At 43.3% G+C, this 60,948-nt stretch overlaps 1 pseudogene; it reads left to right on the top strand.

Moving 5' to 3' along the window:
• The first annotated feature begins 18,549 nt into the window (after positions 1-18,549).
• LOC144763886 (hyaluronidase PH-20-like) lies at positions 18,550-60,148 on the top strand (annotated as a pseudogene).
• The last annotated feature ends 800 nt before the right edge of the window (positions 60,149-60,948 follow it).

A 60,948-nucleotide genomic window follows, 5' to 3' on the forward strand; every position in this document is an offset into this window, starting at 1 on the left:
AGGTGAGGAGAAGCACGTTCCTCTCGCAATTGAGGTGAGCCAGAGGTTGTATTTGCAATTGTGTTTTTAAATCAGGGTCAGTTGAACCCATATGTAAAACGAACAATAATCTAATCTAGTCTGTGATGACCCATACTAATGATGGTTTGTTATCCTGCTTTGTTCTTGTGTTTGTCTATGTGTTGTGTGTTTTGGTGACTTCGACATCTGGATTTCTTCTATCTTTACAGGAGGACTACCAGGAGTGAACAGGTGATATTTATTATCATTTGTGTGTTCACTGTATATTTTATCATTTCTGAGCAGAAGCAAAAAATAAATGGGTCCTGAAGAAGTGGTAGACACCACTTTGGGTCTTTAAATCTCTGCAGAAACATGTCAACCAGTAAACCCAGTCAGAAGTTATTTGTTTGAACCATCTGACTTTTCTGCACTCATATGTTTTTATATCCTTGGAAGTGGACGGCTCTAGAATAAAGTTATTTTTGAGTACACTCTCCAATTTTAACATGAGCACATTCTTTTTTTCACAATTCACTATGCTCTGCTTTCAGTTACAAACATACAACAGCCAATGATCACTCTGGGCATTAACATCACTGCAGTTAACCATCTCATCATAACATCTCTGGAGATGGTGATAACACGGATTGCCTACTATGTGAAATAGTCCAGATGATGAATTGGGCGGCACAGGACAAGTAACTGATGGATATTTTTCACACAGTGTAAATATCCGGCTGTTTGTCCTAGGTTAGAGGCATACACATAGTCATCAACACACACATAGACATTCTTCCTTCAAGACCCACAGTTACTCTTTATGTATTCTGTAAAAATTACTATTCCCACTCCAGAGAGTACAACAGTAAGTAAAGAATTGGATACCATGTAAATTAAATATAACATACTTAGAAATAATTGTTATATTTAAATGTATGAATATTTAACTTTTTAAATAACTAAACATCATTTCAAAATGACCATTAATATTACAAAAATATAGATTTGAATAAATAATTAACAATAAATTAACAAAAAATATTAATTAAAACATAATAGTTACCAAATAAGAAATATTACACAATAAAATACTGTAAAAATCAAAAAAATATTATTAATAATTGATTACCAATTCAAAAACATCTTACAATAAAATTATTTGTATACCAAAATGACTTTTTCTAACACATTAATTACCAATTTACAAATAATTTCAATTAAAAAATGTTTTAATTACCAATTAAATACATTGATTACCAATTACAAAAAATAATTACAAATTAAATACATTAATTACCAATTAAAAACATTAACTACCAATTACAAACATTAACTACCATTTACAAACATTAATTACCAATTAAACAAATTAATTTGAAAAATTAATTACCAATTAAACAATCAATTAACAATTAACATTATTAATTGCCAATTAATAATTGATTACAAATACATAATTTATCAATGCCAATAATTAATTATAATTCATTACTTAATTAAAAATAAAATACTTCCCACCCAATTCCCCTATAAACCCACTACCCGCTACAGAACTTAAACGCAAAAAATTATTAAAATTAATTTATAATTCCTAAAAAATAATAATTAATTTAATATATTTAAATTACTTCCCACCCTATTCCCTTATAAACCCACAACCCGCTCTGGTACTAAAACATAACACTGACTTAAAAATAACATTATAAATATATAAAAATACTTCACATATAACTTAAAACAAGTAAAATACTTAACAAAAAACATATAACACATACATATTAAATACATACTAAAATACATAACAATAGTACAAATATCGATATTAGTAACATCGAAATTACTAACATCAATATGTTTGATATCGATATTACTGACTTCGATATTACTTACATCGATATAAAAAAATGATATTACTTACCTTAGTGTCGATATTCTGTCCAACGATATTCTTGACATCGATATTCTTTACCTTCGATATTTCCAACTCGATATTTGTGTAGGTCGATATTTACAACTCAATATTTTGACTGTGTACCGGGTGGGGGAAGTAAAAGCCAAGCTTTAGTGTGGGGGCAGCACAGCAAGCACATAGGTGAGTGAGTAAGTGAGTGACAGAAGCAAAACAAGAGGAGAGATCAAGAAAACACATTCAGTCCACAGAGTGCCAGAAGCAAAATAAAATAAAAATGTTCCCTGAGGTGACGCTGTGTAATATTACCAGGCATCCAATCAAAAGGGTAATACAAAACCTATGCTGGAGTGGTCAGGCAAACACAGGAAGAGGCAGAAAGTTTATCAAGTAAGATGCATGCAAATGAGATTAACAAAAAAGTAAACCAACGGTAAGCATGTACTGATGCAAAGCTTGCTACAAGTATTGGTATTGTCCAGAATAGGTGTTTGGCAACAGTCAACTAATTGCTTTCCTTTAATAAGTCATGAAAATTACCTGCTAATTGCTTGCTTAATCAATGGTGCGCACATGCATTTCTTGCACAGTGAGAAAATGCACTGCAAGAATAAATGCTATTTCTGAACAGCAAGTGTGGTGGTGCCACTCACACAAAAGGAGGTCCTCATGCAGGTCTCATTTTCTCATCCACCACATTCACAGCTGGCAGCTATCAGTAGTGCTGTCTGACACGTTAGTCCTTGATAACTCAGCCTCTCATGTCTACTGACACTTAGATTACTAAGAATTTAGCAAATTGCAGGCTGCTGTCCTGTGCCTGCTCTTCTCAGCCAATCTCAGTCAATGCCATTGTTCTTGCCAGAATCCATAGAGGAGGAGAGACTGTCTGAGCTATGTGCCCTTTGATCCTCTTGTTGAACTACTAATGTCCACTCCACTAGACTCCCAATGGCCAATTTGAGCCTTATTGATCCTCAATAAACTTAGCTACATGAGTCCCACTCAACAAAATGGGTCTTGTCCGAGAAGAAGAATATGAGCTACATTTCAACGCAGAAGAGTATGTTGATGTGTGCACGGATGACACTGACCAGAAGGATCATGTATGCATTGAAGAGGGTGAGGCTGAGAAATGAACCATGAGGCACTCCACAGATGAGTCTGCGGGTTTCCAATGAGTAAGGTGCAAGGGTGACAGGTTGTGTTCTATCCATTAGGAGTAGATCCAGTGGATTGTAGGTCCTTGGATGCCAGTCTCATGCAGGCACCTTTTTAGGATGGGGTGTGAAACAGTCAAATGCTGCAGAGAGGTCCAGGATAATTGGGGCTGCCATGTCTCTTCGTCGAGGATCATATGGTTGTTGTCAGTGGCAGTGAGTTCTGTTTCTGTACTGTGGTTGGTACTGAATCTGGTCCGTAAGGGGTCAAGGAGCTGGTGGTTTCTTAGGTGGTCAGTGAGGCATCAGTTAATTTGTTTCTTTAAGACCTTTGCTGAGTACGGTAGGAGGGAGATGGGTGTGTAGTTGGAAAGAGTGGCTGCGTCACCAAATGGTTTCTTGAGCAGGGGCATGATGCTGGCATGTTCCAGGTGTCTAGGAATATAGCTATGTCGATTGAGGCATTGAGGATGAGTGCTCATCATTACACAAGTATGCCTGAGCACTCTGAGTTCTGCTTTTCCTTTCTCAATTAGTGTATGATGTCTCCTACTGTGCACTGTCCCAAAGTGATTTTTTTCTCACAGAAAGAAGTGCCTTGTACAGTGGGGCTCTAATCCAAACAATGGTTTGGGAGACAACCTAACAGATAAAGTTGGTTATATTTCAAATATAGGAGAGAACCTAGAATAAGGAAAACCAAGTTCTATCTACATTTCACATTACCCATTTACCAGTAGTTATATCAAAAACTAATATTTAATGTAAATTGAACAAAAACATATTGCAAATATATACACATTACTAACGGCGCTCATACAGTTACACAAACATTGTTAAGGTTGAGGACAATAACAAGTGTAAACTGAACAGACAATGGAAGAGGAAAAATACAGAAAAACAGGTATCAAAATAAAATAAAAATACTCATTATAACAATTGTGTCCTCTCTCATTTAGGCCACGTTACAAGCGTCAACGGCGTTTCGACCCGAGGGTTCTTTAAGGGTCATCATCAGGACAAAAGCATCATATGTAGGAGGGGCCACTGTATTTTCTACAAAATGAAATATATGTACATGGATATGAGGTTTTAGTTAGCACCGAAAACCTGACAAAGATCTGAAACGGTGACAAAAAAGAGATGAAAAAAGACCAAGTCAAAGTATTTCAAAGAACACCCTAGATAAAAAGGAGAAAAGAAAAGAATAGAAATAGGTAAAAAAAAAAGGTGATAAAAAAGTCTAAAATAATAATCACCTCAATAAATCACCTCAATGAACACGAAGAAAGGGTTACCATACTTCGTCCATTGGCACTTAAACTGGAATTCAGTCGAACCCAAGTCTGTCAATAAACAAAATACTAATTGTCAATGCAAGAACTGTACATCTCGCCTCTAATTAATATGGGGAAATCCAACAGCCCACATACCTGTAGGTATGCCAGAAGGGTTCACAAGGAGATCCTCAATTATAAAATAGTGAGGATATGTGCCAAAGAAGGCTATAGGATCCAAATAGGTGTCCAATGGACAGTGGTACCACCGTCATGTAATTACAGAAGATCAAAGTCGGTACAAACAAGTAATGCTGCAAGTAAACAAAAAGGAAAACAGTAAGATGTATCCACATCATACTCATGAATATAACATGAATAAAACCTCCCCACAGTAATTTAAAGCTACAAGAACCCAATCACTCATTAATCGGTATGGGCCAAAAAACGGGGTAAATTGAAATCCCTTATCAAAACTAAGCATGGGCTGAAAATTCGTTCCGCTCACGGAATTTGCGGATTTTCCGCGATTTCGCAATCCGCGAATCTCGGGAAATCGCGGTAAAATCCGCGAATCAGCAGGGACGAATTTTCAGCCAAGCACTTACAGGGTTACAGTAGCAGGTGCAAAAGTTGAAGCTAATTTTTTGTAACCTTTTACAAAAGGGTTACAAAGAAATTAACTTCAACTTGGGCACCTGCTGTTGTAAGCCTGTAAGTGCTTACTGGCGCCTCATTGCCTACTTGCAACTCTTCTCTGACCCTGCTCTGACCCTTGAAGCAGGGTCAGAGAATAGTTACAAGTAGGCAATGAGGCGCCTGTCACGAAAATTAAACCTCAACAGGAAGCACTGACAGATATAAAAACAAACATTTGCAATGCAATAGGTCTTGCATTAGGAAAGTTTGAGCTATTGGTCTTGTAAATGACAATTTTTTTTATTTATGTGTTGTTTTTGAAAATAGCTAAATTAATAGCTTTGTCGTTTACAATGCCAATAGTTATAACTTTCGCAAATGTGACACCTATAGCATTTGTAATGCAACATGTTTGGTATTTACGTGACTTAGCTGTATTGATATTACAAATTACAATGGCTTTTAATTTTTTTAAATAATTAATACTTAAATAAAAGTGATTTTAATTTATAATGGCAATAGCTTAAACTTTTGTAAATAACTTTTGTGAAGATTATGTTCAGGGTATTTTATTGTGACGAAAATCCAAGAACAGAAGTGAAATATTAACATCTTTTTGTGAGATTTGTAATAAAGTTTGAAACATTGAGAGAACATATTTGAACCAGTTGTTGAATGGTTGCGCAGATTGATGCAGCGGTGGCGCTGAGTGGTGCTGTGGTGGTGCTGAGTGGTGCTGTGGTGATGCTGAGTGGTGCTGTGGTGGTGCTGAGTGATACTGGGATGGTGCTGAGTGATAATGTGGTGGTGCTGAGTGATGCTGTGGTGGTGCTGAGTGATGCTGTGGTGGCGCTGAGTGGTGCTGTGGTTGTGCTGATTGGTGCTGTGGTGGTGCTGAGTGATGCTGTGGTGGTGCTGAGTGATGCTGTGGTGGCGCTGAGTGGTGCTGTGGTGGTGCTGAGTGGTGCTGTGGTGGCGCTGAGTGGTGCTGTGGTGGTGCTGAGTGATAATGTAGTGGTGCTGAGTGATGCTGTGGTGGTGCTGAGTGATGCTGTGGTGGCGCTGAGTGGTGCTGTGGTGGTGCTCAGTGATAATGTGGTGGCGCTGAGTGATGCTGTGGTGGCGCTGAGTGATGCTGTGGTGGCGCTGAGTGGTGCTGTGGTGGTGCTGAGTGGTGCTGTGGTGGTGCTGAGTGATGCTGTGGTGGTGCTGAGGGATGCTGTTGTGGTGCTGAGTGGTGCTGTGGTAGTGCTGAGTGATAATGTGGTGGTGCTGAGTGATGCTGTGGTGGTGCTAAGTGATGCTGTGGTGGCACTGAGTGGTGCTGTGGTGGTGCTGAGTGGTGCTGTGGTGGTACTGAGTGATGCTGTGGTGGTGCTGAGTGGTGCTGTGGTGGTGCTAAGTGATAATGTGGTGGTGCTGAGTGAGAATTTGGTGGTGCTGAGTGATGCTGGGGTAGCGCTGAGTGATGATGTGGTGATGCAGAGGGCAGAAAGGCACAAAAAGCAGTCTAACAAAGGGCAGAAGGGCAGAAAAACAAGGGAAAAATGAACGAGTCTAACAGAGGGCACAAGAGCACAAAAAAACAGTCTAACGGGGCAGAAAGGCACAAAAACGAGTTTAACAGAGGGCAGAAGGGCACAAAAAACAAGTCTAACAGAGGGCAGAAGGGCACAAAAACAAGGGAATAACAGAGGGCAGAAGGGCACAAAAAACGAGTCTAACAGAGGGTGGAAGGGCAGAAAAACAAGGGAAAAATGAGTCTAACAGAGGGCACAAGGGCACAAAAAAACGAGTCTAACAGGGGGCAGAAGGGCAGAAAAACAAGGGAAAAACGAGTCTAACAGAGGGCAGAAGGGCAGAAAAACAAGGGAAAAACGAGTCTAACAGAGGCCAGAAGGGCACAAAAAACGAGTCTAACAGGGGGCAGAATGAATCCCGCCCTGCGTGTTTGTCCACGAATATGCCACCTTTTTGTGCAATACCTCTACTCAACTGGAGTACTTTCTACTGTCTAATCACTAAGTGCTCCCTCGTTGGCTAAATGTATAGGGGCAGATTTACAATAACTGGCGCATCCCCAGGGATGCGCCGTTATTGTGCGCCGCAGCTCCGCCACCCATGGTGCGCCGCATTTACAATGCGGCGCACCATGTGGCAAAAATGGCACAGACGCGTCACACATCTGTGCCGTAAAAGCAGCGCATTGCTGGAGCTGCGTCGCGCTTGCGACGCAGCTCCAGCAATGCTCTGGGGGGCCCTAGCTCCCCAATGCTGCATCAAGCCTTACGCCTGCTTCAAGCAGGCGCAGGGTTTTGACGCAGCATTGGCCTAAAAGTGACTGAGTGAAATCTTGTAGATTTCACTCAGCCACTTTTAGGAGGCGTTCCTGCGCAGGAACGCCCTCCCCTGCGCCGGAACGCCTCCTGATGGCGCAGGGCTTTACAACGTGACGCATCTCTCAGATGCGTCACGTTGTTAATACCCAGCACCATGGCACATCTTTTGTGCTGCCGCTGCGTCACAAAAGGTCTCAGTAGAGGGTGGCAGTGGTGAACCAGAGGGTGGCAGTGATGAACCAGAGGGTGACAGTGATGAACCAGAGGGTGGCAGGGTTGAACCAGATAGTGGCAGTGCTGAACCAGAGGGTGGCAATGGTGAACCAGAGGGTGCCTGGGGTGAACCAGAGGTTGGCAGTGGTTGAACCAGAGAGTGGCAGTGCTGAACCAGAGGGTGGCAATGGTGAACCAGAGGGTGGCAGGGGTGAACCAGAGGTTGGCAGTGGTGAACCAGAGGGTGGCAGTGATGAACCAAATGGTGGCAGGGGTGAACCAGAGGGTGGCAGTGGTGAACCAGAGGGTGCTGTGCCCATACACTACCGCATGGGTAACTTAGCCATGCAAGCAGCCCGCGAACACGCAAAAAAAACCAGCGAACACGCAAAAAAACAAAAACCCGCAAATTCGCACGAATTCACGGATTTTGCGGATTGCGAATTTGATTTCGCGTGAATTCCCAGAACGCAAATTCGCAAATTTCACCCATACTTAATCAAAATGACCCATCCAACTTAACACAGAACGTAAATGGGACACTATGTCCATAATAGAAAGATGCTAAGCCAGATCTTAGTTACTGGTGAATATTTATACGTAAACGGTCCAAGCAAACAATACAAAACTAATTACAGGCCGGCCACTCAACTTGAAACTAATCCTTGTTACAAAATGTCCGCATCACCCTAACACAATAACAAGTGATGCTCGCCAAATTTGTTTTAATCCCACTTACTTACTTGGGTGATAACTTTAAATCATCCGCGTCAGGTCGGCTCAGAATGAAGTTGCGGCCAGTACAGGAAAGGGAACGGCAGCACATAGATCTTATAGCATGCCATTCATAGAAGTAAAAAAGTGATTATTTGTGTGTTTCTAACCATATGGATTGCTCCTAATATATACGGGCCAAGGGCACAGCAGCCATCTTGGAGTGGTAGAGTATTCAGAAACTTTTTAGAGGAAAGAATCCCATTACCCATAGGCTGGACATTTACACAGAAAAAAAGAACATTAAACAAAAACTCATAAATTATTCAATAGTGTTACGCATTCTCCTATTTCACGAATAACAATTATCATCAGTAATTATATTATAAATGTCTGTACAGTATAAATTGAAAATTGGTCAGCAACATGATTGCATTACCTAATACAATTCATTGTAACACTAACATGTTTTTGCAGAACATTCAATGTTCTACTGAACTACTAAAAACGACTCACAAAGATAAAACCTGTGACCAGCAGCCGAAATTACGCTTATTTTTAACACAAAGCCTTAAACAGTTTCAGCGGACCATTTCAATACAATGAAGTTCTAACAGGTATGAGAATGGGGTCCTCGGGAGGATTTTCGCCCGAATGGGTCGGACCACGGGTTTTGATTGGTTGACGGGCGGGGATCAGCGCAAGTAGGTAGGTGCGTTAGTTTAGAGTAGGCGGGAACGCCATATTGGTTAGTAGCGTGAGGAAGGTAGGTGCGTTTTGGCGAGGTGAGGTACGCTGGCTGTCAGGACTCTACGAATTATTAAAATTAATTATCGTCGGGACGTGTCGAAGGAAGCGCTTCAAGAAGCGCTCCGTGTCATAGCCGAGGCAGGAAGAAGTGACCTGCTGGTCGACGGTGTAGACAACGCCGCGGCCCCCCTCGTCAGGCCGCCGAAGAGAAATGCGGCGAAAGGTGTACAGAGGGCAATTGAAGCTTGCCGGCCGCCGTCAACTTTGGGCAGAGGTGCGAGGAGGGCGTGTTCAGTGAGAGGCCGCAGTACGCCGGCAACGCGAGGCTGTCAGCTGTTTTCTGTGAGTGGGCGGAAGACGTGTTCGCTTTCCCCGGCTTTGCTGAGGGGGACCAGCTTGATTGCAAGGCTGCAGGATGAGTCCAGTGTGCACACTGGCAGGAGGGTGGCCATGGAGGAGGGTGTTCTAATTAAGGAGCTGAGAGTTTTTGGAGGTGGGAGGGGCCGGGGAGCAGGTACAGGTGCTGCGCGAGTGACACGGCCCAGACCAGTAGCTGTTTTCAGTGTGCCTCAGATATCAGGCAGCGCACAATTACAGGTGGCTGACAAACAGGAGTTGCTCGGCCCACTTTCAGGTGCTACGGAGTTACAGCCACGGGCACTTGTAGATTATTCAAGTGGCAGTGACGACAAATTGCCTGCACAGAACCCACCGGCTGAATGTTTTGTGGGGCATCAGAATACTGCACCGGCAATTTTTCTTAACAGTGGGGCAAAAGACTTGGGGAGCACGGTTGGATTGGGACAATTTACTATTGTACACAATACATCGGATGCGGCTCTAGACAGGCAAGTATATGCCCAGGATTGGCTGGGCAATCTCGACAACGGACACGGGGAGCAGGTGGGAGAGGATTTTCAGCCAGGGAGGATTCAAGAGGATTTTATGGACTGCATGTATGGCAATGGTTTGGAGAATACACGTTTTAACAGGGACTACATTTTTCCTGTTGCCCGAAGGGCGCCTGTGGGTTTTGGAACAGAGGAGACTTAGTTTGGGGACAGTTTAGAGGGTCAATGGGTATAGGTTGAGCATGCTCCAGCGGCAGACAAGAACAGACGCCAAAGAAACACGGGGGTTACTGGTAGAAGTGTGTCTTTGGTGAGGAGTCAAGAGGGTTTGCTGTGGGACAGTCACATTAGGGACAAGGAGAAGACTGGCATGGACGGAGCATATGGCAGAGCAGCTGCGCAACCAAGGGAGGCCGCTGAGCAAAGTGGTTTCAATGTTGAATTTTCAGCGGATTCACCACAGGCGGGCAGGCCTTTAGAGCGAGGGTCTGCTTTCAATTGGAAGCCATACGATGGGGGCATGGGGGACGGAGAACGTCCAGGAAGAAGTCAACAAGTAATTTATTCCCAGAGTACATGTGCAAGGGAGGACGAGGTGGAGGTGGATTTAGTGGAAGTGGGACGTGAAGTGGATGTTTGGGAAAATATGGAGTTTGTGACACGTAAGACAAGGGATAAGGGGAGGGGGAGTGAGACAACAAAATCTGCTAAATCATTTCAAGTTGAACGGGAAGATGTGGCACCCTTGGCGCAACAGGAGAATCTCGAGCGGATATCTCAATCGGATTTGCGGAGGAGAGAAGAGCAACTACCAAAGGGTAAGCCACATTGGTGGGGAGCGTGGGATGTGGGTACACAGGGGGGGAGAAGGAACAGAAAAAGGGGACAATGAGCAGGCTCTACTATTGCCGACGCAGGTGGCTTGTCGACCAACAGGTGAGCTGGTTAGGGGTGACGATCAAGGTAAAACACAAGAGGTTACTAAAGAAGGGGCAAGTTTTCCAAAAAGATTACCATATATGGGGTTAGCAATGCCTTTAGGCTCATATTTGTCACTTAAAACTAAGCAGAAGATATGGCAACACGAATATGTGGATGTTTTTCACTTTCTGCACCGTGATGTGCAAGCAAAAGAAGGTTCAAAAGAGGAAGAAATGGAGCTCGCAAGATGCCCCAGAGTGCCTCGCAGTATAAATAATTGGACATCGGCTTTTTTCATCTTTGCTAGCATTTACTGCGAGAAATACCCAGAGAGGGCGGTATCAATATTTAAATATATGGATATAGTGAGGAAAGCCCACATGCATTTCGGAGGTTTTTCGTGGTTAAACTACGATGAAGAGTTCAGGGCAAGGATGGGTATCTCTGGGGATAGACCATGGGGGGACATAGACGCTGAACTATGGCTTCAGTGGATGTCATCTTCTCACCCTCCGGCAACTACACACACAGCTAGTGGGCTGCCAGTGACGTACCGGCCCTTTCTGGGTCGCGCCGCCCAGGGAGGGGCGGGACTGATGGCAAGTGGATCTGGATCATGCTGGAATTTCAACCGGGGTTACTGCAACTGGCCATACTGCCGTTTCAAACATGAATGTTCACAGTGTGGAAGTAGGCACACGCTCTTCCAGCAGCGCCAGGTGCACTGGGGCACAGGTTTCAGGACCAAGGACAATCAACACGGGGACGGGGGGCGTCACTCCATCGTTTACCAAAAGGCTTTTACCCCAATTAAATGGGAATTGTTTATACCTTGGCTTAATATGTACCCAGACAGGTCAGCGGCGGCTAAGTTATACTGGGGGTTCAAACATGGTTTCAGAATAAGCTACAAAGGCCCTAAAGTCAAACGATGGGCAGACAATTTGCGGTCTGCAAAAGATTTTCCGGAAGTGGTAAGGGAAAAATTGGAGGAAGAAGTGAGGTTAGGCAGGGTGGCAGGCCCTTTTTGTCAGATGCCTTTTGCTAATTTGATAGTTTCACCATTAGGGGTCATTCCCAAGAAAAGACCAGGGGAATTCCGCATGATGCAGCACCTCTCTTGGCCGGAAGGCATGTCCATTAATGATTTCATTGCGGAGGAAGATACTTCAGTTTCATATACCACAGTGGACGAGGCATTGAAAATGGTCAGAGGGTTGGGAGAGAAGGCAGAGCTCGCAAAAGTTGACATCCAATCAGCATTCAGATTGATTGCGATACATCCCGTAGACTTTGTTAATGGGAATGCAATTTGATGGATATTTTTTTTTTTACAAAGTGCTCCCAATGGGCTGTGCAGTCTCCTGTGCTCTTTTTGAATTATTTAGCTCATTTATGCAGTGGGTTTTCCAACAGTTATGTAGTACAGGAAAAATTTGTCATTACTTGGATGATTTTTTATTCATGGGGAAGGCACGGTCCAGGCATTGTGAGTTGGCATTGAATACTTTTCAGAGCATGGCCAAAGACTTTGGGGTCCCTTTGGCACCAGACAAAACAGAAGGGCCAGATACACAGATTACATTTTTGGGCATTGAAATTAATACAGTATTGATGATGGCAAGGCTTCCGCAGAACAAGTTGGAAGAGATTAGAGCATGCGTAAAAGAAGCGTTACAGGTGGACAAGCTACAGTTAAGACAAGTGCAGAGGTTATTGGGTTATTTAAACTTTGCGTGCAGAATAGTCAGGGCAGGCAGGACTTTCTGCAGACAACTAGGTATGGCCATGTCAGGTGCCACATTGCCTCATCACAGGATTAGACTAACAAAAAGCATGAAGGAGGATTTGAGAATATGGCTGTTGTTCCTCGAGGAGTTTAACGGGGTTTCCTTATATTTTATTGAGGAAGGTATGAATTGGCAGGTACAGCTTTATTCAGACGCATCTGGTGTAAATGGATTCAGAATTTTCTGGGACGGACGTTGGTGCGCGGAAGAGTGGCCAGAATCATGGAAGACACAAGGTCGTAGTATTGCGTTCCTTGAGCTGTTCCCCCTCTTAGTAGCACTGCAGTTATGGGGACTGGAACTTAGCAATAGGACAATACTTTTCCATATAGACAATATGGCAGTAGTCAACCTAGTAAATAGACAGAAAGCAAAAGACCTGAGAGTGCTGAGTTTATTGAGAGCTTTTATGTTATTGAGTCCCAGATTGAATATAGTTTTCAAGGCAAGGCACATCCCAGGTGCACATAACACAATCGCTGATGCGCTTTCTACTTCCCAGTGGGGAAGATTTCGGTTGCTGGCCCTTGGAGCAGCGGTCATGAAAACACCTATTCCTCACAGCATATGGGCCCTAGGGGATTGAGGATGGTGCAGCTTGTAGCGCCGACCACTCAACAGAGCTACATGCTGGCATGGCATGAGTTTATAAGTTATGGCAAGACTTTCAGCAATGTAAATAGCGATGAGATGTGCATTCCTTTAATTTTAGATTTTGTCCTAGCATTGATCAACAAAGGGCTTTATCATACGACGATCGCAGGGAAATTAGCGGGGTTTCTTTTTAACGGCAGTTGTACTGGGGTGTTGATCCAATCAACAATGTCCTAGTTAAAAAAATGTTAAAAGGTTTGCAGAGAGAGAATTCCAAGATACCTCTCACAAGAGCCCCCATAACCTTTGAGTTATTGCAGCAATTAGTGTTGAAGTTACCAGGATCCTGTTATGATTTTCATGAAGTTAGACTGTTTAGGCTATGCATGATATTGCTCTTTTTTGGAGCATTTAGGGTTTCGGAATTATTAGGTTTAAGGACTGACAAGGGTTTAGATAGTGCAGAGGTAATGTTAGAAGAGAACAGATTGGAAATTTGGTTAAAAAAATCTAAAACTGATCAATTGGGGCAGGGAGTGTGGATACATGTAAATGCTAGTTACACAAAGGGCTGTTGTCCTGTGAGGGAGTGGAGGGATTTTAAGGGTGCAAAAGATTTTTCAGACGGGCCGATTTTTTGTCCATAAGTCAGGGGAGAAACTATCGAGCAATCAGGTCCTGGCGGTTCTGAGAGAGCCTTGTTATTACTAGGGAAAGATCCAACACATTCATTTAGGATCGGGGCAGCGTCAGAAGCAGCAAGATTGGGACTGGGTTGGGGAGCGATCAAAAGGATAGGTAGATGGCGTTCAGATTGCTGTGTGTGATATGTAAGGAGATAGAAAAAAAAGAAAAAAAAAGAGATATATTGTTATCGTTCGTGTTTTAATTACGTTTTTCTTTCATCTAGGTGATATTCGGGGGTTGTATCCTATCAAAAAACAAATATGGATCATAGGTCATTTTTTCGTCAAGTGGGCTGTGATTTTTGCCGAACATCAGATATATGGACGAAATCTGGGCATCCCCAGCGATGGACATGCACTTTACTGGTGCGGTAAAGGGGGGATGAGATGGGACAATTTATTTCCATTGCTAGCAAAAATCAGGTATGACAGAGGTGGCCCTGATATGTTAATACTCCACTTAGGAGACACGATTTAGTAGCAATGTCAGGTTTAGCTTTAATAAAGAAAATGCAGTTAGACTTAGCTGTGATCACCAACAATTGGTTACGGACTAGGTTGGTTTGGACAGAATTTGTTTTCAGGAAACAATGGCGGAATGCACGGAACCATGCGGCAATGGAAAGAGCAAGGAAGAAGCTGAACAGAGCAATGAAAATTTTTGGTGTAGGCATGGGTATTCAGACCATAGCACATGACCACATCACTGGCAGAGACGGCCATTTGTTTAGAGAAGATGGCCTATTATATTCTGGAGATAAGAGACATGTTGTCTAAAGAGTTGAAAGTGGTTTTGTGGGTATCTTCAAAGGTTGGCGAATAAAAAAACAAAAAAACAAAGAATGGGAACAGGGCATGAGAAGTTTTTGGGGTGGGGTCAGGAAAAATCTGGGGTTTTTACTGAGTGGCGGAATAGGGGGAGGTCAATGTCTAGAGTGGACTTGATCGTCCTTCATGAGAGAGGGTGGGGGAGGATCAGGATGGGTAAAAGGAAAGGGAAAAAGAAGAAAAATTGAAATATGGTGGAAATATGGGGTGAATTCATGAAATGAAGCTTATGGATGGTTTTGGTCAATACGTTTACAACGAAATAAAGTTTGAAATGAAATATAAGGTTTTGGTATAAAGTTCTAAATTTTACGGTTTAGAGGAAAATATAAAACATGTGATAGTATTTATGATATTAGAAAATTGCCTGATCTTATTAATAAAGTGGCCTTTTACGCTATCAGTGATGTTGGTCTGTTGTGGTCTGATTTATTTTGGGCGATGGGGTCCTCGGGAGGAGCAGAGCAACAAGCGGTCTCCCCCCGGGGATTTTCGCCCGAATGGGTCGGACCACGGGTTTTGATTGGTTGACGGGCGGGGATCAGCGCGAGCAGGTAGGTGCGTTAGTTTAGAGTAGGCGGGAACGCCTTATTGGTTAGTAGCGTGAGGAGGGTAGGTGCGTTTTGGCGAGGCCCACCCACCCACCCAAAAAAAATAAGAAAATCAAAAAGACAGAAAATTGAAATATGGTGGAAATTAGGGGTGACTTCATGAAATGAAGCTTATGGATGGTTTTGGTCAATACAGTTACAACGAAATAAAGTTTGAAATGAAATATAAGGTTTTGGTATAAAGTTCTACATTTTACAGTTTTGAGGAAAATATAAAACATGTGATAATATTTATGATATTAGAAAATTGCCTGATCTTATTAATAAAGTGGCCTTTTACTCTATCAGTGATGTTGGTCTGTCGTGGTCTGATTTATTTTGGGCGAATCATGATACAGATTATAATACTCCAAACTGAAAGCCTATAATGGATCAAGAACATTCCATCAAACCTTAAATCTAACTATACTGTCAGACATATTATGATATATGGTCATAAATATGGACCCATGTTAAGTGAGAGACATAATTACAGTAGGAAGCCTATGCTTGCTTTGATCTCAGGTATATGAAACAGTTTGGGACAGCATAGATGGCAAGAAGATGTCTTACTACCAAAGGGCAAATCATGGTCTACGGTTACCCAACAATTCAACTGAATAGTACAGCCGTACATTCTTCCAAACTGTGAGCCCCTTATTGATACTATCACAACGGAACATCCAACGACATTCAGTTTGATTTAGCAGATACACAATATCTCCACTCCTATGTGGAGTTTTTACCAATTCAATTACTTTCCATTTTAAGTCAGAAGGCGCGTGATTATGTTCCAAAAAATGGGATACCAAAGGCACATGTTCATTTCTGCAACAAATTCTTCTTTTATGTTGGCAGAGACGACTCTTGATGCGTTGTGTTGTTTGTCCCACATAAATCAGGTTGCAAGGGCACCAAATGGCGTATACCACATTCTGAGAATTACAGTTGGTATGGTCACATAAGTCATGCTTTATATTGCCATGTAAAAACTGTTTGGTATTCATGGTAGAATCACACATAAGGCAATTTCCACATTGGAAGAGGCCTACAATCTTATTAAGGCCCCATAGGGTAGTCAAATTAGGTGATCTCTTGGCAGGTAAAGCAGCACGGACCACGTGATCACATATATTTTTTCCCCAGTTTAAAAGAGAAAAGGGGCAGTTCCTTAGTGATCCCAATTGCCTGCACCAGTGGCCAATGGCATTTGATAATCGTTTTGATTTGATTGCTTTTTGTACCAAAAGTGGTGACACAAGGTACACGTTCAGATGTCTTAGGGGCACAGGGGGTCAACAAAAACTCACGATGGTTATACCAAGCCCGCTTTAATGAACGTTTGATGAATTGCTTTAGATAACCACGATGTTCTAATTTTTTAGCAAGTATATCTCTTGAAAATAATCCTCCCTAAATTGGCAGTTCCTGCGGATGCGCAAGAACTGACCGAAAGGGAGGCCATCTTTTAGGCCCCTAAGATGATGGCTGGTGTATTCTAAAAGAGTGTTGCGTGCCGTTGGTTTTGTATAGAGCTTTGTAGACAACTTCCCGCCGCTAGGCATAATAGTCAGATCTAAAAAGTCAACACTCTCACTGCTGTTTTGTGAAGTAAAATTAAGATCCTGAGAACATGTATTCAACCAGCTTAGGAAATCATTCAAAGTAGTAGTATCACCAGTCCAAATAAAAAAAATGTCATCAATATATTGGTGGCAATGGTGCACATTTAGAAAGTAGGGATTATTGGGCCAATTGTAAATATATGTCTGTTCGAAGTTACCGCTGATGTACCCTTAATTTGCAAATAAAAGGCCCCATCAAAATCAAAATAATTCTGAGTCAGGGAAATTGTCAATAACTCAATGATAAAATCCGTTGGTACTGTCACTCGGCCAGGTCGAGTCTCCAATGCACGTCTAATGACTTCCATTCCTTCCAATTGCGGTATATTAGTGTATAAGGACTCAATGTCCAAACACACTAATAACTCTTTTTGTGGGTTTAATTGCTTTTGTTCCAATTGATAGATAATATCACCACTGTCTCGTACATAGCTCCTAGTATGAAGAGCCAACTCTTTGATTAATACATCAATGCATTTACACAGAGGTTCCAAAACCGACCAACAGCCAGAGACTTTGGGTTGGCCTGGAGGATTTGTGAGATCTTTATGCACGTTAGGTAAGGTGTACAAGACAGGGGTACGAGGTACAGTGGGGCAACATCACCCATCTGGTGTTTATGTATCCATAGCACTACATGAAAACCAAATGCATACAATGGTGCATAAATCATCTCACCTGCAAAGTGATGGCATTCTGTCCAAAACAAACCCAGCATTACACTTTCATGCATGTCACTTGGAGTTTGTAGGCTAAAATATAAACACTTCAAATGAATGATCTTACTAAGGACATATTTTTCTTGATTTAATTTAGTTTTATTGCACTGTCACAGAAAACCAGTTTGCAGCACTGCAGGAGCTAGAACATTTTTCTTTTAATCGAACCAAGCTGGTGATAGACATCAAACATTCAAACTTGCATGATTGTCCCAGTTATGTTGGATCCTTGGGTGGTAGAAGTGATGCGGGACCTACAGAAGAGGTTAGTTCCGCTGTGGATTTCATTATGATTCGTAGGGATCTTTGGATTTTTGAAGATTGAGCAAGGGGCTATAATATCGTCTGTAATCTGCACAGAGAGATAATCTGAGAACCTACACTGGCAAAATCTTTAATTGATAAATAAGGAATCGCCAATTTTCAAGTTGGGCCCTGGCAAAATAGACTTAAGTCTAATGCACCTGTGTTCTTGAGGAGTTCTTCAAGGTAACGAGAGTAGGGATTCTACCACTATAGACTGAAAAATAAAACCGGTTTGGATGATGCCTCCCTTTGACAACAGATGTTAAATCAGTGACTTAAAAAGTGCTTTGTGCCGCATGATAACCTATAGTATAAGAATCCTCCCATTTTGTGCCCATCTAGCCTATGAGGTGTTCTATCTTTCATGTAAAAATGGCGTCCGGAGAAGAATGGAACAGTGATCTGTTTGTTAATTGACAAAATCATATTGTGAAGTGTCAATGTAGGAAACTCAAATTAACATGGAGCCATTACAAATTATTACATAAATAAATATATTAACTAAATCATACTGTTTAATATACAAAATCAAAACCGTTTTTCACACTACAAATAATACATATATATGTGTGTTTTTTCCTAAGTAAAATCTCTGTCTTACACATAAGACATTCTCGATGTCTTAGTGTTGCACAATGCTTCCCATGAGTGGAGGGTGTTGGTTATATCAAGTTGTTGCTGTTCTGGTGTCGTTTTGTCCTTCGTTGACTTTGAGGGCACCCCCTCTCATCGAGAAGTCACCTTTCATTATGGTTTGGAACGCTCCAACTGAACAATGTGAAACCCGTTCCAAGACCCATCTGAATCTCCAAAAAAGACTGCCACCAATCAGGCGATCTCTTTGTTCTACAGCGACAGACTTGGCTACTACCCCTACATTGATGAGGTCACAGGTGAGGCAGTTAACGGCGCGATACCTCAGTTTATTCCGTTCACTCATCATTTAAGAAAGCTGCAGAAGACATTAGCTTTTATATACCAGTCAAAAACAAGCTGGGCTGGCAGTGATCGACTGGGAAGAGTGGAGGCCATCTTGGGTCCGAAACTCGGCATTGAAAACTGTTTTACAAAAGAATCGCACCCTCCGCTCTCCCAACAGGTAGCACACTCCATCGCCAGAACCGAATTTGAGGCAGCATCCCAGTTTATAATGAGAGAAACACACTCATTGACAAAACTTCTGAGGTCATAGCAATGGCCATTTTTCCTCTTTTCCGAATGTTATAATTATGATTATAAACAGAAACCGAAGGATTATACCAGGCATCGCCTGGAAATAGAAAAAAAAAAAGAAATGATAGACTCGAGTGGCTCTGGCGGGAGAGCACAGCGCTTTATCCAGTATTTACCTGGAAACAGTGTTGACATCTTCGCCAAATGCAGTGCTTTATACAAGGCACAGAGTTCAGGAAGCAAAAATGGTTTCCACTATCCACAGGGAAAGTGCTCTACTGCCAATATATGTCTACTCGCGTCTTGTGTTTACAGATGACCCACTGACCTATCTCACTCTGGTAAGTCAGACAGCCACCATAGTCATTATATAGATATGATTAACATATAGATATTGTATATAGGATACATTACTGTATTTCTATAGGATACAGGTTATTGTGCCTTGGTTGCGAGCATTACTTGAAACAGGTTACGTGGTCAATAGTATTTTCGTTCTGATTGACCTCCTTTGGCCAAAGAATATACTGGACTTTTCTTCTAGCAAGAGAAACCTCCACCACAAAAAATTGTCTGCACATAATTTTTTTTAAAGTAACTTTATTGACATTAGGATTTCACAAAAGACAGTATTACAGAGATATAGGTACATTCCCTTATTCCACATTATCCATCCTCTCATCGAGTTAAGTCCCATCATCTGCACCATTGCAATACATTTTCTGTACAGATCATGAGGTCCATACAGGGGGATCCGAGTTCCCTCCTGTACTCTCCCCAATAATGCCATGGGCATTCCTGCTAGTATCTCTGTGGTTTACAACATTATGCCAATCCTAATTTGGGCATATCCTCACTTACCCCCACATCTCCCTCCCCTTCTCTCCGGGGCCGATTCACAGAACTAACTTAAGACAAAATCCTAAACTTACTACTTTTGGTATTCACAGGAGTTAGGATTTTTTCTTAAATTTGTGTTTTTTTTTTGTTCAATAATTTTATTAGTTTCCAAAGAAGCATATAAATAGTTAAATACAATAAAAAGTAAAACATTTGATGCAAAGCAAAGAAGTACAATATAACAGCTGTGAACTTGTCACAAATAGTTCCTCTAAACAGAATTCATAAAATATAATATAGAAGAAATAAGAGTTGTGCCAAGGAACCTTAAAGAACATCAAAAGTATCACCTTGATACAAGCAAGAATAAATAAGGAAAGAAGAAGGACGAGAAAAAAGAAAAAGCGCAAAGGTAGAGAGATAAAGAAAGAGAAAGAAACAGACAGAAAGAAAGATGAAAAAGGGGGAAGGGAGGAAGGAAGGAAGGAAGGAGGAAAGGAAGGAAGGATCTCCTGCGGCACCACATAAAGAAAAAGTACATAAATCAACTAGATGCCACAAAGGGATATTGATCAACCAACCCTTTCGACGCCAAATCCATATATACATCCAAAGCTCTCCAGACTCCACTAGAGATGGAAGGGGAAAGATGGGCTTCATCTACCGAAGTGTGTGCACTTCTTAAACAAGATACCCATGCCCACCAAGTATGATAAGAGATGGAAGAAAATGACTTCTATTCCATAAGGACAACTTTCACCGCTACTGTCAATAAGAGATCTAGGCCCCGATGTAGGTAAAATAGATTTACCGATTTTTAATTACCGAATTTTACCGATTCGGTAATTAAAAATCGGTAAATCTAAGGGGTGGATATGTAGGAACATCCAGGTGTTCCTTTTACCGAATCGGTAAATATCTGTATTTACCGATTCGGTAAATACTGACTGGTAAAGCCCCATTCATTCATATGGGCTTTGAAGCCCATAGGAATGAATGGGGCATTACCGGTCGGTATTTACCGAATCGGTAAATACAGATTTTGACAAGGGTGCAGGGGGTGTCACTTTGACACCCTCTAGCACCCCCAAAAAAGATTCGGGGGCCATGTGGCAGGCATACCTGCCCTAAGGGCAGGTCTGCCTGTCATATGGCACAGGTGTGCATGCACACATGTGCATGCACACCGGAATCGGTATTTTACCATCAAATATATTTGATGGTAAAATACAGATTCGGTAAGGGTTGTGGGACTCAGAAGAGTCCCACCTACATAACAAAATTACCGAATAGGTATAAATACCGATTCGGTATTTCACAGAATCGGTAAATTTACCGATCGGTAAATTTACCGATTCTGTGAAATATGTGGCCCTACATACCATTTACTGAATACCGGTCGGTAACGGCCGAAAATACCGATTTTCGGCCGTTACCGACCGACCTACATCGGGCCCCTTGTAATTGTAACTCTAAAGAGTCTAAAGGCAAAGGTATAGTGGATGCCAGTGGGCCCAACACAATCATGGGAAAGGAGAGCTGAAATTGAATCTTAAAAATTAACATGAGATGTTTGTGTATTAAATCCCCAAAAGGTTGGAGTAGAAAGCACTCAAAAAACATATGTGGGTAATCACCTGCAGCCAAGCCACAACTCCAACAAAGATCATCAACTTTAAGATTAAGAGAATGTAAGCGTACTGGAGTCCAATGTAGAAGATTGAGAGAGAAAAATTTAGATTGAATTAAAGAAGGGGCAATTTTATTGCAAAGAGAAAGCCTCCCAATCAACTGCCAAGAGTCTGAAGATATATGTTCAGTAAGATCCTGGCCAAAATGATTTAACCATTTCTGTTGAGTAACAGTAAGCAAGGCAGAAGGAGTGGAAGACAAAAATGTATAAATTTTAGAAGCCACATGCCCAGATCTAAGCCACATCTGCAATAATGTAATAGTAGGAGAAGCTGGATCTAGACATAGTTTAGCAAGAGCAACTTTTATTTTTAAAAAGGTATAGAAATCCAAATTAGTAAGAGAGAATTTTTGAGCTAGGGAGGAAAAGGGTAACAGATCATTATTCGAGTCATAAAGATGACGTACTAGCGTAATTCCCTTAGTAGCCCAATAAGTCATCAATTTGGAATCAATAGTAATTTTAATTTTAGAATTACGCCACAATGAAGACCACCTCGATTTATGAATTGGAATAGCAACTTTCTTATCAATTGATCTAACCGCTGCAATGGTGTCTAAGATGATCGCACGTGAAAACGGAATAAATTGCGTGGATGTAGTTAGAAAAGAAGAAGAAGGTAAGGGAAAAGAGAGATCTTGTTCAATCCACACCCAAGAAGGCGTATAGTGAGGTAGAGAAGAGAACCAAAGAGCCCACTGAGAAGCTAAAAAAGCAACTTGATATTTCTCCCAATCAGGAAAATTACAACCACCCATATCATAAGGCTTTCTCAAAAATGTATAAGCAATTCTAGCTCTCTTATCATTCCAGAGGAATTTAGAGGTGAGGGAATCAATGTCATGAAAAAAAGAAGAAGATAACTTCACAGGAAGGATAGAGGACACAAAGTTAATGATGGGCGTTATCATCATTTTCAAAGTTTGAAGGCGATCCCACCAAGAAATATGTTTAGGGGACCAGGTATCCAGAAGGTGACACACTTTAAGTAAAGTCTGAGCTTCGTTGTAGACTACTGTATCATATAAGGTACTACAAAACCAAATCCCCAAATACTTAATCTGTTCAGATTGCCATTTAAATCCAGCATTTCCCATATGCGCTGGAAAACAATAAGCATTAAGGGGAAACATCTCCTTCTTGTCCCTGTTAAGGGAATATCCAGAAACACTAGAAAAAAGATGAATAGTATCTGAAATAGCAGGAATGGCAGACACAATGTCATCAGAAAATATAAGTACATCATCTGCGTAAGCGGCCGTCTTGATGCAGTGTGAGCTGAAAGTAAAACCTTTAATATCCTGATGAAGGTCAATTAACCGCAGAAGCGGCTCAATAGATAGTAAGAACAAAAGCGGGGACAAAGGACATCCTTGTCTAGTATCTTGACATAGATTAAAAAACGAGGACGTAGCCCAATTGACTCTAATATTTGCTCTAGGATGGGCATATAAGTACATAACCATATTAACAAAAGAGCCCCCAAGATTATGCGCACACAGAACCGCATGCAAAAAAGGCCAGGAGACCTTATCAAAAGCCTTCTCGGCATCAAGGGTCAGAGCAGCCACTGGAAGGTAAGACAGTTTTGCTTTACCCAAGATATGGCAAAAGGTACGGATGTTGTCCCTAGCCAATCTACCTTTGACAAAGCCTGTCTGAGAAGGGTGAATAAGTAGAGGGATACAGGATTCCAAACGCTTTGCTAATATTTTGGCGAAAAGCTTTGCTTCCATGTTAAGGAGGGAAATAGGGCGAAAATTCTTAGGATCCTAATGATCTTTACCTTCTTTTGGGATCATCATGATAGTAGCATCTGCCGCTGAACCCGAAACCGAACCAGATGAAATAAAAGCATCAAAAACAGCCTTAAGGCGAGGAACAACAGATGGAAGAAAAGTTTTATAAAACATAATGGGAAGTCCATCAGGACCAGGAGCTTTTCCAGAGCGTGTGGCTTTAATTGCATATATAATCTCTTCAGGCGTAATCGGACCACCCAATTTCACACCATCATCATCCGATACAGACTGAATAGGGATCGTCATTAAAAACTGTTGACACTGATCAAAAGAGGATTGATTAATGGGAGTGTATAATTTACTGTAATATTCGCGAAAAACCTCAAGAATCTCTTTGGTCTGAAATTTTTTAGAACCAGAGCTATCATTAATAGAGAATATCTGAGATGACCTCAAATTAGAATCCTGAAATTTCAATGTTGCTGCCAAAATCTTACCTGCGCGATTCTTTAACAGTAAACGTTTGGATTTCTGAGCCTGAACCCCAAAGTGAGCTTGTCTAGTAACAATAGTATTGTAGGAATACTTTAAGTTCTTAATGTTTTGTAATAGTTGTGTGTCTTTAGAGTGTCGATATAGAAGCTCTTATTTTTTAATATCATCTGCCAAATCCGAAAGTTCCTTCTTAATAATTCCTTTTCGCTATACATTTAATAATTTGGCCTCTAAGAGTACATTTAAAAGCATCCCACAGAACTATTGGAGAATGGACTGAGCCTTCATTATCAGAAACAAAATTATCGATCTCTTCATTCAAAGCCATAACCTGAGAGTGATCATACAGAATTTCGGTATTTAACCTCCAAGAACGAGGTTCTTTCTTATTAGCAAGATTCCAGAGAGAAAAGGCTACAGCCGCGTGATCAGACACGAGAATAGGATGGATGTACTGGGAGGACGAAGACTGTAAGAGAGCCGAGTGAACTAAGAGATCATCAATACAAGAAAAGCTAGAATGAGGAGAGGAGAAAAAAGAAAAGTCACTTCCTGTAGGGTTATGAAGACGCCATATATCCTGAAGGTTAGCAGAGGTACACATATTTGTCATTTGTTTATAAGCTCTAGGAGGATGGAATTTAAAAGCAGAATGTCTGTCCAGAATCGGGTCCATTGGGAGATTAAAATCACCACCAACTATTAGATGACCTTTATGAGGTACTTCAGCTAATTTTTTAGTGATTGAACGCCAGAACGAGGGGTCACCATTGTTTGGAGCATAAATATTCATAACATACAGGTCAAGAGAACTGTTAGAAAGTCTAGACAACAACCATCGTCCTTCGGAATCATGTTCAGCCGAAACCACCGATAAACCTGAATTTTTAGAGATTACTGTGATCACTCCATTCTTTTTGCCAAAGGCCTCAGAGCACACAACATCAAGGACCCACTCTTTCCTCAACAACAAAGCCTCTTTGTAGGATACTTTCGTTTCTTGTAGTAATACTAAATCTGAAGAAAGCGACTTGCAATAATCCAAAATGTTTGCCCTTTTCACCGGATGATTCAACCCACGTACATTAAGTGACAATACATTCAAACCAGGAATAAACACAGTAGAACAAGAAATCCGCAAATCATTGAAAATAGAGAAAGCATTTAAAAAACAAAACAACACAACCAAAAACACAACATAGACTACACAGAAAGGAAGCACCAGCAGGAGATCCAGGGAAAGAAAGAAAAAAAAAGGAGATAGAAAGAAAAAAGAGAAAAAAGAAAAACAGAAAGAGGAAACAGAAAAACAAGAAGAAAGAGACCCACCAGGGGAGGTCTAGAAAGGACCAAATTCATACCAGGGGGGAACATGGAGAGGCAAGTAGAGAGGCCACCAGGAGAGAGAAAACAACAATCCAAAACCCCATACTATAAGATGATACATAAGGAACATTATAAAGGGTGATAAAAGAAATTTGAAAACATATAATATAATTATATAAAATAGAAAACAAGTCATAGAAGAAAAATAAGCATGAGCTAACCAAGCAAGAATTATCTGAAAATAGAGAAATCTACAGAATTAATACATAAAGAGGAATAAAGATTAAATCTCAATATATACCTAAATAAGTGATATCAGGTATCAAGCGGTACAAGAAATAGCAATAAATATCAATTCATCAAAAAGATTGGAATAATCAACGAGATATTAATGCATAACCACAAGCTTTGAACTAACTATCATAATATAGATCAAATCTAGTAAAATGAGCAGAGTAAACAACGAGATATAAAGACATAACACATCAGTCTTAACTAAATATCATAATACAGTTCAGTAATACATCAAAGACAATAGATCAAAAAGATAATCAATAATAAGCAATAAGCATAAAGTCAGAGCAGTAAAAAATAAACAAGGTATAAAATGGAACTAAATGATATAGTCATATCAATGCATAAGAAAATAAAGATAAGGGAGTAAACAAATATGAGAAGGATAGGAATATATAAAATCGAACCAAAAAACATAAAATGAAAATACAAGCAATAACTGACATCCACAACATAAGTCAAAACAACCAAACACAAAGTATCATAGATATGACTTCAAAGTAAGAGAAAAAGCGATAAATATAGAATAAAAAAAAGATGATATAATCCCAAAAGGATAAGTAAGGATAGCTATAATGAACAATAAGGGCATAAAACCACATCAACATAAAAATGCATCAATAAATAAGGACAACCGTATAAACAGAATATCCAAAACACAGCGAACTATAAGAGCATCGAACAAAACGAGAAGCTTCCAAAAGAGGCAATGAAACACTAACAGTACATATCATTGAAACCATAAAAAAGAAAAAGAGAAGAAACAGAAACACACGAAGAGGAAGACAAAAAGTGAGAGAACAACAATGAAGCTTGCACAATAAACTGAAGCTAAATTAAATAAAGTATAAAGAGAAAAGAAAAGAAAGAAAAAACACATAGATCATAACAACCACCTCAAAGACAGATTACAACATGTCAACCGCAAAGTTATCGGATAGCATACGTATATATAGTAGAGTAATAATCATAGCAAGAATCTATGACAAGACTTACTCATCAAAAAAAGAGTATAAGAGAACACAACAGTATTACAAAAATAGTTAAAGATCCAGAGGGACCAGGAGAAGGAGAAGATTCCATCTAAGACTCCATTTGATTATCCAGAAAAGTCAAAAGATCAGAGGGTTCATAAAAGATTTGGGAGCGGCCCTTAAAAGTGATATGACATTTCGAAGGACCAGCAAAGAAAAAGGGAATGTTCATGTCAAGTAGACTTTTCCGCAAGTTGAGAAAACCTTTCCTTCTAATAACAGTGTCTCTGGCAAAGTCTTGAGATATAGCAATCCTATGACCCTCCTAATTGACTGCCTTGATCTTCCTCATCTGAGTCAAAATTTGTTCAGAATGTTGATGGCGTAATGGTTTAAAAATTACCGCCCTAGGATGAGGTGAAGATTTGGGTCGGAAAGTAGGAACACGATGAGCACGTTCAATTTCAAAATCTTTCTGAGAAGAAATCTGTAGAGTGGATGGAATCCATTGGTACAGGAAGTCTATCAGAGAGGAGGCTGTTTTTTCTGCATCTTCGGGTAAACCAAAAATACGCAAATTACTCCTGCGATTACGATCTTCCTGTTCTGTAAGGTCTCTCTGTAATGCCGCCATCGAGCGTTCCATCTATTGTAAAGACTTAGGGGTCCATTACGATGTCGGGCGGATTGCCTCCGCCATGCTGGCGGTGGCCACCACCGGCCTGGCGGAGGCAATCCGCCCGACATCGCAAGCCCAAATCCCCCCCGCCATATTAGGATGGCGTGGGGGATGGCGGCGGTGAAAAACATCGCCCGCCTGTTTTCCGCCCTGGTCGCCTTGCGGCCGGGGCGGAAAACGAGTAATATGGTGGCGGTGGCTGTTAGACACCGGCCGCCATATTACTATGTGCATTTTCAATGCCTTTCCGTGGCGGCAATGCCGCCACGGAAAGGCATGCAGTGTTCATTCTGGGGGCCCCCTGTGGGCCCCAAGAGTGAAGGCCAAAGGGGGGTGGCACACGGGGGGGTACCTGTGGTACCCCCCTGCATTTACATGATCGAAGCGGCAGGCACCGTGCGGTGCCTGCCGCTTTGATCATTTAAATGTGTGCATTTTTTTTTAACATTGTGGTGGGCGGTGCAGTGAGCACCGCCCGCCACAGTGAGCACCTAAGACCAATGTCGGGACCCCCGCCCTTTAGGCGGGCGGTCCCGATAGCCGATAGGGTGCCGCCATCCTAATAACCCTCTTAGAATGCTGTTGCGAAGTATCATCCACACCACTGATTTGTGATTCAGCAGTCGAAACACGAAGAGATAGTGATTTTAAATCATTTCTGATAGCTGCAACCTCCACCTGTAACAAGTCAGTATTGGTCTTAGTTGATTACGCAATATCATGTAGGAGCATTTAAACGTGACAGAATGGTGTCCAACGTAATAGCAGCATCTTTCTGAGTTGACTCCGGAGTAGGGGAGGTTTGTTTTAACCTCTTCAGATTAACTTTTGAGTCTTTATTGTTGGGAGAAAGACCCATATTGTCAGCCATTAAGGTGTGTAAAAAAGAGAAACCACAATACACACACTAGTAAACTGTGCGACAGTAGTTAGCAAAACAAATGGCCCAGAAATGACAGTAGCAAAAACAGCACTCAAGAGCAGGAAAAGGAGTACAATGACAACATGTCAGTAGGCTGAAAATTGGTAATCACAAAGAAAAATAATCGGTAGCCTTTAAAAATCAGAGACATAAGATCAAATATGGCATTTTCAAGAAAAATCAAAAAGAGACACCAAATATGAGGTGCAGTAGTGAGGAAAAGTCAGAGTCATCATTGCCAAAGCACAAAATGGCGGCCGTTTGCAGAGAGAGAAGAGAAAAACGTAGTAAAGGCTGAGCAAGCGTTGGAAAAATAATTTGTCGACCAACAGGAGCAGTTAGAATAGGTTAGGTATCTCACCCGTTGATCCTTAACATATTCCGTTGAATTAGCACTGAAGTGAAACACAGACGGCAATCATAAAGGTAGAGAACCTAAAAGCTCCCAAAAAAGTGCCTGTTAACAAGATGAGGCATCCTTGTAGACAGAGAAATAACCTTTTTGGCAAACATCACCTCATTCCTCACATGAAATGCAGGTTCCGGTAGCATATCCAAGGTTGCTGAAGAAAAAACGCGAGCTACGCCACCAAGGTACAAAATGGCGACCGCTCGCAAATTCCAGTGAGCAGGACGCCGAAATGAAGAAAAGACAGCTTCTCACTGTTATGCAGGTAATATGAACCTTACAGAATGGTCACAGCATAATCCGAAATCGAAAATGCCGGTTCCGGGGAAAGTTCGCCGAATATGGGGACCCGAAATCTTCCTGACGGCCTCTGTTGCCCCGGAGCTTAAGCGCAATCCGCCATCTCGTAGCGGCACGCAAGCCACGCCCCCATCTTAAGTTTGTCTTAAGACAAACTTAAGACAGGCTTAAGACAGACTTAAAACAGACTTAAGACAAAATCCTAACTTAAGTCTGTCTTAAGTCTGTCTTAAGTTTGTCTTAAGACAAAATCCTAACTTCTGTGAATACCAAAAGTAGTAAGTTTAGGATTTTGTCTTAAGTTAGTTATGTGAATCAGGCCCCAGAAGTTGAACTTTACGCCTTTCGATATTCACAAAGGGCTTTTACGAGTAATACATGCCCTTTGTGAATACTGAAAGTAGTAAAGTTATACTTCTGTCTCATTTTACATTTGTGAATCAGGGCCAATGGCTTTATTTTTTACGCTGACTAACGAGGTCATTATTTAACAGAAGATCATCGAAATGCAAATTGAACCTTTTGTGCATGTGGTCCACTTAAATTTGTCAGCAAAAGACATCAGTACAAAGTGGGGCTGAACTTGGACACGGGATCTTTCCTTCAAACCAAAATTAAAGGCATGGAACAGTGTTCGGCATTAACAACCAGAGATGTCAGTTTTGATCTGTTACCTTTTAAACCCTTGACTTAGGCTTCCCGTTTATGTTATCATTTTTTTAAACCAGAACTTTTATTTTATCAAAGCGTTTAAAAAAATGTATTTGCAAAAATGCACTTGCACTTTTAATAGAAAGAAAACACAATGAGGTGAAATACGTTTTTTAAACGTGCATTGTTTTTATTATAGACCATAAATAATTGCACATAAAGGGGCGTATTGTGAATTATTTTATGGCGTGGTTTCCTTTTATCATTTTATTCGTTTTAATAGTGCAAAATGTTCTTTTTTATGAAGTTTTTGTACGTTCTACTGTACAACCCCTTTTCTCAATTTAATAAACTAATATTAACAATGGCACTGCTTTATAGTAACAATTGCCAACAATCTTATGTCATTGTTTAACATGTGTTCCAAATAGCAGGTAGGAGTCAATCAATTTCTGAGCCAACCAATCATAGTAAAATACGAGAAACCATCGTTGCCAGTTCCTTAGATATGCCACAGGCAAAATATATATATATTTTTTTTTTAGGCCTTCTCTCGCAAATCAATTGTAATTTTTCAAATGTTATCAACAGGTATAGAGCCTGCAAGTGTCTCATTACACTATAATACATAGAAGGGTTGGAGAAGCAAGGAAATACGTGCAGACTCTACTGTACCCATTCCTTTAACTGCATAACTCTCTTGTTTTCCTGTCCTAGGTATATCCGGAATGGCCAGCAGGCAGTTTCAACAACCATTTCCATGATTTTTTAACAATCCTTGCACTAGTCGTCTCTGGGCCTGTTCCATCACTTCTGAAAGCCCCTTCAATAGGAAAAGTCTTTCCATTATTTCCATCTGGTGGCCTACAGTGAAACACATGCCAAACGTATTCATGGCATTTGTCGCATAAATGCGGGCTTCCAAAAACACAGCGGGCCTTTTGTAAATGCCAGAAGTTGAACTTTACTCCTTTAGATATCCACAAAGGGCATTTACGAGTAATAAATGCCCTTTCGTAAAAATGCACTTGCCCTTTTAATGGAAAGGAAACACAATGAGATGAAATGCGTTTTTTAAACGTGCATTGTTTTTTATTATCAAGCTTAAAGAATTGCATACGAAGGGGCATTTTGTTAATTATTTTAAGACTTGGTTTCCTTTCAACATTTTATTCGTTTTAATAGGGCATACTGTTCTTTTTTATGAAGTTTTTGTATGTTCTACTGTACAACCCCTTTTCTCAATTTAATAAACTAATATTAACAATGGCACTGCTTTACAGTAATACTTGCCAACATTCTTATGTCACTGTTTAACATGTGTTCCAAATAGCAGGTAGGAGTGAATCAATTTCTGAGCCAACCAATCACAGTACAACACGAAAAGCCATCGCTGCCAGTTCCTTAGATATGCCATGGGCAAAAGATTTTTTTTTAGGACTTCTCTGCTTAACATTTCTGCAAATAAGACCATATATTCAAGCAAGCTTGAGTCAAAAACCTCAACCGCAAAAGGCAGCAAGGACAAATCCCAACAATACCTTGCATGCTCCAAATACCAACTAGAGTAGACATTAAACGTGGCAAAAACAGTTAACTCACTGGACAGCAAGCAGAGCATGCTACTAGATTGCATGCTTTCCTGTCCAATAACCTGTTGAATATAAGTAAAACATGCCCTCCTCATCCACACCGCTTTCCACCTGCACTGCCTTGGGCAAGAGCATCTTCAGAAAACCTAGCCAACACATGATCTGGAATGAGCCCACCCCACATCTGGATGTTAGGGGGCTGAACCTTTAATTTAAAAATGTAGATGTGACATCCGTCTAAACTCAGTCCATTTAATGGGAAGGTAGTCTACTATATCTGCTCAACAAGCTGCTGGTCAGTCATTGGACTGTTTTGAATAGTATTTAAATCTAGGAAATACAAAAATTGAAATCTAGGAAACACAAAAATCTAAGTAGGTGATCCTCCCCTCTCCATATAAAGCAGACAAGGACTTTCAAACACTGCAAACTCCCACAGTGTCTCTAGAGCACGTGCAAGACTTCATATATTTTGAGAAGTAAAGCACGCAAAACATAGGCTTTATTCAAGTCAAGTCAAGTCAAAGATAGCTTTATTCGATTTCATATAAAATCATAAAAGCACATACAAAACAATTTAAACAGTTTAAAATTCAGTTATACATTAAATACAGAACAAAATATATAACAGGATAAAAGAATGCGTACTCGGACTTCATCTATAATACATTTGGTTCCTCGACGGAAGAACACAAAGAGTCCGCCTACCACCGTACAAGTCAGAGGCCACCAAAGTCATCTGCGGCGTACCCCAAGGATCCTCGCTGAGCCCAACCCTCTTCAACGTCTACATGAGCCCCCTCGCGGCCATCGCACGCCAACACAACCTGAACATCATCTCCTACGCCGACGACACCCAGCTGATCCTCTCCCTGACCAACGACCCCGCCACCGCCAGAGCCAACCTGCACGAAGGGATGAGAGACGTAGCCGAATGGATGACGACCAGCCGCCTGAAACTGAACTCAGACAAGACGGAGGTCCTCATCCTGGGCTCCACGCCCTCCGCCTGGGACGACTCCTGGTGGCCCCCCGCCCTGGGCACCGCACCCAAACCGACGGACCACGCACGCAACCTGGGCTTCATCCTGGACTCCTCCCTCTCCATGACCAGACAAGTCAACGCCGTCTCCTCGTCATGCTTCAACATCCTGCGCATGCTACGTAAGATCTTCCGGTGGATCCCCACCGAGACGAGGAAGACGGTCACCCAAGCCCTCGTCACCAGCCGACTGGACTACGGCAACGCCCTCTACGCCGGAACCACGGCCAAACTCCAGAAGAGACTCCAGCGGATCCAGAACGCCTCGGCGAGACTCATCCTCGACATCCCCCGACGCAGCCACATCACCGGACACCTGAGAGATCTGCACTGGCTCCCGGTCAACAAGAGAATCACCTTCCGTCTCCTCACCCACGCGCACAAAGCCCTACACGACCAAGGCCCGAGCTACCTCAACAACCGGATCAGCTTCTACACTCCCAAGCGCCTCCTCAGATCAACCAACCACGCCCTCGCCGCCGTCCCCCGCATCCGAAGAGCGACAACAGGAGGAAGATCCTTCTCCTACCTGGCCGCCAAGACCTGGAACTCACTTCCGACCAATCTGCGCCTGACCCAAGACCACCTCTCCTTCAGGAAGAAGCTCAAGACCTGGCTGTTCGAGCAGTAGCGGCACCCCCCCCCTCCCAGCGCCTTGAGACCCTACGGGTGAGTAGTGCGCTCTACAAATGACCTGATTGATTGATTGATTGATTGGTACAACTCTACTACTCATGAACGGGAAAACACTACAGCCTCATTCTAAAAACTTATTTACAGTACAGAATTTCATTTAACCCATGCTTGATCTGCATCTAATTATACGTTTTAAAAACTTTGATACAGCATTTATAGTCATTGCGTCCTGCAACAGAAGGATCTTGAATAGGGCCGGTCTACATTGTCCCAAGTCTTTAACAAAGGTATTAAATATCTTGTCCTTCCCCATGTATAGAATTTACAAAAAAGGATACAATGAATTGTTGATTGTACGGAAGAGTCGTCGCATGGACAATTATTTAGGTTTTTAGACCAGTCATTTATGACTGGAAAGGTAACCAGCCTTAAATAACTGCCCATTCTCAACCAAGCTAATAACATTCTATCATAGCTAGACTGCTCAGGGGATAAGTAGAACTGCAAACAAGGACCCTGCAATAATAAATGGTGTTGAATAACAGAGGCCTTCTTCACCTCCACTAGCCAGCGTTGATCGTCCAGAAAAGCAGAACATAATTCCTTTAAAGTTTTTTTAGAGATAGAAGATAATAGTACGGGCGAGTTAAAGAACTCTGGATGCCCTAAATTTGTTAAAAAATCCTTAATGTAGGAAAGCCACTGAATGTTTTCGGACCTCTCAAGTTTCATACAGTCCGCAATGATTGCCCTGTTAAAAACGGTTTCAGTAGAAGTCCATATCTTGTGTCAAAGCAGCACTGGACTAATCCTAATTAGATCCGATATATATACCAGGGCGAGTTCGTTATGACAGACATGGGTTGAGGTAGACTTAGGGACGGCTAACAAATAGTGAAGAAAAGCATTTTCTTTTGCTTGGATATCCTGACAGTTACCAATACCCCAAATCCTGGCCCCATATATGGCAGTTGACACGCATTTGGCTTTGTAAATATCAAGCAAAATGCGTGTAGGCCTACCTCCTAGCTTATTAGCGAACTGTTTTAATGCCCCAATAGCGCGTGAAAAAGCTAGATTCCTGGTGGTAATAGCTGTAGTCCAAGTTCCTTTTTTATTAAAAACAACCCCCAAATAAGAAAAAGTATTGGTGGTTTCTATCCTTGACTGATCTAAAAAGGTGTTACAGGAAACATTATTTTTTGATGAGCAGCACATGGTAAAAGTTTTCCCAATGTTAATCTTAAGGCCCCTAGATCCCATATATACAGAGAAGCTAGCTAGCGCCCTTTGGAGGCCTGTTTGGGTTCTTGCCATGATAACCGCATCATCAGCGTACAATAAAATAGGGACTGCAGCACCATCAATTTGGGGGTAGTCCACATCTAATTTAAGTAGGTGTTCTGCAACACTATTAATATAAACGTTAAAAAGAAAAGGTGCCAAGATGCAGCCTTGTCGTACGCCTTTCATAATTGGAAATTTTTCTGTGCATTCGCCTTTCTTGCCATAGCGCACCTTTGCCTCTGCACCTCTGTATAATTCTTTAAGAAAGTTAAGAATATTTACGTCAACCCCAAGGCGTGTTAGAGTGTCCCACAAGACGTCGTGACTCAGACAGTCAAATGCTGAACTAAGGTCAACAAACGTCATAAATAATCTGCCCTTTTTTGCCACCATGTATTTGTTTGTTAACATTGCTAGGTTAAGCCCTTGTTCGACGGTGCCCAGGCCTGGCTTAAACCCGTACTGGAATTTCGATAGTATGCCTTCGTCCTTGGCCCATACCTGTAATCTGTTCAATAGAACTCTGCCTGCTACTTTCATTAAGGAGTCAAGCATCGAAATGGGCCGATAACATTTCGGGTCGTTACAATCGCCCTTCTTAAAAATGGGCACTACAATCGCATCCTGCCAAGTGGGAAGAAAACCTCTATAATTACAACTATTGAGCACATTTGTCAGAAGCGGTGCCCATAGGGTAATATTATCCTTATAAATGTCAATTGGAATGCTATCTGGGCCCGGGGCTTTGCTATTTGAACTATCTGTGATGGCCAATTCCACCTCCGACATGGAGAAAACTATCTCCAGCGGAAACAAATTAGGAGGGGCAGTTTCTGTGGCTACCATCTGATCTAAATTTGGACTTTCTATACTAACCAGGTCATCTTTCATATAGAGCTCGGTAAAATGATTTACCCATACAGTCTCCTCTATGGCAATCTCTATCAAGTCGCATCTCTTCTCAAAAAAGAAGGGCGCATTTACCGCTCTCCAGAAGGCGGAGTTATCTCTCAAGGAACATGCCTTAAGCAGAGCTTCCCAAGCAGCCTCTTTTAGTTCATTTTTCCGTTTCTGCACAGCAGATTTGTAATATGCTCTGGCAATCCTTATCTCAGGCATGTTTTTAGGCGTTTTTTTAGAGTTTGTTTTAATTTAGAGTGTGCCTTACTACACTCAGAGTTGAACCAGCCCTCAGCCTTGTGTCTCACCCCTTCCCGTGCAGTTCCTGTTAATTTGCTGCAAATGTGCGCAGTGATTTTCTGGAAAGCTGCAATAACCTCAGTTTGATTAGGGTTTTCCGCAAGGCAAATCATAAAATCAGAGAGGTGGTCCGTTACTAAGAAATGCAGAAAACTTTTGGGATCAACTTTACTCCATTTTACTGAGTAACCATTAGTTCTATTCAGAGAAATCTCGTGGCTATATAGGTTTCCAACTGCATTTGGTACATGTCTGCCGCTCAACCCGCTGCCGAACTTTGAACTAATCGGAAGTGATCACTAAGTGCAATGTCCTCTGTTTTAAATGACATAACATTGCAATGATAACTTGAGGTGACCAAAATATAATCAATAACAGACTGTGATCCCCGTCCGTTAAATGTAGTTTGAAAATTAACCTGGGGATCACAGAGCTCATTAGCGAAACCTAAGTCCCCCTCAAAGAGTAAGTTGTTAAACAGATTCCCGAGCGTAGAATGCTCAAAGTGAGTACAGGGATCTCCCTTAAGGTTAACCATACCACATATATCTGTGTTTCTATGGGGACAAAGATGACAGTTAAAGTCCCCCGTCACTATAGCACACCTTCCTTCTTGCTCGGGTCTGGTTTCACTGCATAAAACATAGTTCAACTCTTCCAGGACCCTTTTTTGCTCGTCCCTTGGGATATTATTATAAAGGTTTATCAGAGTGATATGCTGGTTGCCTCCCCCAAAAGTGAGAGTGCCTGATAGTAAAAGTTTCCCCTACTGGTTAGACACTTTACTGTCAAATTGACTGTATTAGATATAAAAGGGCATAAACCACTTGAGCACCTAGCCCTACTAGACTGCTGCGCTGGAGTAAAATAAGTGCGGTAGCCGTTTAGATGCATCTCAGACTGTTCCCAGCACTCCTGGAAGCAGATTATATCATAGTTGTCAATGAATGCTAGGAAAATAGGATCCTTTACTTTGCTTGACAAACCAGCTATATTCCATGATAATAAGGCCATCCCTCCCCTTTGGTCAACCCGTGGAGTTCCTGTGGCAAATATTGAAGAAATAACCTTAGGTTTACCGTCTATCTGAGCCACGGGTGCTGTGCGATCGCCTGTGCCCCCTATTTCTTCGCCTGAGTGATTAAGCTGAATTAGCACTTTTCCTTCCTCAACTCTAGTGTGATTAGTGATTATAATGTCAAGGCTATCTATCTCCTTAGCTATTTGACAAAGTGTAATGCGGGCTACAGTTTTATCTTTATCCCTTACCTCGGGTGTGATATTAATATTACCATTAACCGCCCATTCTGATCTACTGGTAGACATGGTAGAGCACACCCACCCTCTCTTCTGAAATCCATTGGTCGTTGACCGTCAGTCAACCATCTCAAGACAGCTGAAATTGTTGGCCAATGGGATTCCTCCCCAGTTATCCCTGAAAGCTAGGTCCCTACTATGGTTACCCCCCACTCCCGCCGGGCTCCACCCCAATCTCGATGCCCTACTCTACGCCAGTTCCCATCGAAGTCTAAGTCATGGTTAAAAAGGCTCCTGGGGGGATAGAAGAAAGAGAGTCGTTTCATTTCTATGCCTTCGTGCCTACCTTGCATGCTCCATGAGCATATGTATTCCACCGTATGTGGATCCTCAAAATTAATCAGGACACAATCACCTTGTATGATTTTCCTCTCATGTCCCACCCAGGGCACTCTACGTACCATTAGGATCTTACTCGAGCAATGAGGCGGCAATGGCCGATTTAAATTAAGCCAATGTTGGACCTTTTTTTTTAAAGACCAGCTAGGTTCTTCCACGGCGTCTGCAAGTTCCGGTACCCCCGTCATGACCACCACGTAAGAACTTGCCTCAGGCGGAAGATTGATCACATGTCTCCTGTCTGGGGCTCCCTTGTTCTCATTCCCTTTAGGGTGCAAGGTAGAGACCCTAGGTGAATTAACCCTCTGTCTAATAGGCGCGGTGAGATCTTTGGGATTATCCGCAACCTTCTTAGCTGGGGCTGTGATGGCCTTTGGTTTTGCACTAGCCATTGGGGCTGGTAGGTTGTTGTTACTAGATCAACAGATTTGGGATTGCTAGATTTGTTACCCCCTACTTTTATTGGCCCATGAATTTTTGGATTCTTGGACAAAGCACATAGATCTGCTAGCTGTTTTTCTATATGTATTAATCTTGTCTCAATCGGGGAGAGGTAATTTTTAAGAAGCTCCCCCATTTTTAAGAAAAGTAAGCTATCAACCTCATCATTTACGCTTTCCCCAATCAGACTAGGGCTAGCAGAAGCTTCTATGTTTCCTGTACTAGTCACCTCCTTTAGCACTTGAATACGGGATTGGTCATTCCCTGTATGTAGAATTTCGTCGGATCCCTCCCCTATCTTTTTGTGTGGATCAGTTGCCTTCACCTTTTTTGTCTTGGGTTTTGTGGGGATAGCCCCCTCCCTTCTTCCCCTCAACTGACTAGTGCTTATGTCATCTGAAGTAATATTAATAACTAGTTCAGGGGTCTTTTCTAATTCCAGACTTAGTTGAGAGTCGGATAATAGATGGGTCGTGGATAGATCCACCATATTTGGCAGATCGGCGTGAGCTACTAAATGATCCACTTCCCTAACTTGCTCGGGGGTTTTAGCTAGTGCAAAGTGACCCATAGACGATCTTTTTGCCAAGGCGAGATCTTGGGATACTCTGCGCTCCATAAGGGTAATGCCTTGGTCTATGATGAGTTTGCCCTTATGATAATATTGTCTAGCGTGCCTGTTAACAAAGCCCCCTCTGCAGCCGTTTTACTCCTACTTCCACGAGTAGACATAGTGGGAAGATGAAGACAGTGGGCAATGGCAAGTCAACACAATTGAAATATGACTACAGTAAGAAGAGACTTTTACATACATACAAATTCATGCGATGACAGGAGTTAGAGGGGGGGCCCGGTCCGGTCTCCCTCGGTCTTTAACGGGCTTAAATGAGCCCGCCCGTGGCCCGGGCTTCGCCCCGGCGCGCACCCGCGCTCGTCCTGCGTATGCGGGTTAGCCAGCAATTAAATAGGAAAGGAAAGGGCGGAGCGGGAAGAGGACCAGCTGCGGCAGGTCAGGAGCACTCCCGTGTTTTGTGAGCACAGATGACACCCAGTAGCCAAAAGAATACAAGGCAATTTTATCGTGAGAAAGGGTGGAGCGGGAATAGGACCAGCTGCGGCAGGTCAGGAGCCGCACTGCACGCTGGCCCTCGCAGTCCCGCAGCAGCCTGTGAGATGTTCTCCTAATGTTCGGCGTAGTCCCAAAGTGTCCAAGGTAAGAACCAGCACTCCCTCAAAAGTACTCGCAGCACGAGCGGCGCCGGCGGAGCGGGGGCCGCGAGACGTGGGCTGAAAGGTTCCGTTCGCGTCCAAGGAGAGAGAGATTTCCCAGCACTCCCGAGTTCTCAGCACTCCCGAGTTTTGTGAGCACAGATGACAGAGGTAGATGCAGTTAAATCAGATGAATAAGCAGAGAGAAACCCGTTTATATCCAATGTGTCTATGCTGAATCAGCTATTATTACATCACCGTATTTCATGATGGGTATACCTGGGAGCACTCATTATGTTGGGCACAAGGCAGGACGACGATTATATTTTCTGCTTGATGCTAATCGCCGGGTATGGGATTCTGTCACAAACCGCTATTGCATGTGGGCTTATTCATTGATCTCAGCATTGCCAATTGAGCATTACCTCTCCGTCCACTTTCTTCTTCCAGCCCTACCTAATTGAGGTGGGTCCACCCCCCAGACATGCCTCATCCGTGAATTCCTTCTCTAATTAAGATTAAACCCTGCCCACACCTTCCAGTAGACGTATATCAAGAGTTCCCTACCTAAAATACAGCCTGTTTTATCTGTCTTCTAGGCTTGCACTTTCAGTCTTTGTTTACTGAAATTATTAACTCTAATATCTAGTGTGAAGTGCAGGCACCAATATAAATTGTCTTCCAGTGTCTGCAGGGCTTGGATTTGGGGCAAAATGGGCAGAGTTTGTGAGACAGCATGGAGGAAGAAGTGCCCCCTGGGTCATGTTTGAGCAACGAGGCCTGTTGATGAAATTTAAGGTCCTCTTTGAGGAGCATGGTCACCTGCTCCTCCGGATACCATCAGGATGTGCAGTTCGGGCAGAAGATGTGGTCTTGCTAGAGAAACAAAGTGAAGGCCACATTTCACTTCAGAGACATCCTGGTAAGTAAAAATATAATCTCACCTGTCATCTTGATTTAGTTTTTGATTGTGCTTTTAGTTTTAAGGGCCATTGTTTTAGGGAGTCATTTAAATCAAGCATTGGCTTTAATGTGTCTACACATGCAAACATAGGCGTTCACAAATGCTAGAAATAGTTTCCAGGCCCTCAAAGAATAAGGTTGAGTTCGTGGTATCAACATTATTGTTCTTTAATTTCACATCTGTTTTCCAAGTTCGCCCTCACGAACACGTGTTTCATCTGTGCTGACAGTCTTGCAACAAACTTTTTCAGGGCTGATCCTGGCATGATGTAGCAAGGGAGACCTAATGGTATTTATTGTTTCTTGAGCATGCCTGCTAAAAGTGTGCGCTGTCTGGGGTGCTTATTTAAAGTTGGGGCATTGTATCTTTGGGAGAGTACTCTCACCACATTGTTTTAACTACTTTCCTTTCCCCACACGTCAAAGGAAAGCCAGTGAAACAGCATGGCTGTCTTGCCACATAACAACGGGACTGGCCCTGAAGAAGTCTGCTGGTACTCTGTCAGCACAGACAAAACACATTTTGCCAAATGTGAAATTTGAAAACAGATGTGAAAATAAAGAACAAAACTGTTGATACCACAAAGCCAACCTTGACCAACCTTTTCTTTTTGACACACAAAGCTCCCCTGGCTGTTACTGGGAGTTAGGCTGCATCCACATATTGCACACATTTTGCTATTGATTTTAATAGAACATTACTGAAAATTACCGATTTATTTGCGTTCGTTTTTAACTTGCTATTGTAGTCTGTGCACTATTAGTACATCTGTACATTGTTTTCTGTGTGGCTACCTGAGGGCCGATTTAGGGCTCCGGTTGGCTGTAGGCTTACCTCCCCAGCGCGATCTCTGTAAGCGCCATCTTGGGGGAATTCTGCCACTTAGCGCTCTAGTGCTCGGGCGATTCCAGGCCCTCACGCTATAAATTGCTTCGCTCATTTGGCGCTCTTCTTGACACACAAAGCTCCCCTGGCTGTTACTGGGAGTTAGGCTGCATCCACATATTGCACACATTTTGCTATTGATTTTAATAGAATATTACTGAAAATTACCGATTTATTTGCTTTCGTTTTTAACTTGCTATTGTAGTCTGTGCACTATTAGTACATCTGTACATTGTTTTCTGTGTGGCTACCTGAGGGCCGATTTAGGGCTCCGGTTGGCTGTAGGCTTACCTCCCCAGCGCGATCTCTGTAAGCGCCATCTTGGGGGAATTCTGCCACTTAGCGCTCTAGTGCTCGGGCGATTCCAGGCCCACGCGCTTCATAAATGGCAGTCCATGTCCGTCCGCGCAGTGGGCGGGCGCAGTGGGCGGGTGCAGCGGGCGCGCCGATGGCGTGCCGGAGGCAAGCCCGTCTGGGCCCGTCCCGGCCAGGACGGACCTAGGGCCAGGGATGCCGTCCGTGGCAGGTCACCACGGGGATAAATACTCAAAGGAGGATCTTATTCTCCTCTGACCGGTTGACTCGCGACACTGCTCGCACAAAATGAGATCAGATGACCTATTCATGCCGTGTGAATTCTGCCACAGTAGGGGCTATACCAGATCCTGAGAGCCCTTATCGCCCTCTGCCGCCCTGATTTATACAGGCGCCGCCATCCTCGCTGATCAGATTCATCTCTGCTTTCAATCAGCCGCCGATTCCAGAGCGACCGCTCGGACTCCAGCCACCCACGCGCCGCCGCTTGGGTGACTTTCACTGTCCTCATCGACGACCCTGTCCTGATGACGATCCCGACTCCCGGGGATCGAAACGCCGTCGACTTTACAGCATAATTACATGGCGCATATTATGTTTTGTGCTCCTGTTAAAATTCATCTAATCATGTTCTAAGTGACTGCCACTTGATCTTTTGGAGACATTACTGTTTATAATTTGTCACTATGCGTCGATCACGCTGTTCACCATAGCACTTGCACTTTCACCATCACCAACTGTATATATCACTACTCACCAAGTGCCACCGGGTTGTCACATGATTTGCTCTGTACAGTGCTGTTTAACTGTATTACCATGTGAAATAACCCCCTTCTCAACTGGTGAATAATAACCCTTTTTCAAAAAATTGTAGAGACTCCTTGTTGCTCATTTATGTAATGCAAACTGCATACATTGTTAAAATTGCCTTTTAATTACACCTGTTGGGAATTGTTTTTTGTTTATGCTACACACCCATCCCAACGTGGTCTATGGGTTACCTCCTGTCGCTCCTACATACAGTAGGGGCCAGGGCATTACAATAGGAGCTCACGCGGGGGTCCCGCTGGCTATGGCACTATTTACCTGCCCAAACACTCTTTACAGATCCACCATGTAATCCAGGATAACAACTTGGACATTTTGTTTCTCACTGAAACGTGGTTATCTGTCAACTCTGATTTCGATATTGTTAACGCCCTTCCGGACGGCTATCTTATCCAATGCCTCCATAGATCTCAAGGGAAGGGGGGGGGATTAGCCATAATCTACAGGGATAAATTCACGTGTAGGGCAGATAAGGGTCTCATTCTGGACGCCGAGAGTCTTTATTTTAGGATACAACTTTCCCCCAACAACTCCGGGCGGAATAAAGCAATTTACTAGCTCCCTTCTCGACACCGTGTTGGCGTTGGAAGCCTCTTCTTCAAACTTCTTGCTGCTGGGAGACCTGAATCTCCATTTTGATAATCAAGATAATAAAGTGGCTTCAGAACTGAGATCTGAGCTCAGGGCAGGCAACCTTGTGTTGCACAAGTCCGAGCCTACCCACGTAAAAGGCCATTTGTTGGATTCAGTGTTCTCTAACATCTTCCAACTTAGGTCTTTACCCCCTCTCCCCCTCCCCTGGTCGGACCATTTCCTGATCCCTTTCGAGCTTAACCACACCATAGAACCTAGACCTCCCCCCGCAACGTCCTCACGTACCCCTCAAAGCCTATGGTCTCAACTGTCAATAAAGGACCTAACCACAGCACTTGAACATACGGTCCCCATACCTGAAGTCGATCCTCTGGAGGCCGATGTTAACCTCCATAGCTGGATATGCTCTGCCGTTCTGCCCATGAAAATGGTTAACAAAAAGAACGGTGGCCTTAAGTCCTCCTGGTACACGCCTGAACTGAGGATGATGAGGAAAAAGTGCAAAGAACTCGAGCGAGAATGGCGTAAGAACTGGGCGTCTAACACTAGATCAGATTACCGCGAAGCTATGAGATCCTATAAGGCGGCTCGCAATCTGACTAAAGCTGCCTTCCTCGAGGAAAGAATAAAAACCTCTTCTAATTCCTCGAGGGAGACGTATAAGATTGTTAAGGAGCTGCTTAAAGTCCCCTCTCCACCTGTATCACAAGATGGGAGCAAAGACAAATGTAACCAACTGGCCCATTACTTTGACAGCAAGATTCGTAACATTCTAGCCAGTCTTCCCCAGAGTGCCCCCAGGCACAATAAAGTTGAGCCAGACACCGCTCCAGATAGGGTAGTGTTGGACAGCTTCACACCTATCTCGAGGGAGGTTTTCTGTGCCGAGCTGTCCGCCCTTAAGAGCGGCTCTCCCCTTGATCCCATGCCTATTCATGTCCTCAAGCGGTTTACTGACACCATTGCTGCCCCCGCAACGGCCCTGCTAAATGCCTCTTTCAAGCAGGGCGTAGTACCACCTAGCTGGAAGCAGGCAATGGTAAAGGCGCTATTAAAAAAACCAGGCCTCGATCCCGCGGATCTGTCAAACTTTCGTCCCATCTCTTTACTGCCGGGCCTAAGCAAGATCGCTGAGAAATGCGTCAACCGGCAGCTATCACTTTACCTTGAGTCCAATGACCTGCTGCGACAGTCTCAAACGGGCTTTCTTCCCGGGCAGGGAACTGACTCGGCCCTAATCGCCATGGTGGAGGAGGCCAGATGCATCTTAGATTCAGGAGGATCCGCGGCTGTGGTCCTCCTGGATCTAAGCGCTGCATTCGATACTGTGGACCATCGTATCCTGATTCAACGTCTGGCCGAGATGGGAGTGAGGGACGTGGCTCTCAAGTGGCTCACCTCATATCTGAGCGGGCGGGTCTATCAGGTCTGCGAAGGCAACACTAGATCTGAGCCTATCCCCCTTCAGTGTGGAGTCCCGCAGGGCTCATCTTTGAGCCCTACGCTTTTTAACGTTTACATGACCCAACTGGAGGAGGTGGTTTCACCCTTCGGGGTGAAAATAGTGACCTACGCAGACGACACACATCTGGTCGTCTCGCTGTCTCTCTCAGAAAGTCATAGTGAAAAGTTTGCCTCCTGTTTATCAGGCATTATGTCCTGGATGTCAGGCTCCCGACTAAAACTCAATGGCACCAAGACGGAGCTGATGCTCCTGGGCAACTCGGTTACCTCTCTCCCAAAAACCATGTGGCCCCCTTGTCTGGGTGCCCCCCCCTCCCCTAAGGATGCAATAAAAAGCCTGGGGGTCTGGTTCGAGCCGGAGCTGTCAATGGGAACACAGGCCAAAAGGGTTGCGGGGACCTGTTATGGCCTGCTCCGATCAGTGCGGAAAATTCTTCCGCTACTCCCGCCCAACTCCAGGAAACTTCTGGTGCAGGGGCTCATTCTATCGAGGCTAGATTATAGCAACGCCCTATTCCTGGCGGCCCCAGAGTCAACCCTCAATACGCTCCAAAGAGTCCAGAAAGCGGCTGCCAGGCTGCTCACCGGATCGGCAAAAAGATCTTCTGCCAAACCTGCCCTTAAGGCCCTTCACTGGCTGCCGATCCGAGCAAGAGTGAAGTTCAAGTCCCTCTGCATTGTGTTCAGATCACTTCAGGGCGTCGGCCCTCCTATCCTGAGGGACTTGATCCGCCCTTATAAGTCGTTGCGCTCCCTTCGGTCCGACCATGGCAATCTGGTGACAATTCCGAGATTGAAGAGGGCACGGTCTGGTGGCCGCCGGTTTTCCGTTAATGCCGGTCAGCTGTGGAATGCCCTCCCAGTTGCGATTCGGAAGGAACCTTGGGGGCCGATTAGGATGGAGGATTTTCCACCTCCTCCGGGCCGGCGGAAGCCACCTCCGGCCTGGAGGAGGCGGAAAATCCTCTGCGGAGTCACCAAAGACCCACCGCCGCATTACGATGGCTGGTGGGTCTTGGTTTCTGTCCGCTGCTTTTCCGCCGCGGTCGGATTACAACCGTGGCGGAAAAGCTCTCATTTGGCTGGCAGTGTCTATCAGACACCGCCAGCCAAATTAGGAAACATTAGTAAACATGCTTTTCCGCGGCGGTTTTTCCGCCGTGGAAAAGCATGTGTACTTTTGATTTTGGGGGCCCGTTGCGGGCCCCCAGGGTGTGGACGGGTGGGGGGTGCACATGGGGGGTACCTATGGTACCCCCCAGCATTTACATGCACAAAGCGGCAGGCACCGCGCGGTGCCTGCCGCTTTGTGCATGTAAATGTAAAACATGCACTTTTAACATTGCGGCGGGTGCTGCTTGAAGCAGCACCCGCCGCAATGTTAAATATCCAGGATGTGACCGCCAGGGTGGCGGTCACATCCTAATTTGCACGGAGGGACCGCCGCAGCCCATGCGGACGGTCCCTCCACCTCTGGGATGGCGGACGGATGCAAGTCCGTCCGCCATCCTAATCGGCCCCTCAAGTCTGGGGAAATTTCGGAAAGCCCTGAAAACCCACTTATTCCCTCTTGACGTCTGACTTCTTGGTGCACGCTATTGGTAGCTTTGTGTTTCTTTTAGCGCTGGGACGCTCTAGGGCAGCCATGTGCTCTACAAATCAATTTTCATTTAATTTCATTCATTTAATTTAATTTAATTTCATTTCATTTCATTCATTGAGTGCTGAGACTATTTTTTCAGATTTGCATCTTTTCAGTTGGTGAAGACTTGGTGGCTCTTCCTCCTAGAGCACCAGATGCTTGTGAACATTCAAATACTACTAATCTTGACATTTTGTTTACTGTGGTGCGTGCACCCGTGTCCTCAGCCACCACTTGATTGAATTGCAAAATTCACAAATGCTGTTTGCATGCATTGTATGTACAAATGTTCATCACAATAAATCCTGTCCTTTTGCTTTTACCAGTGCTGAAAAAAGCAGTAAAAATAGCTTTCTATGAAGAATGCCTGTAGGAGAAAACCAAACTGAATGTAACAAACACCATAGTTTAGTTTATTTCTCATGTTTAGAATAATCTATTGTGCATTCTATTGTGAGCACTTCCTGTAAGGTGGAATTATACATTGTCAGTTGGTACCATGTGGTGAGACAGAATTACTCTTCTGGATGGAGCCAAGCCAAAGCCCACTCAATGCATATTTTAAAGAATTTCTAAACTAAGTCATCGAGACAACTGCATTGTTAAATCAATGCTAATAATGGATGTGTCCATTACTGCCCAAAAAAAAATTTGAATACTAATGCACTAATATTTGGTGTATTTCATACTACAATGGGAGTGAATTAGAATGAGAGAAAAGATGTCGATAAAAATGGCAGAATGTGTGGAAAGTGTTTTATAGCACGGTTAATGCTACTTTTGCATTTTGCAAATATTACTGCATTCTTTGCCTATTAGTACCATAGCATATGCAAAAAGTTGGTGCTAATTTTACATCAAAAAGTGCGGAAAAAGAGACGGAAATACTGCTTGCACATTTATCTCTAAATTTGCGGTAATATTTTGATTGCTTGTTGTGGTAACAGCATTACTGAATTGTGGTATAACCTTGTTCTTGATTGTGGGCATCGATAACTGCAGGGAGGAAGGTGGAAATATAAATAAAAGGGATTGCAAATTCGACTCTGAGGGCTGCCTTAGAAATGGGGAACTAATTGGGAAATCAGTCATTTGATTACAGATCTTTGCTAGTATTTCACTCTTAGGTCATCTCTGCTTTCAGCGGGCAGTATCTCTAAATGAGTTTTAATGGGTAAAAATAAATTGGGAAGAATAGCATTGAAGGGTAGTGAGAGCTTTTTAGGGTCCAAGAAAGGGACCGTTAAGGGTTAGTAATGGGGTTGTAGTGTTCAAGGAAGAATTGTGTTGAGTTTTTAAGGTTCAGGGAGCGGGTAACATTAAAGGATAGGGTGTTGCAGGGTTCATAGAAGGGTAGGGTTAAGGAGCATGTAGGGCTCAGGGATGAGCATAGTTATGTTTAGCCAGGGTAGGGTAGTATACAGGAGTAGTAAAACATTTTGCTGGTTCAGAGATAGGTAGACTTAAGAGGTAGTAATGAGTTTTTAGGGATTAGAAAGAGTAAAATTAAGTGGTAGTAAGGATAATAAGTATGTTAATGTGTTGTAAGGGTTATTTAGGGTACAGGGATGGGTAGCGTTTAGGGGTAGCATGGTTTTCTGGTTCTGGGAAGGGTAGCTGTAAGGGGTAGTAAGGTGTTAATTGGGCTCAGTGAAAGGTAGCATTAAGAGATAGTAAAGATTCTGAGGGTTCACAGAAGGGTAGCATTGAGGAGTACTAAGGGTTTTCGTTAGGATTTAGGAAGAAGAGCGTTAAGTAGTAGTAAGGATGTTTTAGAGTATAAGGAAGGGTACCATTAGGGGTAGTAAGGTGGTTTAGGGGGTAAAAGAAGGGTAGCACTAAGGGATGGTCAGTGAAAGGTAGTATTAATGGGTAGTAGCAGACTGTATGGTTCATGAAAGGTTAGTGTTAAGCAACAGTAAGAGTTTGTATGTTTCATGGTAGCATAGCATTAATGGGTAGTAAACAGATTTTGCCATTTAGGGAGGGATAGTAGTGTTTTCCTGTTTAGTGAAGGGTAACATTAAGGGATAATGCAGGATTCTGATGGTTCAGGGAATGGAGTAGTAAGTGTTTTTTTTTAGGATTCAGGAATGAGTAGCAGTAAGGGGTCATACCAGGTTTTTAGGATTCAGGCAAAAGTGGCATAATAGATTAGTAAGGGTTTTTTAGGGTTCATGAAAGGGTAGAGTTAAGTTGCAGCAGGGAGTTGTTAGGGTTCAGGGAAGGATAGTGTTAGGCAGGTCTAGTATTTTTTATGTTTCACAGAAACATATTGTTAATTGGTTGTAAGTGAGTATTTGGGTTCAGGGGAGGTAGCATTAAATGGTAGTGAGGCGGTTTAGGTTTCAGACCAGGGTAGCATTAATGCACAGTAAAAAAGTTTTGGGGATTTGAAAAAATAGATAAAGAAATGCATTTAAAAGATAAATAAAACATTTAACAATTCCATTAACTTTTGGAAGACGATGAGTTTAAAAAAAGTATTTCCAGCCAATAAATCTAAAAAGTAGGAATTAGACAGAAAAAACACCATTCTCTAAAGGAGTGCCCTGCTAAGGTATCTCTAAAGATGATGATGAAAGGGGAAAAGGCTAGCTGGGACAGCAATGAAGCAACACATTCCTCCTGACTACCCTCCTCCCATTCATGCTGCTGCCAGAGAAGAGCAAACACCAAAAGTATCTAACTGTCTAGGAGACATATGTCATTGCAGCGTATGGACTTGATCCAAGGGTCAAACTCGGTTGTAAAAAAATAGCTAGACTTGATAAACATCTCTGGCATGATAAACAAATGATTGCAGCTCTTGAAGGGTAAGCATGTTTTCTGTGGTCGGTCATAACTTTTGTCCAACCAAAAGATGTACTCCTTTACATCAACACATAGATGAAGCCATAGCCCCTCTGTATAGTACTCCTGAAAATTATTTTTTAGCTTGATCACCTATGGTCTGGCATAAGCGTTGCAGTCTACTCAGACCTTAAAAAAAAGAAATCAAGGCAGAAAAGAGAAAATCCAAAACAAAAGTGTAGTATGAAAAGAAAAAGAACTCTGACCTCCTATTTATTGTGCCATAGGATATGTATGGCCTTTACCTTTTCAGGATACTTGTCTACCATGTTAGAGGGCAAACGCTCATCCAAGTGTAAACAACTTGTTTTGAATTTCTCTTCAGCTAGCAGTAAGTCTAGACTCCTCCTCTTCCTCCGATGGACACCTCAGGGGATTTCATTGGGGATAAGGATAAGTTGGAAGTACACTGGATGATTGAGGTAGCTGTAGACATGGCTGTGGAGACTGAGAGATTCAAAAGGAAGAACCAGGTGAAGGGGCAGTCTCCAACCCCTGTTGAGCAGGGCTTTCAGGTGAATCTAGGTATGCTGTGAGCAGGCCTGGAGCATCTATGTGAACTGAGGTTTCTCAGGACAGACCTAAAGCAGGATTGTTCTCAAGCCCTGATTGCGCAATGTGAAAGACTTTCAGGTTTGGCCCTTCCTTTTAATGATAAGATCAGGGTTTTGATTCTTTGTGGATGTGGAGGGATCAGGATCATCTCCCCCATCTAAAGTTCATGTTCATTCCTCAAAGATTCCTTTAATGATAGCTACTTTAAGTGAGCAAAGATCTATTAACTTTGAGTACTACACCCAGAAGAATGGGTTGCATTTTGCTTTAAAAAGGAAATGCGGGGAAAAACAGGACACTGAAACCCAAGAGTTTCTCAACTTATAATTAATAAGGCTAGCTGTTAGTCAAACGTTTTAAATCCCTGGCAGAGGCCCTGCAGGAGGGTGAGAAATGTTTATCCTTGCTAGACAAGATGAAACAGCTGGCCAAATTCTTATCAGACATTTCCTCTGATAGGATGTGAGCTTCTGATTTGGTTCCAACAGAAAGGAATATGTGAATGAGTTCTCATGAATGGAATCTTCAGTAAGGCAATCTTCACTGGACTTTCTGCCTTCTAGTCTCTAAGCTTTTTGGAGAACAACATGAATGGATGCAAGTCTTGCCACACAAGGGCAAGGGTTCCGCCTACTGTAAAAAAGCACATTTATTCCAGTCTATAAAGATTCATCCAATTCCTCTTGCCAAAAGCATTTCGATCCAGGGAAATTTGGAAAAAAGTCAACCTCGATAACCCCTCCTGTAGGTCAAAAGTAAATATCCTTCTTACTGTGGTTGGAAACCCAGGACTGTTGGAGGATGAAGATAAGGCTTTACATCATGTTTATACTATAGACTTTGTCTCCATCTCTTCACATTCGGGTATTAGTCGTACTCTTGTTTCCAGAGGCAAGATCAATGCTAAAGTATTGTGGAAAGGCATCTCAGCATTAATTCTGAAAAAACAGTATTTTTCCTGTAGCAACATGAAGAACCAGGATGCATTTAACCCTGTTTCTGGCAAAAGAAAAGTATCAAGTTAAACAATTAATCTCCGGACTAGAATCCATAATCGATTTCATAACAGTAGGCACCATTTTACTAACAGGTGAGTTCAATTCAAATGTATTTTGTGAAAGCAAAATCTCCACCTATGAAGCACTAGATGAGCAATTTTAGAAAACTCATCAATGACTTAATAAACATAATATGACTGCAAGTGATACATTCATTCATAAATCATTATGGAATCTGAATGTTGATAATTTTTTTAAGCTACATTGAGGTGCCAAAAGCTCAAGCTCCACATTTACTTTGGCAGAGTATATTTCACTTATTAATTATTATTTTGTTCATGTGACGGAATTCCAAAAATGCTTGGATTTTTCAATCACTAGCAGTCCAGAAAAGATCATGGCTCTCTTCTCTTTGAACTGGGCATTGATACAGTTTAATTTCTGCAAATTTACAGAATCAGGGTCGGTGTGAGAAAATAGTGGAATTATTAGGTTAAGAACTCTAGTATCCTCTTTGTTGCAGCTAAACAATGGGCTTCCAAGTTGGCAATTGCTATTGAGGTATCATATACCTTAAAATTATTCACTATGGCATACAAAAGGGTTGTAAAATATGACACTGGGGACTATTTTATACTTATTGAAAAATTACTGTAGAGGGGAAAGATGACAGCCATACTAAAGCCAAATGAAGTCTGAAAGAGTAAAAACTATAAAACATGACTACAAAAACAGAATACACCCAATAAGGATAAACATTTGAACAGACTGCTGTTTAGAGCTACAATCAGCAATCAAGTCTAACAATATGAACAGGAGGAGGAGCTTGGCGGGCATCCGAGATGGCCGCGTGAGCACAGCGCTCCCCGGACCCCCGCCGCTCCCGGCTTAATATCCTGATTTAATCCTGATTTTTGCGAGGATTCATATAGAGGACGTTGGGCTGATCTACCTGGACTTTTCATAAACGAATTTGGACATTGGGTGTCTGAATTATGTTCACTTGAACTTTTGGGCTCCGCCCTCGAAGTGCGCCCGGGACTGGGTGAGGTTCGGTGGCCGTCTTGGAGTTGAACAACAACGGCAGGGGGATTGGACGTGTGAGACCCCCTCTTAAGTTTCGGTTTCGTTTCTGCCTCGGACTGGGACATTGGTGAGAGGGCTGGGCCAGAGCTGCGGCCGCTCTCCACGTAGGTTGTTTGGCCCTTGGCTGCACTGTTTCTGGAGTGGGCTGCATCTATCCTGGTGCTACATCTCTTGTAGTCCTTTGGTCCAGGGGCCTCCGTTTCTGGTGCTCGGCCTGTCGACCCTGGTGACATTGCTTGTGACGCATCTTCAAAATGGCGGGCAGAGGGGACCGAGAGACGCGCAAGACGAAGGCACCTCTGCGCGGGGGTCCGGTTCAATCTAATGTCATGGATCGTTATACCCACTCTAAGGGGTCCCCCGGAGCTGCCCTGCCCGGTCCCACTGCGTCGGACCAAGTACTAGATGCGTCGCTGGAGCCCTCCTTGCAAGACATCATGGGCGCCATTTCTGGCATGAGGGAATCCATAGGCCACCAGTATGAAACTTTGGCCCACAAACTGGACACTGTGGCGATTGAGGTCAATTTGATTCGAGCCGATCTCTCCAAGACGAACGAAAAGGTGAAATCGTTGGATATCAAATCTTCCAGCCTCACGACGGACGTCTCTGATATTCAGACGGAGATTGGCAATCTCCGCAGGGTGAACGATTTCATGACCCGGCGCTTGGAGGATTTTGAGAACAGGGCGCGTCGCTGTAATGTTCGCGTGGTTGGTGTGCCGGAGAATCCAGAACCCCACTCGGTTGATCTCCTGGTTGAAGATCTTATCCAGAATCACCTTTCACCGTCTGGCCTTAGTAAATTTTTCGCAGTGGAGCGCGCACATCGTGTTCCGGGGGGCCAGGGCAAGCCTGGCGCCCCGCCGAGACCTATTGTTGCCAAGCTTTTCCACTACAGAGATCGGGACGCTATCCTGCAGGCCTCGCGGGCGAAGGGCCCAGTAGCCTTTGAAAATGCCACGGTGAACTTTTATCCGGACTTTTCCCAACAGGTCCAGAAGCAGCGGATGGGATTTCGTGGTGCCAAGAAACGTCTTAGGGACTTGGGGATGCGTTATGCAATGCTCTTTCCGACCAGGCTGCGGGTGGAGCATGATGATCGAACTTTCTTTTTTGATCGGCCAGAGGCTGTGAATGACTGGCTGGACTCCCTGCCTAATCGACCTCCTGAGACTGAGTCCGAAACCCACCCGGGCGGTGCTGAAGGTGGTGTTGAGAGCTAAACGTTTCGTTTTTGACTGATGCCTTGTTTTGTATGACTTTTCCAGGGATGTAAGCCTATGTTCCTCTACCTCATATGTGTTTTGATGTATGGTCTTATTCTCGTTATTTATTGATCGGGGGGCGGGTGGGCCGGAGCCTTTCCTCCTCCGGGGTCTTCGTGTAGAATAGGGGTTCTTGGGCGACAGGCACACTGCAGGTTGGGGTGGCTTTTTAGCTTTTTGCAGGGGTGCAGGGTGGGGGGTGTTTTCCTGTTATTTGGGGGGTGGGTGGTTGGGAAGTTCATTGTTTGTATGTTCTGTGTTCAAGGCGACTTTATTCTGTATTTGAATTGCTTTTTGTGGTCGTGCTCATTGATGGGGGGTTTGGGCTTTGTCGGGTGGGATGGGGGGTAGCGGGTTGAGATTTGTTTCGTGGAACGTTAATGGTCTGGGTGATCGTATCAAACGCAGTGTGGTGTTGAAATGTATACGACGTTTATCTCCTGACGTTGTTTTCCTGCAGGAGACTCATTTGATAGGCAATGTCTGTCATGCAATGAACAGGTGGGGCTATCGCCTCGTAGCACATTCGGGGTTCACCTCGGGTTCCAGGGGTGTGGGTATCCTCATTCGGGCTTCCCTCCCCCTGGCTATTGATGATGTTATACAGGATGACCGGGGGCGGTATGCTGTCCTTGTGGGTCGGTATGAAGGCCGTACCCTTTCCTTATTAACTGTTTATGTGCCCCCCGGCTTGCAGACTTCCACCTTTTCAGATTTGGGCCGTGTCTTGTTGGACCTTCCTGATAGTACTCTCTTTCTGGCTGGTGACTTCAATTCGGTAGTCTCTGGCATTCATGATCGCCACCCTCCTAGGGATACCCCGGCGGCTCAGCAGTGGTTGGGTGGCTTTTTGGATACCTTCGGCCTAGTGGACTGCTGGAGGCTTTTGCATCCTACGCAGCTGCAGTACACCTTTCACTCCGGGGCCCATGGGAGTTTGTCTCGGCTGGATTATTTCCTGATGCCTGCGGCTCAGTCCCCGGCTGTGCGTGAGATTGTGCACTTGCCCAGGGGTATCTCTGACCACTCTCCGCTCTGGCTTCGTTTTGAGGTTGGGGTGGAAGCAGCGGGCAGGGTGGCTCCCATTAATCCGTGGTATCTTACCTCCCCTGAGACCCGCACCCTTTTACTTAAGTCCCTCGACTCGTATTTTCTGGATAACGAGGGGTCGGTTTCATCTGCTGTGTCCCTGTGGGAGGCCTTTAAGACTGTGATTCGTGGGCAGGCCCTCTCCCTTATTGCTGAGGCTAAGAGAGCGAGGAATAGAGAAGTGGTTGATCTTGAGGGGGAAATTTCTGTACTGGAGGAGGGCTTGGAATCTGGTATCACGCCTGAGAAGCTCCATGCCCTGGGTCTGAAACAATTTGATTATAAGTCCTTGGTCACGGATGCCGCCAAAGTGATGTTTCGGGAGCAACAGGGACGTTTGTATGATGTGGGTGATAAAGCGGGTAAATTACTGGCGTGGCTGGATAAGAAGGAGAGAGCTAATCGTGTGGTACCCGTGATTCAGTCTGCCTGTGGTGTGAGTGTAACGGACCCGATTGGGGTAGTTGACCGGTTTGCCGAGTACTTCCGTGTGGTGTATACCCCTGTGTCTGTGAGGGATGTGGTTGACTCTCGCCTTCTGTTGCGTGATATAGCCCTGCCCATTGTTTCTGATTCGGACCGTGTGGCGTTGGACTCCCCCTTTACGGTTGATGAGATAGCTACTGCCATCCGTTCCCTCTGTTCTGGCAAAGCATTGGGCCCGAACGGGTTGCCAATCGAATTGTACAAATTGCGTCCGGATAGGCTTGCTCCGTATCTCCGCGCCATGTTTCTGGAGTCCCGGGAACGGGGTATTCTCCCTTATGATCAGAGACTAGCCACGATAGTTGTCATCCCCAAGGAGGGCAAACCACGTGATCTTTGTTCCTCCTATAGACCCATATCCCTACTAAATGTTGAACCCAAGGTGTTGGCGAAACTCCTGGCCACCCGTCTCTTGACGGTCATTAGTGACTTGGTCCATCCGGATCAATCTGGATTTATCCCACATCGCAACACGGCTCTGAACCTACGTCGTCTTCATGGCGCGATCGCGAGGGCGGGGCTTCTGACGGAGCCGGCCATTTTGGCATCGTTGGATGCATCCATGGCCTTCGACACGGTGGAGTGGCCCTATCTTTGGGCGGCTCTTGAGAAATTTGGTTTTGGGCCTGATTTTATTGGTTGGGTCAAGTTGCTGTACGCGGCACCTCTGGCGCAAGTGGTGGTGAATGGTAGGGTCTCGGCTCCTTTCACCCTCGGCAGGGGTACCCGTCAGGGATGCCCCTTGTCTCCATTACTGTTTGCTCTCGCCTTGGAACCGTTGGCTGCCTGGCTCCGGTGGGAACCGTCTCTCAAGGGGATTCGCTGGTCTCCGGACTTTGAGGACCGCGTTTTGCTTTACGCGGATGATATCCTTTTATACCTCACCTCCCCGCGTAAATCTCTGTCTGTTCTGTTTGATGTTCTTGCTTCTTTTGGGGCCAACTCGGGCCTCGTTATTAATTGGGCCAAGTCCTGTGTATATGTTCTTTCGGGGGTTTTGCCCCCCTTGCCGAGTAGACTTCCCATTCAAGTGGTCCATTCGGGCTTCAAGTACTTAGGGATTTTTATTACGTTGGACCCGACGCTCCGCTTTGAGCATAATCTCCTCCCACCGTTGCTTAGACTGCGATTGGATGTGGCCCGTTGGCGCAAGCTTCCTCTATCACCGCTGGGCAGGGCGGCCCTGTTTAAAATGATGTCCTTGCCGCGATTCCTTTACGCGCTTCACAACTCTTATGACGCTATCCCTAAGACCTATTTCCAAGAGATTGAGAGTCTTCAACGGCAGTTGATATGGGATGGGCGACCCCGTATCGCACTCGCAAAGCTCACCATCCCCTGGTATGACGGGGGCATGGCGCTCCCCGATATCAAGCGATATTATTGGGCTTCCCAGTTGTCTGCCATTAATCATGTGATGTTTTCCCCGGGTCGTAATCCTGCATTCGAGATGGACAGACTCCAGCTTCCAGGTGGGGACTTTACTAGAGCGCTTTATTCCCGATCGGCCGGGCGCCATCTTGTGGGCCCATCCAGGATTGCAGTAACGGTGTGGCGGGCTGCGAGTGTGAGTTTGGGGTGGGAGGATCGATTGACGTTAGCGACACCGCTTTATGCATCCGAACGTTTGGGCGGACTCTGGTCTACCAAGGGTTTCGACCGCTGGGATGTGATTGGGATCTGTAAGGTGGGTGACGTGTACTCGAATGGTTGTGTGAAGTCGTTCCAGGCCCTCCAGGCGGAATATGGTTTGAGTGGTAGGGAATTTTTTCGCTACCTGCAGGTCCGACATGCCCTCGTCTCAGTCTTGGTTCCTGATGAGGCCTTGCCTGACTCTTCCCCCCTCGAGGACCGTGTCCTTGATGGGCATCTTCCCGATAGTACTATTTCTCTGATTTACAAGAAGTTGATTAATAATCGGGTGGACTTACTGATCCGACTTCGGGAGGCTTGGGTTCGCGATGGGTTGGAACTGGACGACGAGGATTGGCAATCGGCGCTCTCTTCTCCCAAGGAGGTGGCCATTCCTGCCCGTCTCCGTTTGGTTCAGCTTAAGATTCTTCATCGAGTCTATGTCACTGGTCCGCGTCTGGTTACGATGGGCTTTTCTTCGGATGGGCTATGCAAGCGTGGATGTGGCTTGAGTGCGACTTTTTTGCATATCCTTTGGGAGTGCCCGGTTATAGCTGCTTATTGGACTGCTGTGCTTGAGGTGATGACTGCTGTTACGGAGGTGGCCCTGCGACCGGAGCCTCGCAGATGTCTGTTGAATGTATGGGAACCCACTGACTACTCTGTGGCCCAGACCAGATGGGCTACCCTTGGTTACATGATTGCGAAGCGGGATGTCGCGCAACTCTGGGGCGCTTCCAGGCCCCCTGAGGTCTCGAGGTGGGAGGACAATATGGACTGGTCCATGTTTCGTGAAAAGACGGTTTATGTGGCCAGGGGCAGACCCAGGGCGTGGACGAAGGTTTGGGGCCAGTGGAATGATTATCGTGGGGGTATTTGCACCCCTCCCCTTGAAAACACTGCTGAGATTGTCCTTTCTCCCTAGACTAGAGTTCCCGGAACCTTTCCGTAAGGTTTTTTATACTTCCGGTTCTCCCCGCTGCTCCCCTCCCCCCCCTCCCCGACTTGATTGGAGCCTCCGGGCTCTGGGTGTGTTCTCCTGATCATGGAACCGTCCCCTCCGCTCTTTGGGCTGACCTTAATTATCGTCCATTCGCCTTTAGTGTTTATGTTTTCTTTTTGTAAAAAATAAAAATACAAATTGTTCTGTGATGTCTATAGAGTAACGCTCTGTACTTGAGCTGTACCTATCCACGGGTGTATATTTTCTTACATGCATTTTGCCTTGTTATTAGCGGCCAGCCCGTGAGGTTGTAGGCCCATTCTTGTACTTTTCTATGCTTACTCCAATAAAGGTTTTGGGGGAAAAAAAAAAAAAAAAACAAAAAAAAAACAATATGAACAGATTTTGATTGCTTATACCACATAGCCTTCAGCAATATGGTCAAAGCTTTGATGATCATTTCCCTTTTGAGATCCAAGGGTGCAGGACATTTAATAAAGAACAGTCAAGATTCTCATGCCTCAGGTCCCAATTGTTTCCAATAACTGTTAAGCAATCCATAATCACAAATTGAAGCTAAAATGTTTCCTCATTATTCAGCCATCCAAGTTTTTTATGATCTGCACTCTTTGGTGAGAATATAAGTTGTTCAAAACCTTTTTCATGATCCAGAATCATTATTGGTCCTTCCATAGGTCCTGCGTATAAGTTTGTAATACAAACTTTCAATTTCACATTTATTGGGTAAGATATAATGTTTATTTCTGCTGGGTCCAGTTGTATGGAAATATCAGCTTCCAATACGTTGTTTCTATTTTCCATTGAATTAGAATCATTGTGCAGCAATGTAGAGGAGGTTTGAATAATGCAACAGTCTTGATATGCAGCTGATGGCAGAGAAGTATTTACGGGGATATTTTAAGCCATTTTTCAGGAATCATTATGAAATGTTCTTATTATGGTACAACTCATAAGAATTTGATCTGAAATACCTCCTTCTTTGGGTACAACTTAACACTGTAATAATTGGGCACGTATTTTATAAAGCAGTAGTTGTATGAAGTCAATAAGATCATTTATTCTTAGTAATACCTGTATCTGAATCAGTAGAGACTGTAACCAATTTTGTTGATTGTTCAGCTGAGTTTGGAAAGCAATACTTTAAGTTGTTTTTACATCTTTCAGTACCCACATGTGTTCTGTGAGTATAGCAGTTTTTTTTAAGACTCTGGCATTTTTGTCGGGTTATGGCTGATAGTGGCCATTGTGTCTCCAACATGAAAAGATGGGGGTATATTATCATCATCCACTTCCAGTGACTTGAATGGATTTCCATTCTGATGATCAGTTGGTGGTTCTGTCTGTGCCCTAGCTTTCCAATTTCTAACAGAATATCATGTCTGTCTAGTGAGGTATTGCATTCATTTATTGAGTCTTATCTGATATCACTTTCAAGAAGTTTTATTTACCATAAATTGATTCTGTGTCAGAGTCCAGGTGTGGTGCTTATTCAGGATCTTACAATGTATTTGCGCTATGGGGACTATTGTGTTAATAAATGAGGGTAAGTGAGTTATTGATAGCGTATCCAGATTTTCAATGTTTTGTTATTGAAGATAGGGACTCATTAGCAGAATGGCTACTCACCGAATGTTGTGGGTCAAATGGTTGTGAAGCATTCTGCTATTAAATTCTTCTTTAGTATTTTCTGAACCTTTGCATCATTATATGTAAGAGCAGTGTGTCCTTATTTCAGGTCATGTAGATCACAGATAATTTCATCATCACTTAGATTTATAAGGCCTCCCTCCTTAGAGTTTTTCTCTGAGAAGCTCTATTTAATTTTACAGACCTTGTTTTAATACCTTTCTGTGACTTTATATGGCTTTAGCTGGATTTTAGTAAATTGAAAAAAAATTTGGTGGACTCAGGGCTATCCTCAAGTGTCCGTTGCATAGGTCTTATCCCAATAATTACCAGGAAAGATCTGTAACACCAGAGGTGTATTGGAGCCTGTTCTGTATTATTTTCCTGATGCGCTGCTCAGATATACAAACAATAGCAAGTAAAAACATCTCACCCTAAAAGAATATTTGTAGAAAACTCTTAGGGGCATATGTATGAAGCAAATTCGCATTCGCAAAGGCCTTTGCGAATGCGAATTAGAAAAATATTATGTATGAAGTAAAATCTGGTGCTAAATAAGGAATTGCAAAATTTGCGATTCCTTATTTTGCAATTGCATTTAAGGAATCGCAAATTTTGTGATTCCTTAAATGCAATGTATGAAGCCAAAAAAATTTGCAAAATGTTCTTAAGGAATCGCAAATTACCACCAACTTCTAGTTGGTGGTAAGTTGCGATTTCCTTGAAAAATGCACATTTCAGCATTTTTCAAAGTGCCATGTGACGCACATACATGCCCTTAGGGCATGTATGTGCGCCACATGTCCACACCTGCATATTTCAGGGGTGCAACAGGGTGTCCTTTGGACACCCCTGCGCCCTTGAAATTATTCTCAATTTGCGATTTTCAAAGTGTGAATCGCAAAATTGAGAATACCTTCTCATTCATTCCTATGGGCCTCCTGGCCCATATAAATGAATGGGAAAGTATTCCTTAATTGGGTTTAGCAATTTGCTAATCGCAATTAAGAAATACTAAGAATTCGCAAAAAAAATAGCGAATTTGTACATACATACCAATTTGCGATTCTGAAATAGAGATTCCTTAAAAATCGCTATTTTAGAATCGCAAATAGGTACCTTCATACATATGGCCCATAATCCTGGGAAAGTCATACAGGAGACAGAATCAAATAACAAGGGAAAAAGGCTTCTTTGTACCTTGTGTCCCAATTTTCTGAAGAACACCGATTTTTGTCTGTTTACTCCAGTTTTTCCAGTTTGGTTACGGTCTTACTCTCCCTTGGGCCCACAAGATGGTTTGTTGGCTTCCGTTTGCCTTACCAGTTGTGTCTGTGCCATGTGAAAATAGTTCTAATCACTTATGACCTCAAAAAGGGAACAGCGGAACAGACTTATTTCCAGAACTCAAGCAGCAGACTGCGGGGACCCAGGAGCGAGACCTTAGCCTGTCTCCCCCTGGGTGACTTTTCACAATGGAACGGTACAGGATAGGGAGGGTATTTATTTTGGGCAGGGCTTAGCTGTAGGTTACATAGGTAGGTTATTGGGCGGGAAGCCACTCGCTGAGGGAGTGCCAGGAACGGTTAGGGGATTTTGAGCGACAGCAATAGTTGTAGTCGGGTAAGGTCTGAGGAGTTTTTGTTTTATAAATCACTTCTAAATACATAGGGTGGTGGATAGTGAAAAAATAAAATTATGGGGGCACGAAAACCTTCAGGAGCTCCAAACCTCAGAAAATAAATTTTATAGGAATTTGATAGGTGTCCCTCAGAGCAGCCCGCAATTGCCCCTAAGATATGAATTAGGTAGGAGAGCGATCTCTGATAAGGCCAAACTACGCCCGATTTTATACTGGCGTAGGCTTTGGACCACGCCAGAGCTCTCTCACTACGCGAATGGGTTTAAAGATGTTGTCACAAGTGACTGCTACAACAAAATTAAATGGTTTAAATCATTGAAGATTGCCTTGTTCGAACTAGGACTTAATGCTCTATGGATTGATCCAGCAGGGGCTTCATTCCCTTCCAAGTCCACCATAAAAAATATTTACTGGGAACATGTTGCCAACAAGAGTATGCTTAGTTTAAACAGTGGGTCTATGACCGCTAGCTACCTAGAGATCAAGTTGTACCCAATTTATGAAATTTATTGGGACTACATTTTAAAACCCATGGACAGGAAACTGCTTTTCCAACTGAGGGTAGGTTCTCTACCCCTCTGTAATTTAACATCTAAATGGAAAGCAGGGGGTGTATCAATCTGTCCAGTCTGTGGGGTAGGTAACGAGACGCTTGGTCATTTTTTGTTCTCTTGTCCAATGTATTCTGCTCCTAGGCGAGCTTGGTTGGCTCCCATGTGCAGGAACCTAGGTACAAAAAACAGCATGGTAGCATTGCGGATTGTAAGATCTACATCTGCTAATTGGATTATAATTGCTACTGCAAAGTACCTGGGGTGGGCTTGGACTATAAGACAGAGATTGATGGGAGGATAATTATTTATTGTTTTGTCTATAGGAATTGCTAGATACATGTCTATTCTCTGTAATAATTCATCGTAATTCCAGAGACTGCTAGACTATTGTTTATTCTCTGGAAAAATTGATTAGTTGGTCAGAGACTGCTAGACTTGTATCTATTTTATCCTTTATTGTAACATACTTAATTTTAACGTATCATCGGTTGGAATTTTATGATATGAATATTCTCACAAATTGTTTATTCGTGATTATTATTCAGGTACTTTTTTTATATCAAACCTGGTCTTGACATTTTAATCATGTATCGTTCTTTTAAATATCACCTATGTGCTTATGTCTAATTGACTATGTAAATTTAATTGTTTTTTTAATATATGTATGTTTGTCTGCTTTTATGAGTAATACTCGAAATAAAGCACTTTTGAATTGAATTGAAAAGGGTGATAAGGATTTTATGTGAGGCATGCAGGGAGAACCTTTTGAAACAGTGTACCGGGAGAGGCGCAGGTGGAATTGGAGCAGCCTCAAAAGATGGTGGCTGATAGCGTAGCGGTGGCAGTGGCAGCATGTTTACTGGAATTAAAAAGTAAAAACCGAGTTTGAGGTAAAAAAAATACTAACCCTGGGCGGGCGGCTACGTTCCGTGCACGGAGTGTGCGTAGTGCCGGCTTCTACGCATTTTGCGTAGCAGGCGTAGAATCCGGCACTATGCACGCTCCACAGACGGAGCGTAGCTGGCCGC

Source organism: Lissotriton helveticus, chromosome 1_1 (assembly GCF_964261635.1).
Source record: "Lissotriton helveticus chromosome 1_1, aLisHel1.1, whole genome shotgun sequence".
Taxonomy (NCBI): Eukaryota; Metazoa; Chordata; class Amphibia; order Caudata; family Salamandridae; genus Lissotriton; species Lissotriton helveticus.